Source organism: Populus alba, chromosome 11 (genome assembly GCF_005239225.2).
Source record: "Populus alba chromosome 11, ASM523922v2, whole genome shotgun sequence".
NCBI classification, from domain to species: domain Eukaryota; kingdom Viridiplantae; phylum Streptophyta; class Magnoliopsida; order Malpighiales; family Salicaceae; genus Populus; species Populus alba.
Genome location: NC_133294.1, coordinates 20835032 through 20895369, shown reverse-complemented (window position 1 = coordinate 20895369; position 60338 = coordinate 20835032). Strand labels below are relative to the sequence as shown.

General features: G+C 33.7%; 9 protein-coding genes across 10 annotated transcripts; 6 read left to right on the top strand and 3 right to left on the bottom strand.

Moving 5' to 3' along the window:
* The first annotated feature begins 616 nt into the window (after nt 1-616).
* Nucleotides 617-4627, top strand: LOC118035709 (probable glutathione S-transferase). 2 transcript variants are annotated; one of them, XM_035041327.2, is made up of 3 exons: nt 617-897; nt 3783-3938; nt 4039-4627. In XM_035041327.2, exons 1-3 carry the CDS (start codon nt 733-735, stop codon nt 4381-4383), a joined length of 666 nt encoding a protein of 221 aa, XP_034897218.1. In that variant the 5' UTR covers nt 617-732; the 3' UTR covers nt 4384-4627. The 2 variants fall into 2 exon arrangements, with proteins under 2 accessions (XP_034897218.1, XP_073268316.1); XM_073412215.1 differs by having other exon boundaries at nt 837-1055; nt 3366-3938.
* Nucleotides 4628-10462: 5835 nt separating this feature from the next.
* Nucleotides 10463-12292, bottom strand: LOC140956097 (uncharacterized). Its single transcript, XM_073412292.1, has 2 exons — nt 11523-12292; nt 10463-11453 (listed from the first exon to the last, which is right to left on the bottom strand). Exons 1-2 carry the CDS (start codon nt 12290-12292, stop codon nt 10463-10465), a joined length of 1761 nt encoding a protein of 586 aa, XP_073268393.1.
* A 4311-nt stretch (nt 12293-16603) lies between these two features.
* LOC118035708 (probable glutathione S-transferase) lies at nt 16604-18056 on the top strand. The gene is made up of 2 exons (XM_035041326.2): nt 16604-17041; nt 17471-18056. Exons 1-2 carry the CDS (start codon nt 16727-16729, stop codon nt 17813-17815), a joined length of 660 nt encoding a protein of 219 aa, XP_034897217.1. The 5' UTR covers nt 16604-16726; the 3' UTR covers nt 17816-18056.
* Nucleotides 18057-19671: 1615 nt separating this feature from the next.
* On the top strand, nt 19672-20915 carry LOC118035705 (probable glutathione S-transferase). Its single transcript, XM_035041321.2, has 2 exons — nt 19672-20199; nt 20306-20915. The coding sequence occupies exons 1-2, from the start codon at nt 19681-19683 to the stop codon at nt 20648-20650; spliced, it is 864 nt and encodes a 287-aa protein (XP_034897212.1). The 5' UTR covers nt 19672-19680; the 3' UTR covers nt 20651-20915.
* Nucleotides 20916-22995: 2080 nt separating this feature from the next.
* Nucleotides 22996-23847, bottom strand: LOC118035711 (uncharacterized). The gene is made up of 2 exons (XM_035041329.2): nt 23406-23847; nt 22996-23263 (listed from the first exon to the last, which is right to left on the bottom strand). Exons 1-2 carry the CDS (start codon nt 23511-23513, stop codon nt 23180-23182), a joined length of 192 nt encoding a protein of 63 aa, XP_034897220.1. The 5' UTR covers nt 23514-23847; the 3' UTR covers nt 22996-23179.
* Nucleotides 23848-27248: 3401 nt separating this feature from the next.
* Nucleotides 27249-28663, top strand: LOC118035690 (CASP-like protein 2A1). Its single transcript, XM_035041304.2, has 3 exons — nt 27249-27528; nt 27938-28055; nt 28140-28663. Exons 1-3 carry the CDS (start codon nt 27317-27319, stop codon nt 28413-28415), a joined length of 606 nt encoding a protein of 201 aa, XP_034897195.1. The 5' UTR covers nt 27249-27316; the 3' UTR covers nt 28416-28663.
* Nucleotides 28664-31934: 3271 nt separating this feature from the next.
* On the top strand, nt 31935-40408 carry LOC118035681 (translation initiation factor IF-2, chloroplastic). Its single transcript, XM_035041292.1, has 12 exons — nt 31935-33846; nt 33999-34031; nt 34288-34401; nt 34597-34746; nt 34892-34990; nt 35070-35132; nt 35788-35943; nt 36083-36148; nt 36654-36890; nt 37871-38146; nt 38851-39039; nt 39874-40408. Exons 1-12 carry the CDS (start codon nt 32284-32286, stop codon nt 40033-40035), a joined length of 3108 nt encoding a protein of 1035 aa, XP_034897183.1. The 5' UTR covers nt 31935-32283; the 3' UTR covers nt 40036-40408.
* Nucleotides 40409-41408: 1000 nt separating this feature from the next.
* Nucleotides 41409-47644, top strand: LOC118035684 (kinesin-like protein KIN-14Q). The gene is made up of 18 exons (XM_035041297.2): nt 41409-41849; nt 41952-42014; nt 42144-42227; nt 42343-42938; nt 43029-43197; nt 43300-43367; nt 43453-43663; nt 43745-43821; nt 43904-44003; nt 44083-44181; nt 44267-44443; nt 44538-44823; nt 45308-45469; nt 45574-45789; nt 45904-45941; nt 46048-46211; nt 46341-46466; nt 46590-47644. The coding sequence occupies exons 1-18, from the start codon at nt 41729-41731 to the stop codon at nt 47427-47429; spliced, it is 3597 nt and encodes a 1198-aa protein (XP_034897188.1). The 5' UTR covers nt 41409-41728; the 3' UTR covers nt 47430-47644.
* A 408-nt stretch (nt 47645-48052) lies between these two features.
* LOC118035685 (endoplasmic reticulum oxidoreductin-1) lies at nt 48053-52420 on the bottom strand. Its single transcript, XM_035041299.2, has 10 exons — nt 52049-52420; nt 51832-51963; nt 50981-51239; nt 50507-50617; nt 49915-50033; nt 49464-49568; nt 49174-49376; nt 48789-48912; nt 48466-48653; nt 48053-48375 (listed from the first exon to the last, which is right to left on the bottom strand). Exons 1-9 carry the CDS (start codon nt 52250-52252, stop codon nt 48498-48500), a joined length of 1413 nt encoding a protein of 470 aa, XP_034897190.1. The 5' UTR covers nt 52253-52420; the 3' UTR covers nt 48053-48375; nt 48466-48497.
* Between the last annotated feature and the right edge of the window lie 7918 nt (nt 52421-60338).

Genomic DNA, 60338 nt, shown 5'->3' with positions numbered 1-60338 from the left:
TGATATTGTTTTATAAACTTTGATTAATTAAACGGATTTGACTTGAGATTCGAAGACAAAACTGTGAATTGTAAATTCTCAGGAAAATGACAATAATTTGATGTTCATAAGAAAATGATTGCAAGTTTTTTTTTTTTTTTTTTGAAGTTTCGAGCCCAGATTTAGTGTTTCCACATTCGAGCTTCCCATGACACTGACATATGGAACCATGGCAAAAACAAATCGTATATAAATTGACTTGAAATTACCAAAGCTATCGTTAGTTTTCTTCAGGCAAAAACTGAAAAAGTTTGTTGGCAAGATTATTGCTTAATTTGAATAATAATAAAAAACATACTCTCGTTATCATATATTTTACTTTCCCTACACAATCCCCGTAATAAAATATATATTGATCGTACATAATATGAATTCCGGTGATAATTTCTCAAATTTATGAATAATTATCTCATTTTGCCATGGTAATTAACTCTGAGATTTCAGGAATCATTGACCGGTTGGTGTGATGCAGTTGAAGACATAGAAAGGAACAAACATGAAAATGCGTTATGGTATCCAATTGCCCACTGGGCACTAGCACAGCACATTTTCCACTTATTTATTTCCGCAACATCTTTCTGCAAGGATAGATTTGCTATAAAGATTTCTACTCTCCACTGTCAAGAGCACAGCCATTCTGAAACGCGAGAAAAAACTATCTGCGATTCAGTTTTACTCTTTTTCACAACAACAATGGCTGATGAGGTGACACTGCTGGATTTCTGGGCAAGCCCTTTTGGCATGAGAGTCAGAATAGCACTGGCAGAGAAGGGAGTCAAGTATGAGTACAGTGAACAGGACTCGAGGGACAAGAGTGCATTGCTTCTGCAGATGAACCCAGTCTACAAGAAGATTCCAGTTCTCGTCCACAGAGAAAAATTAACCAGTTTGTGAATCCATTATTATTCTTCAGTACATTGATGATGTGTGGAGGGACAAGGCTCCTTAATTTGCTACCTTCTGATCCTCATGAAAGAGCTCGGTCCATGTTCTGGGCTGATTTTATTGATAAAAAGGTACGGATATATACCTTTAATCTTGCTAAATCTTTGGTCCCCCTTCGATACATGCATCCATGCTTGCGTGAGGACAAATATATTTTCCTTTGCTACTGCTATGTTACAGTAATATCATGTGCTGTAAAAATGAATTCCCAGATATTATTTCAAGATATTTTTATTATATATTCACAGCACTTCTTGTTATTTTCCTTCTTGTTTTTGCATCCCATGTAAAAGGAATTAAACAATGGCCACACAAATGAAAATTGCAACTGGAGTCTCCTCTGTACCGCCCGACAATGCCAAGCTTTCTGGGCAGAAGCAGCTGTAAAGTCTAAGAACTTTTAGTTTTTTTGTCAGAGTAAAAGGAACACAAGATATTAGTTTCAAAGCTTTAATTTCATGGGAAGCACATTAATTATCATAGGCTTCGTTATGCTACACAGTGTAAACTGTAAACTGTGCTTCGTGTGAATTAAAAAATATATTAGTTCTAAAGCTTTTTCATGCGAAGAACCATTTGCATCACAGAAGCACTGCGTAGTACTGTTCTCCACTAGCAATCTGGTCTTGGTTTAAGAAAAGACCATCAACAAATAGAGAATTGAAAATCTGCATTTTATTTATGCTTTAATAAAACTAAGCCACTCTCAATTCCAACCCTTCCATCTGCATTCTCCTGTCTTATCAATGGAAGGAGTCTCCACCTTCCTAGGCATACCCCACCCAAAGAAACCGCAGCCATAAACTCTGCAAGCTCTTCTTTGGCTTCATCAAGAACAATAATTTGATGTTCAGAAATATGTTGTTGACACGTGAATAGTCAGTTCTCAAGAACAATAATTTGATGTTCAAAAATGATTGCAAGTTTTTTTTGAAAAAACGTTTCGAGCCCAGCTTTGGTTGTTTCCACATTCGAGCTTCCCGTGACTCTGACACATGGACCCATGGCAAAAACAAATCGTGTATAAATTGTCTTGAAATTACCAAAGCTATCCTTAGTTTTCTTTAGGCAAAACCTGATAAAGTTTCAAATCTAAGGACACAACCTCGATTAGGTTTCCAATATTTTCATTTTTCTCAATTTAGTTTTCAATATATCAATAAATTTTTAATTTGAATAAATTCAAGTAGCTTGAAAACAAAATTTATATATTAAATAATTTATTAATTTTATTATTTAGAAAATTTAATTTATTCTCTCTAACTAAGATAGTTGGTAGTTAAGATCTAGTATCTGCAAAAAGTTTTTTTAGTGAATTAATGAATTTTTTTATATTTAAATTAAAAAAAATTACAGTGAAATTTTAAAGAAAACCTCAAAAAATAAATATCCAGTGGAGAAACAAAGACTCAAAACCTCCTTTTTTAAGAATTTTAAGTGGTCTTTATAACTCATCATCTTCTTTGTTAAAGAGAAAAAATATTTGACTTGATCAAAGAAAAATATCCTTGATTTGATCAGAGAAAAAAAATATTTATACACATCAACTTTGTGTTTGATTTAGCCCTAGAATAGTTGAGTTTAACAAATCATCAAACCAATATATAATTGGGTTCAACGCTTAACTAAGCTTGGAAGAACTGGTATGATAAATTGTTATACTTTTTTCATTCTCTTAAATTGTGAACCCTAAATATAAAGGAAAGGAAATTAAGAAACTAGATGGTTTTTATAGGAAAGAGAAATCACCAGTTTCATGAAATGAATATTAAATAGTTTTATTAACTAGAAAATGATGAAAGGGTATAATTTAGAATCCATTGATATATATATATATATATATATATATATGTTTGAAAAACTAATTTAGATGAGAAATAGATTGGATATCTAATTAAGATTTTTCATATAAGTTAGGGATTTAATTTTACAAGGTTTGCAATTTCCTTTATTTATGCTCTTAACCAATTTACCAACATAATAATTTTTAATTTCTTTTTATATATATTTTTGAACTAAAAGTATAAATATAATTCTTGCATGCATATTCGATATCAAATCATCAACTACATTTATGTACCAACTGGTAACCACATTAATAATATAAATCCATATACGAGGGCTTAATTATTAAAAAAGAAAAGATCAAAGACAATCATAATAAAAGATAGTTTGTTGGCAAGATTATTGCTTTAAATAATAATAAAAATCACATAAGAAATACTCTCGTTATCATATATATTTTATTTTCCCAACACAATCCCCTTAATAAAATTGATCGTACATAATATGAATTCCGGTGATAATTTCTCAAATTTATGAATAATTATCTCATTTTGTCAGGGGCAATTAACTCTGAGATTTCCTTGTCTATTTTTCAGGAATCATTGACTGGATGGCGTGATTTAGTTGAAGACATAGAAAGGAACAAACATGAAACTGTGATATGGTATCTAATTGCCCCCTGGGCAGTACGAGCACAGCACATTTTCCACTTCTTTATTTCTACCACATCTTTCTGCAAAGATAGATATGCTATAAAGATTTCTACTCTCCACTATCAAGAGCACAGCCATTCTGAAAGGCGAGAAAAAACTATCTGTGATTCAGTTTTACTCCTTTTCACAACAACAATGGCTGATGAGGTGGCACTAGCGCCGGAACATTTTGCAGGCTCCCCTTTTGGTGTAAGAGTGAGAATAGCATTGGCAGAGAAGCGAGTCAATTATGAGTACTGTGATGAGAACTCGAGGGACTATAGTGCATTGCTTCTTGAGATGAACCCAGTCTGCAAGAAGCGCCCAATTCTCTTCCACAATGGAAAAGCAGTCTGTGATTCCCTGATTATTGTTCAGTACGTTGACGAAGCATGGATGGGAAATGCCCCTCTTCTGCCTTCTGATCCTTACCAGAGAGCCCAGTCCAGATTCTGGGCAGATTTTATTGACAAGAAGGTACGTACGTATGCATGGGAACTGGACTTTGCAAGGTCTTTTGTTCTAGGTGCTGTTTAGTCCGCTTTACAATATACTGTGCTATGAATCTTAATTTCAGGTGTATGAGATTACTAGGAAGATATGGACAACGAAAGGAGAAGAACTGGAGGGAGCAAAAAAGGATTTTATCGAGTGCCTCAAGCTGCTGGAAGGAGAGCTCGGAGACAAGCGTTATTACGGCGGAGAGAAGCTTGGGTATGTGGATGTGGCGTTCGTTCCTTTCTACTGCTGGTTTTATGCCTATGAGAAATGTGGAAACTTCAACATAGAGAAAGAGTGCCCCAAGATCATTGCATGGGCTAAGAGATGCATGCAAAAGGAGAGTGTATCCAAGTCTCTTGAAGACCCCAAAAAGGTGTACGAGTACGTCTTGGAGCGCAGGAAGACGCTTCGGGTGGATTAAGAGGAAACACAAATGCATCCGTGAGCAGACGATCAGTATGATTTCCTCATGGTGGAGTTGTTTTTTCTTTCGAATAAAGCGAGCTCTTCGTGGCTGTGCCTTCTCTTCTGTTGTTCTATTATGATGCTGGAGCATAGGAGCACATCGTTGTGACTCGGCCTGGCAGAGTTTGTGTTGTCTTCGGCTCTTTGCCCTGTCTTGTCGTACTGTTTTCACTATTTATTAAAATAATGTGTTGAGATTATTTTACTCGTAGATGATTATGATATCTTTAGAACACGGTTGTTTCATTAAAAAATTTTAAAAAAATTATTTAAAAAATTATTCCTGGTTTTATGCCTATGAGACCATCGGAAACTTCAACATATATAGAGGCCGAGTGTCCGAAGCTGATTGCTTACTGTAAGAGGTGCTTGCAGAAAGAGACTGTATCCAAGGCCCTTGAAGATCCACAAAAGGTCTATGATTTCGTTCTGATGCTGATGAAGACGTTTGGTCTTTAGTAGAAGAAAGAACAACATGCAGAGGCATGTGCCCTTTCCTGCTAAGAAGTTGTTCTTATGTTCTGAGTGATTTATGTTTTAAATAAGGAGGGCAGACAGTTAATGTGCCTGCCTTGTGTTTCCATGCATACGTACGTACCCTATTCGAATGTGGAAACCACCAAATCTGGGCTCCTCGTGCCTGACATGGGATTTGGTTTTCTCCCCATAAAGTTGAACTTCAAGTCGGTGATTATGGTTGGCAGTGAACAACTTCCTGCAACTTTTGTTCTTTTTCTCCAAGCTGCATTCATGATCACTGATCATCCTGCAAAGGAGCTGCAGGCTGTGACTCATCAGGCCTTGTGTATTTTGGTCAAGGTCCATTGACTTGGGCTACCTGCTAATGCTGCACATGCCAGGAAGTTTTGAGCATCTGGTATTGTGGCTGCGCAGCCACAAATATTGTTATTTCAAATATTGTTGTTTGGTAATGGTTTAAAAACAATTTTTTACTGGTAGGGTCTATTACCAACTCTGGATATGCTACATGTTTAAGCAGCATTTTGCTGTTTCTGATAAAACTCATGAACAGTGAAGCATCGCTTTGATATTTATGGTTTTTTTTTAATAAACAGTGGAGCATGCCTTTATTATTCCAGCTGGATCAGTTCGATTCAAAACTAAAAATACATTATACCATGTTTTGACTCAACAAAATAAAAAATATTTTTTTTTATTTTTAATTATGTTTTATTTTGAAAAACTAGTATTAAATATTATTCAATGACTCTACATAAATTAGACAAAGATTGCTTGATGACGTAGCATTTGAAGAATTTGATCGTAATTTCAATTTTGTTCCTGATTATATTTTACCTGATACTGTTGTGCTCTTAAGAAATTTGTGAAAATTATAGTTCTTGTCGGATGTATTTCATACGTGATGGAATTGTAGATACTTTTAATTGAAAAATAAAAAATATTTTATATAAACTATTATTTATTTCATGATATAATAACAATAGTCAAATCAACAATATTTAAATTAAAAACCATCAATATTAATATATATTTTTTTAAAAATTATTTTATAACATCAATTTCAAAAGCATTCTTAACCAAACATATTAAACTATTTTTTGTTCAACCTCAATTTCAACTATAGTTTTAATCAAACATATATTTTTTCAAACTAATCTCAACTAAAAGTACTTTTTATAAAAATAATTTTTTTCAAACCACAACCACAATAATTACCGCAATACCAAAAACACCCGAACTTCAAGGCACTGCAGGTAGGGCAACCCTATGGAGCATATCTGGAACGCGGTGCAAATCATGTTCTCTTAAAATTTAATTTTAATTTTAATTTTTTGCATAAAATAAATTTGTTTTAATACATGTTTTTATATTATTTTGATATGTCGATATTAAAAAATAAAAAATACAATAATAATATATTTTCTAACCGAAAATTAACTTTTAAACCGTATTGCTATTATAATAATATATAGACGCATAGTTTTCTTCCGAATCTCATTTTCTTGTCGAGAAGCCATTTCTACTTCGTATATGAAATCTTTGAATTTTAGCAATCTAATTCTTCCAGCAAAACTTGCAGGTTATCATCCATGGAAATTATTTGCATGAAAACTAGACAAATTTAATGTCTTTAGATGTAATTAAATTCCTTAACTTTTTTTTTTAATAAAAAATAGACGCATGGCAAAAACATTAAAGCTTGAGTAAAGAATATAAAGTATAGTTCATACTATTTACTAATATCCTTGATTAGCCTATAGCTTAGCAACTTATTCCACGATTTATCACAACCACATACACTCTGCAGATGAAGATAGCAAGTCTGCTATAAAGTCTTGCTTTCTACTATTTATGATCTTAATTGCCATATTTTTTTTCACTTCAACAATCGCTGATGAGGTGACACTGTTGAATTTCTGGGCAAGTATGAGTGTAGTGAACAGGACTTGAGCAACGGAAAGAGTGATTTGCTTCTGCAGATGAACCCAGTCTACAAGAAGATTCCAGTTCTCGTCAGCAGAGGAAAACTAACCAGTTTGTGAAAAGGTATGGACATATGCCTTTAATCTTGCTAAATCTCTGGCCCCCCTTCGATACATGCATCTATGCTTGCGTGAGGAAAAATATATATATTCCTTTGCTACTGCTATGTTACAGTAATATCAATTATGTGCTGTAAAAATGAATTCCCAGATATTATTTCAAAATATTTTTATTTTATATTCACAGCACTTCTTGTTATTTTCCTTGTTGTTTTTGCATCCCATGTAAAAGGAATTAAACAATGGCCACACAAATGAACATTGCAACTGGAGTCTCCTCTGTACCGCCCGACAATGCCAAGCTTTCAAGGCAGAAGCAGCTGTAAAGTCTAAGAACTTTTAGTTTTTTTTGTCAGAGTAAAAAGAACACAACATATTAGTTTCAAAGCTTTAATTTCATGGGAAGTGGTGTAATTGCTCTCTGCTGCAACCTCTCGTTGCTTACAATGAAAACAATGAACTAATGCAGAATCTCTCTGTAGAGGAATCACTCCTGAATTTGTATTTAAGAATAGCAAATTGCTTGATTACAAAAACTGTCGTTTCTTATGTTATGTTCCCCTCTTAAATACCCTCTATTTAATGAATTATAATCTAATACGTAATTGAACTCTAATCCTAGTCTAACTAGGAAACTGCCAGCTAACTAAAATAATAACTACAGCTAGACTAAGAAATAATAACTACAGCTAGTAAGCTTTCACGGTTCCTTGGTTTCCCATGTTTCTGTCTTCCAGTAGTCTTTGTGTGTTACAAGGTTCCTTCCTCTGTCTCCTCCTGATTTGCATCAATTGCTAACTCCTTTGAAGAACTTGACTCTGGCAAGTTATGGTGAACATAGGCAGTAAATAATTCTGGGTGCAGACGCTGAAGCTCAGTACCTTTGACCCATGCAGAGTCGGATAGGGGTCGATGTCGCCAGTGGACCAAAAATTTGTAATATCCCCCGCGATGCGTAGAAACGAACTGGTGATCCATGATTGAGGCAATGTCCTCTTGTGGTGTGGTGGTTGTAGAGACTTTAGGGAGGTACGCTGGCATTTCCTCTGTTCTGGAAGTATGACTTGAAACATCTTCATCACTTTTAAAGGCAGTAATGTCTTCAATGTTGAAAACTGGACTAATGCCAAATTCAGAAGGTAGGTCTATGACATAGGCATTGTTGCCTAATTTCTTAATAATACGAAAAGGACCCGCACGACGTGCGTGTAGTTTAGAGAAACTTCCTGAAGGAAATCTTTCTGGTTTGAGACGAACCAGCACCATGTCACCACTGTGAAATTGTCTGTCCTTGCACCTAACATTGGCAGAGGCGGCGTATGCTTCAGTATTAAGTGGCAGGCGTCTTTTGACCTCTATATGAACATCTCTTATGTATTCTGAAAAATCCAAGCCAGCTTCACTTGGTCTTGGAGGCAAGGGTAGTGGTTTGAGATCCATGGGGGTGTAGGGTCGTCTCCCATATACTGCTTCAAATGGTGTGTGTCCTGTAGATTTATTAACAGAATTATTAATAGCAAACTCTGCTTGTGGGAGCACAAGGTCCCAGCTGGTTGCATGATCTGCAATGAGGCAACGTAGCAGGTTTCCCAAACTTCTGTTGAGGACTTCAGTCTGGCCATCTGTCTGCGGGTGGAATGCGCTGGAAAACTTTAACTTTGTCTCCATTTTGGACCATAAAGTCTTCCAAAAATAGCTAACAAATTTGACATCTCTGTCAGACACAATGGAGAGGGGTACACCATGTAGTCTGATCACCTCTTGTAAGAATAAAACTGCTACTTTGGATGCATCAAAGGTCTTGTTGCAGGGGATGAAATGAGCCATTTTTTAGAATCTATCAACTACTACCATAACTAAATCATTTTGTCGCACAGTCCTGGGCAATCCGAGAACAAAATCCACGCTAATATGCTGTCATGGGTGGTCTGGGATTGGGAGGGGTGTGTAGAGTCCGGCTTGGTTTTTGGTTCCTTTGTTTAGTTGACAAATCCTGCACCTATCAACCACTTTGTGCACATCTTTACGCATTCGAGGCCAGTAGAACCGATCAGCAACTATGGCAAATGTCTTGTCATAGCCAAAATGTCCGGCCCATCCACCACTATGGAGTTCGGTTATGATGAAGTCACGTAGTGAGCCTTTGGGGATGCAGAGCTTAGTACCACAAAATAAGTAATCATCCTTCAGTGAATAGTCTCCTCCAGTGATCGTGATTTTGGCTTGTAAATTGCTCCATATTGTGCAAAAATCATTGTCATCAGTGTATTGAGTCTTAATTTCTTCGAAGCCAGTAGTATGAGCTGAGAACATTTGTAGCAGGTGGGGTCGTCGACTTAGTGCATCTGCCACTTTGTTTTCTGTCCCTGCTTTGTGTTTGATGATGAAATCAAATTGTTGCAGATATGTTGTCCAACGAGAATGCCTTGGGTTGAGTTTGCTTTGAGAGCCAAGGTGTTTCAAAGAGTCATGATTTGTGTAAAGGATAAATTCTCTATGGATCAGGTAAGGACGCCAATGTTTAATTGTCTGAATCAAGGTATAAAATTCCATGTCGTATGTTGAATATCTCTGACGAGTATCATTGAGCTTTTCGCTGTAAAAAGCGATTGGATGTCCTTCTTGACTTAGAACCCCCCCCCCCCCGATTCCTATATGTGAAGCATCACAGGCGACTTCAAAGAGTTTGGAGAAATCAGGGAGTCTTAGTACTGGTGCATTCCCTAGCTTATCCTTGATGTCAGCAAAGGCTTTGTTTGCTGCTGTTGTCCATTTGAAATTGGTACCCTTTAGGCATTCGGTTATTGGGGCCATGATAGTGCTGAAATTACGGATAAAACGTCAATAAAATGTAGCTAGGCCATGAAAGCTACGGACCTCAGAGACATTTTGAGGTGTTGGCCAATTCTGAATGGCTTGTATTTTTGCGGGATCCACTTCAACACCTTTGCTGGAAATGATAAAGCCTAGAAAATAGACTTTCTTCTTCAGGAATGAACATTTGGCATGATTAATATAGAGTTGCTCTGCTTGTAATGTTGTTAAGACTTGCTCCACATGTGCTAAGTGATCCTGCAAACAGTTGCTGAAAATTAAGATATCATCAAAGTATACCACAACACATTTTCCCAGGAATGGTTTGAGAATTTGTGTCATAACACGCATTAAGGTGCTTGGTGCATTGGTTAATCCGAAGGGCATGACTAGCCATTCAAATAGCCCCTCTTTTGTTTTGAATGCTGTCTTCCATTCGTCTCCAGGACGAATGCGAATTTGATGATATCCGCTACGTAGATCAATTTTGGTAAAAATAGAGGCGCCGTTTAGTAAGTCCAACATGTCATCCAGCCAGGGGATTGGGAATCGGTATTTGACTGTTATTTTACTAATTGCTCGACTGTCAACACACATCCTCCAGCTTCCATCTTTTTTTGGTGTGAGCAGTACTGGAACTGCGCAGGGACTAAGGCTCTCTCGGATGAATCCTCTGTCCATTAGCTGCTGGACCTGTCAGTTGAGCTCCTCATTCTCCGCAGGGCTCATCCTGTAATGGGGTAAATTGGGTAAAGATGACCCTGGGATGAGATCAATTGTGTGTTGTACATCCCGCATTGGTGGCAGTTGGTGGGGCATCTCATCTGGCATGATGTCTTGGAATTTTTTCAGTATGGATGCTAGCTCCTTGGGCACTAGGCCATCAGTTTGTTTCACTTCACGCCTTACTACAAACAACAACATTTGTTCGCCATTGACAGCTTGAGAGAACTGCCTCATATTTAATACTGGCACCTGTTTTTGTGTTGTTTCAAATTCTACAATCGGTAGTGGGACTAAGACTAGCCTATTGCCTTTAAACTGGAAAGAGTAGGTATTGGTGTAACCATTATAAGAGACTCTTCTGTCGTAAAGCCATGGGCGTCCCAATAACATGTGGCAGACGGTCATTGGAATGATATCGCACCATGCTTCATCTACATACTCTCTTTCTAATGAGAACTGTACTAGGCAACGGTGTTTGACTAAGACTGAGTTGTGTTCATTAACCCAACTTATTCGGTAGGGAGATGGGTGTGTCTCGGTCTTCAAATGTAGTCGTTCTACTGCGGTTTCAGAGATTACATTCATACCACTGCCGTTATCGATTATCACATTGAGTGCTCTGCCCCCATGTTCTAGTCGCGTATGGAAGATGTTGGTGCGCAACCAGTCCTGATTTGTTCTGAGTTCAGTTTTATTTCCTGTTAATATTCGATGAATAACACAGCTTGGAAGATCAGAAGCGTCCAGGTGTTCCTCCTTCTCAGTTGCAAGGTCTTCAATTTTCTCTCCTTCCGCCTCCCCCATTACTGTTAGCTCTTTTTCACATATAAAGGCAAGCTTCTTATCTCTGGTGGGGCACACCACAGCATAGTATCCGAATCCTTTGCATTTGTAGCACTGTGGACCATCACTTGTAACCTTTGCTTTTCCTCTTTGTTCTCCCAGTATTGAGCCACTTGATCTGTCATATGGTAAGTGCGGTTTTTGGATGGAAAAGTTTGTCGAATGTCATGGTTTTCCCTCCATTGGCATGACTTTCTTTCCGGTTGTGATCCCTAATTGTTTCTCAATACGCAGTGCTAGTTGGTATGCTTCTTCCACCGTGATGAGTCTTGCGATTAGCATTTCTTTGTATAGTTCCCTACGTAGGCCATTGCGATATCGGGCTAGTGTCTGTTGATCGGTCTCTGTAATCCTGCTACGAACCGTCAATTCATGGAACCTATCTGTATATTGATCTACTATTAAGGCCCCTTGCCTTAGTTGCAGCATTTCTTCAAACATCATTTGTTCATAATCAATTGGTAAATATTTCTCTTTCAATCGTTCCTTCATCTCCTCCCAGTTTGAGATTGGTGGGCGTTGAGTTCGTCGCAGTTGTTCTTCTACGCTTCCCCACCAGACACGAGCATGTCCCTTTAATTTCATCCTGATATACCGGACTTTTCGGTCTTCCGATACATCAAACCAATCAAAGTAGTCTTCAATGGTAATTAGCCAATCTTCGAAAGCATGTGATTCCAGTTTTCCATAGAAGTCAGGCACATCCACCTTCATTCGCTTGGTGAGTTCATCGATTGGTTGAGTCTCCAGTCCTCGCCTGTTACGGTGTCGTGGAAGTTCTTCTCTATTATGGTGCAGGTGCTGTGGAACCTCTTCTCTGTGATGTTGTAGTCGGTGGTGTTGGGGTTCAACATCTCTATATTCAGCGTCCAGATTTTCCCTTGGTGCCTCTTCACGAAATTGTCCACGCCCCCTTCTATTGGGAGACCTTGCTCTACGTTCATCCACAGCATCCATTCGGTTAGCAAGTTGTTCTAACATAGTGGTGATATGGATGATTTGTTGTTGTAAGTTTGTATGTCCGCATGGGGAATTAGTAGGGGCTGAGCTGTTTGACATTGGATAGGAATTACCACTCCGGGTTACAGTCATGAACCGCTCTGATACCAATTTGGTGTAATTGCTCTCTGCTGCAACCTCTAGTTGCTTACAATGAAAACAATGAACTAATGCAGAATCTCTCTGTAGAGGAATCACTCCTGAATTTGTATTTAAGAATAGCAAATTGCTTGATTACAAAAACTGTCGTTTCTTATGTTATGTTCCCCTCTTAAATACCCTCTATTTAATGAATTATAATCTAATACGTAATTGAACTCTAATCCTAGTCTAACTAGGAAACTGCCAGCTAACTAAAATAATAACTACAGCTAGACTAAGAAATAATAACTACAGCTAGTAAGCTTTCACGGTTCCTTGGTTTCCCATGTTTATGTCTTCCAGTAGTCTTTGTGTGTTACAAGGTTCCTTCCTCTGTCTCCTCCTGATTTGCATCAGGAAGCACATTAATTATCATAGGCTTCGTTATGCTACACAGTGTTCTAGTACTGTTCTCCGTAAACTCTTCTTTGGCTACATCAAGAACTCCTTTTTAAGTATCAGAGTCTGATGCACGGTCACCTCAATGTTAGTGTTTGTTTGCTTTGGGTAGCTTTTGGAGCCCATTCTAGTAATTATTGTTGATGTTCTCTGGTATTGTTTTTTTTATTAATTTGTTTTTAATAATAATATTAATAATGTTATTATTAGATATTTGGTTTTTTTTTTTGTTATGTTCTTGTTTTTTTTTCTTTTTCTTTTTATTATAAATTATATTTACAGCTCACAAGTCATGAATACATTACCATCTACAACTTTCCATGTTATTTTTTAAAAATGTTTTCATTGATGTATTATTTTACTAAATTTTAATTTTTACTGTGCTAGAGTCGGAAGATGCTCTAAAAAACTAGACATATTTCCAAGGTAGACAAGAATAGGGTCGTTGACACGTGAGTAGTCATTTCTCAAGAAAATGACAATAATTTGATGTTTTCAAGAAAAATGATTGCAAGTTTATTTCAAAAAAAGTTTCGAGCCCGTATTTTGGTGGTTTCCAATATCCGAGCTTCCCGTGACACTGACAGATGGACCCATGGCAAAAACAAATCGTATTTAAATTGACTTGAAATTACCAAAGCTATCCTTAGTTTTCTTCATGCAAAACCTGAAAAAGTTTCAAATCCAAGGACAACAACCTCGATTTTTGATTTCCAATTTGATGATATCTCAGCAAATTCAAATAGCTTGAAAACAAATTTTATATATAGAATAATTTATTAATTTCATGATTTAGACAATTTAATTCAATTTCTTTAACTAAGATAATGTTTGTTTCCTGGAAAATAGTTTTCAAGAAACTATTTTCCAAACTTTCCTATGTTTGTTTGACATTAAAAAAAATTGGTCAACATAAAACACTTTCCGGTCAACGGAGTCAATGAAAAACACTTTTAGTCAAAGAAAAATTTGGCTTGGTTTTCAGGAAAGTGTTTTTCCCTTTAACTGTGTTTGTTTTCCGAAAAAGTGGTTTCTAGAAAATCACTTTCTAAAATTTTTTGTGTTTGTTTTGCCATTAGGAAAATTGGTCAATGAAAAACACTTTCCAATAAAAGGAAAAATTTGGCTTGGTTTTCAGGAAAGTGTTTTCCTAAAAAAATTTAGGGGGAAAACACTTTCCAAGAAATTGTGAAAAATTTAGAAATATCATTATTTACTGATTATATCAAATTTAATCCTCAAACTTTGATTGTTATATATATATATTTTTAAATATTTATTTTCAATTTTATCTCTTAAAATTTTATTTTTATATTAACTTTGGTCCTTATTTTTATAATTCTATTTGCTTTTTCCTTATCATTTTTTTATTGAAATTTTTTATTTATCAAATTTGGTCCTCATTCTTTTGATTATTACTTATTTTATTTGAAATAATTTAATGAAATATTGATTATTATTATTTTCATTTCTTCATCATTCATTTGTTTTTTTAATTTTTTAGATTTGATCTCTATTATTTTTGATTATTATTTATTTTATTTGAGATAATTTATGAAATTATATTTTTTTTTCAATTTCATTCTCATTCAACTTTTTAATTTGTAAGATTTGTTCCTTATTATTTTAATAAACTTGAGAAAAAATAAAATATTAATAAGTTATTTCCAGCTCATTTTCCATGACATGACCAAATACTGGAAAGTGTTTTTCAACTTATTTTTCATTACACTATCAAACATCGGAAAATACTTCTCCAGAATTCACTTTCCCCAGAATTCACTTTCCAGAAAACTACTTTTCAGCAAACAAAACGGCACCTAAAATGGTTTGGTAACTAGGATCTAGTATCTACCAAAAATCTTTTCTAGTGAATTTAAGGATTTTATGATGTTTAAATAAATATTTTTTAAAAAAATACAATAATATTTTAAAAATAAACTTTGAAAATAAATATATTATGAAGAACCTCCCTTTCTAAAAATTTCAATTGGTCTTTATAACTCATCACCTTCTTTGTCAAAGAGAAAAGATCAAAGAAAAATATCCTTTACTTGATCATAGGAGAAAATAAAATTTTATAAACTTGAATTATTGAGCCTAGAAAAGCCGAGTCTAACATATTATTAGACTGATACATGATTTGGAAATAGCGTTTAGCTAAACCTAAAAGAACTGGGCCTAACAGATTGTTATACCCAATATCTAGGCTCAACACTTGATCGAGCCCAAAAGATTTAAGTCTATCAGACTTATTAAAAGATGAGTTTAATAAATCACTAAATTGTAAAATATTATGTTTCTTATCTCTATTTGACCTGAAAATTTACTACAATATATTTTTTTATATATAATATTTCCTTGTAAAATTTTAATTTTATCTAATGTACGATTTCAAAAATATGTTTAATCTCACAAAACTAATTAGCAGACATTTTAAGATCAATTTAAACATAATTTAAATTCATATCATTAAATTTAATAAACTCATAAAATCAGATCAAATTTTATTAATTTTATTGATTTTACACGAGTTAAGTCCGATTTAGCATGTTAAAACTCTCAACTCGTAATTTCCGATTATAATTTCTCATATTTATGAATAATTATTTCATTCATTTTGTGAGGGGTAACTAACTCTGAGATTTCCTTGTCTATTTTTCAGGAGTCATTGACTGGTTGGTGTGATGATCAGTTGAAGACATAGAAAGGCACAAACATGAAAATGCGATGTGGTATCCAATTGCCCACTGGGCACTAGCACAGTACATTTTCCACTTATTTAATTAATTCGCCACAATAATTTTTTAAAATAATAAATTTAAATTTTATTAAAATTCTAGTATAAACACAGTACGAAACAATGTTTTAGGCACCCTTTGGAAACATAATGTTAATTGCGTTGCACAACAATTTAACTTTTTTAAAAAAAAAATGAATTTTTTTATATATTTTAGATTGTTTTAATACGTTAATTTTAAAAATAATTTTTAAAAATAATAATAACTAAACTCCCAAAGATTGAGTACATGTTAATAGTATATACTCAATAAAAAGCACACACTTTCAAAACGCCGAAGAAGAAATAACCAGCCCTCAAAAGCCTACTAAAAAATTCTATTCCTCTCTTTCTTTTTTTCTTTCTTTTTTGGTACTTCTCTGGATCAACTTGGCTACTTAGCTAATTCAAATAGAATGGATTTGATATTGTTTTATAAACTTTGATTAATTAAACGGATTTGACTTGAGATTCGAAGACAAAACTGTGAATTGTAAATTCTCAGGAAAATGACAATAATTTGATGTTCATAAGAAAATGATTGCAAGTTTTTTTTTCTTTTTTGAAGTTTCGAGCCCAGATTTGGTGGTTTCCACATTCGATCGAGCTTCCCATGACACTGACATATGGAACCATGGCAAAAACAAATCGTATGTAAATTGACTTGAAATTACCAAAGCTATCGTAAGTTTTCTTCTGGCAAAAACTGAAAAGGTTTGTTGGCAAGATTATTGCTTAATTTGAATAATAATAACAAACATACTCTCGTTATCATATATTTTACTTTCCCTACACAATCCCCCTAATAAAATATATATTGATCGTACATAATATGAATTCCGGTGATAATTTCTCAAATTTATGAATAATTATCTCATTTTTCCAGGGTAATTAACTCTGAGATTTCGGGAATCATTGACCGGTTGGTGTGATGCAGTTGAAGACATAGAAAGGAACAAACATGAAAATGATATGCTATAAAGATTTCTACTCTCCACTGTCAAGAGCACAGCCATTCTGAAAGGCGAGAAAAAACTATCTGTGATTCAGTTTTACTCCTTTTCACAACAACAATGGCTGATGAGGTGACACTGCTGGATTTCTGGGCAAGCCCTTTTGGCATGAGAGTCAGAATAGCACTGGCAGAGAAGGGAGTCAAGTATGAGTACAGTGAACAGGACTTGAGGGACAAGAGTGCATTGCTTCTTCAGATGAACCCAGTCTACAAGAAGATTCCAGTTCTCGTCCACAGAGGAAAACCAGTTTGCGAGTCCCTTATTATTGTTCAGTATATTGATGATGTGTGGAGGGACAAGGCTCCTTTGCTACCTTCTGATCCTTATGAAAGAGCTCAGTCCATGTTCTGGGCTGATTTTATTGATAAAAAGGTATGGATATATATATATACACACACCTTTTATGATTTTGTTGATATGTTTTTACTGTAATATCATTTTTGTGCTGTAAAAATGAATTCTTTGAGGTCATTTCAAAATGTTTTTATTTTATATTGGAAAGCGTTTTCAGAGATTATTTCAAAATGTTTTTATTTCTTATCAGAAATAAAAATATTTTTACATCCCATGTTAGAAAAACACAAAATATCACTGAACTTAAAACACTTAAACTTACTGGATTTTCTAGCTGGTATTTTCCTTGTTGTTTTTGCATCCCTCCTTTCGAGGAAGAACCTATTGAATCCTGGTGGATAGTAATTTTATGTGGGTAAATATCCTTAAGGACATTGGTTGTGGACGTCTAATTAGGTTTTGTGTTCTGCTATATTATTTTTGTGATGAAGTGCTGTGAATCTCCAGATACATGATCTTTCTAGGAAGATATGGACAACAAAAGGAGAAGAACTGGAGGCGGCAAAGAAGGGTTTCTTTGAATGCCTTGAGTTATTGGAGGGAGAACTAGGAGAGAAGCCTTATTTTGGAGGTCAGACTCTGGGGTATGTGGATATTGCCTTTCTTCCTTTCTGTTGCGGGTTTTCTACTTATGAGACCATCGGAAACTTCAGCATCGAAGCTCAATGCCCCAAGATCATTGCATGGGCTAACAGGTGCCTGAAAAAAGAGAGTGTAGCCAAGTCTCTTGCAGAACCTGGAAAGGTCCACGAGTTGGTTTTGGAGATAAGGAAGAGCCTTGGGTTTGATTGATTACAAGGATATGGTCAAGGCAGTATGTTGTTTTTTTTTGGTTTTAATTAGTAGTTCATGTTGGAGTTGTTTCTGTTACGAATAATATTGAACTTTCTGTAATTCTGTGGCACTTGGCTTTGCTCCTTGGTTGACTAGGAACTGGATATGTCCAGACCAGCTTCAATCTTATTTGTTTGTGATGTGTGCTTTGCACGCTTTTCCTTGAATCTGAACTAGCTGCCATTTCCTTGGATCTGAACTAGTTGGTATTTGTATTTGATTTGCTAATTTTTGCTCGGAAAAGGGAAGGTTTGAGAATTTATTAGATTAATTTGGCACTCAACGCACACAAAGCCTCATGTTAATATGGAAAGATTTGGCATTCAATGATATATATTTATATATATCCTCAAGTTAATTTTCTTATACCAAGTTTTAAGTAGTTCAATCACATTACAATACAAAATAAACTACAACTCATGGGTTCTCTGTTTTCTGTTGATGCTCGAAAATCAAAGAAGGGAAGAACACTAGAGCAGCAAGGGTAGGCAAAGCATATATTTTTTTAATTTCTTGTTATTATGATCAATCATATATCTGATCAATCCTTAATTCGAGTCAAATAACGGGATTGATCATCGTTTATTGTGTCACTGTATAACGCAAATTCTAATGTCCCTAAATTAGCAGAATACTTAGAGGGCTCAATCAAAACAAAATTCGAGTAAAAGGGTTTGTTTATCTATCTCATGTAAAAGGAAACAATGGCCAAACAAATGAAAATTCCAAGTGGAGTGATCTCTTCTGTACCAACCGACAATGCCAAGCTTTCTGGGAAGAAGCAGCTGTAAAATCTAAGAACTTTCAGTTTTTTTGTCACAGTACAAATAACACAAGATATTAGTTTCAAAGCTTCGTTTTGCTACACAGTGTAAATTGTGTTTCGCGTGATGAAAAAAAAATTATTAGTTTTAAAGCTTTTTCATGCGAATCACAACTTGCATCACAGAAGCACTGCGTAGTACTGTTCTCCACTAGCAATCTGGTCGTGGTTTGAGACCAGACCATCGACAAATAGAGAATTGAAAATTAATCTCCATTTTATGCTTTAATAAAACTAAGCCAGTCTCAATGTCAACCCTTCCATCTGCATGGATATTGATCCTGTCTTATCAATGGAAGGAGTCTCCACCTTCCTAGGCATATCCAACCAAAGAAACCGTAGCCATTAGTGTGCCAGGCCTGATAGCCATGAATTCTGCCAACTTTTCTTTGGCTACATCAAGAACTCCTTTCAAGTATGGCTACGCGAGTCATCTAAATGTGTTAGTGTTTGTTTGTTTTTGAATGGCTTGTGTAGTTCCTTCCAGGTATTGTTAATGACGTTTCTTAGAATCGTTGGATTTTTCCTATGATATTAATGATGTTATTATTAGATCTTTAATCTGACTGCATGGTCTTAATTTCTCTTCTTCTTCTTTTTTTCTTTTTTTTATTGAAAATTATTTCAGTCTATTTTATTTTTGAGAGGACTAGAAATGATATTTATATCTCACAAGTTATAAATATCATCCGCAACTCTCCATGTTATTTTTAAAAATATTTTCTACTAAATTTTAGTTTTTACTGTGCTAGAGTCCGAAAATACTCTAAAAAACTAAACATATTTCAAGTCAGACAAGAATAGGGTTGTTGACACGTGAATGGTCAATTCCGAAGAAAATGACAATAATCTGATGTTCACAAGAAAATTCTTGCATGCATATTCGTTATCAAATCATTTATGCACCTGCTAACAACTAACTATGAGATTTCCTTGTCTATTTTTCAGGAATCATTGACTGGTTGGTGTGATGTAGTTGAAGACATAGAAAGGAACAAACATGAAAATGCGATATGGTATCTACTTAATTGCCCACAGGGCAGTACTAGCACAGCACATTTTCCACTTATTTATTTCCGCCACATCTTTCTGCAAAGATACATATGCTATAAAGATTCCTACTCTCCACTGTCAAGAGCACAGCCATTCTGAAAGGCGAGAAAGAACTATCTGTGATTCAGTTTTACTCTTTTTCACAGCAACAATGGCTGATGAGGTGACACTGCTGGATTTTTGGGCAAGCCCTTTTGGTATAAGAGTGAGAATAGCGTTGGCAGAGAAGGGAGTCAAGTATGAGTACAGTGAACAGAACTTGAGGGACAAGAGTGCATTGCTTCTTCAGATGAACCCAGTCTACAAGAAGATTCCAGTTCTCGTCCACAATGGAAGATCAGTCTGTGAGTCCCTGATTATTGTTCAGTATGTTGACGATGCATGGAAGGGCAAGGCCCCTCTTCTGCCTTCTGATCCTTACCAGAGAGCCCAGTCCAGATTCTGGGCAGATTTTATTGACAAGAAGGTACGTATGCATGGGAACTGGACTTCGCAAGGTCTTTTGTTCTAGCTAGGTGCTGTTTAATTAGTCCGCTTTACAATATGAGCTGTGCTATGAATCTTAATTTCAGGTATTTGAGATTACTAAGAAGATATGGACAACGAAAGGAGAAGAACTGGAGGGAGCAAAAAAGGATTTTATCGAGTGCCTCAAGCTGCTGGAAGGAGAGCTCGGAGACAAGCCTTATTACGGCGGAGAGAACCTTGGGTATGTGGATGTGGCGTTCGTTCCTTTCTACTGCTGGTTTTATGCCTATGAGACCTGTGGAAGCTTCAGTATAGAGGCAGAGTGTCCCAAGATCATTGCATGGGCTGAGAGATGCATGCAAAAAGAGAGTGTATCCAGGTCTCTCGAAGACCCCAAAAAGGTGTACGAGTTCGTCTTGGAGCTCAGGAAGAGGTTTGGGGTGGATTAAGAGGAAACACAAATGCATCCGTGAGCAGACGATCAGTATGATTTCCTCATGGTGGAGTTGTTTTTCTTTCGAATAATGGGAGCTCTTCGTGGCTGTGCCTTCTCTTCTGTTGTTTCTATTATGATGCTGGAGCATGGAGCATGGAGCATGGGAGCACTTCGTTGTGACTCGGCCTGGCAGAGTTTGTGGAGTTGTCTTCGGCTCTTTTGCCTCTCTTGTCGTTCTGTTAATTTTCACTATTTATTAAAATAATGTGTTGAGATTATTTTACTGGCACAGGATTATTACTGAAACTCGTTCAAATCGTATTTTATTAAAATTTAAAAATTATTTTTGCTTAAATTTAATATTTTTAAATAAAAAATATTTTAATGGTGCTAAGTTTAGAAAAGATTCTAGTAATCACTCTCGGGTTTTGTTCTTTGTAAATTTGAGAATTGAAGAATTACAATTTAATTTTTTTGAAGTACTAGTTATTATTTCGTTAAATCTTTGAATATTTTTTTAAAAAAAAAACATCTTAATAAGTTTTTTAAATTCATTAAATAATCTCATGGTTCATGCTTTGATTTTCATAATGTATAATGGAACAAACTAATTACATAAAAAAATCCTCCAGTACAAATAGAATAATTAGAAGACATGCGTTTTCTAACTCTACTGCTCAAAATAGGGCGTTAGATGATGGATCTCCTAACAAACAAGGTGATTGACATAGCAGAACTTACGAGGGATTCTTGATTTTTTGTAGTTGTCCCTCAAAATTATTTGACATTACTGCTTTTATACTCCCTCGTAATTCTGATTTGAATCACCCTGAGAAGTTGTGAGTTAGAAACGATTACTGATTATTAGTTGATTTTTGCAACGAATATTTTGTCATGTCTGCTAAAAAACACATGAATGATCTTGTTTCCCTTCCCGAATTCAACATTAATTGAAAAAAGCATCCTCATTGCATATCTGGCCATCACGAATCTGTTGGCCTAGCAACATGATAAAGCTAGCAAACTTCAATGATTGATTGATATCCCTTTGGGTTTTGGGATACTGGAAAATCTGTGGTGCAAACTAAACGAAGGCATTTTCTCTGCTGAAGTTGATGAGAATTACCAAGGGCAACTGGTAGGCAGGTGACAAACAGCAATCACAGAGGGAACTTGTAAGAATAGCACAGTTACCAGTGCCCGTGCCAACAGAAGAACATTCAAATACTCCATCAGTTGGTAAAGACTAAAGAACACCATGCCCGTAACCAATGGGACAATTAGCTAGACTTTTGAAATCATGATCATCCTTAGAAATGCCTGCAATAATAACAGGGGATTTGATTGCAGGTAATATCTATGGATCTGCCAAAAGCTTGTGACTCTTCTAAAACGCATGTCAATTTGATTTTCATGACAACTATGCTATCTGAATCTCTACTTTGACTGATCTTGAAGCTGCACTCACCTACCATTGATTGACAACAGCATACTTTTAATGGTGCAATTGACAACTTAACACTGCCTCTTGACATCAAATCCAAACATTTTCAAGAAAACATGAGTTTCCAAATTAGAAGAAGATATTGAGGCAATTGACATGATATTCACATGTCTGTTGCCTCAGATGTTAAAACAAATGGCTTTGAGCCTGTGAATTTTGTGAAATCTCCATCTCTTCCACAGAAATCATCATTTTCCACCAACCCCATTTTCTTTTTGATTAGTCTCTTGCATTAGTAAGAAAACACAAATATTTGCTTGCTGATTTTCATACATCAAGGCAACACCAAACAATGCCCTGAAACCTATCTACATATTTGAATTAGGAGGATCAATCAAATTGCCTTTTAGTAGATGCATGTAGCTACAAGAACCGGATGCATATGACATGATTCCAAATATCAAAATTTACAATAAGAAACTGCCTCGTCCTAGAGAGAAGTTGGAAAGATCACTACGAAAATTAATCCATCAAGTCTATTGCTGAGAAAATTTGAAGGCATAACAATAAGTTAACCAAATCCATCCATGAACATTCTTTCCTTGGGACCTTCATGGGAATGCAGATTGATCCGTGAGAAAGTACATTGACACAAAGTTTCAAGATGAATCAATGAGTTCTCTACACATTCAAAACAAGACACATTCAAATCAATGAGTTTTCTGCGTATCAATTACTGGATAACAGAATTTCCAAAACTCCAGACTGATATTTCAACCCTGGACTGGCACCTACTCAGCCATAATGGTATAAGAGCTGCCAATGAAGCATCAAAGTGATGCTGACAACCTAGTTGTAATGGACAGCAAACAAGCCAACAATTTCCCAATATTGGTGATCAACTACAATCCATCTCAAGTAAAGTCAAAAGCTCAACCAATATGCTAAACCAACAACAAATCCATAATTCTCTAACATTCTTGGTGTTCATTTTAATTAGATTGCTATGATGTAGTGGAACATTACTTCTATTTTCTTTCACTTTCCACCCTTTTCTCAGCAACCAAAAAGAAAACTAAAAATAAAAGAAAAGGAAAACTACATGGATTCCTCGAGCTGTTTCAACTCCTCTTTCTTCTTCAATTCCTTTTCATACTCTCTCAATCTCTCCTTCATCTTTTCCTGTTACAAAACAAACAAAAACAAGCAAACCCCATGTTACTAAAATCATAACTTTTTCACTTTAACAACTTTGAATTCCAAAAAGTTCCATCTTTCTCAGTAAACAAACAGAAGCTCAAAAGATAGAAAAAGAAGTTTTAACCTTGTAGCTGACTTCCACCCGGTGCATAACATAGAACCCAAGAGCCCCACCAAGAATTGTTCCAGTTATGATCCTTACATAACCCCATTTCTGTGAATTCAACGCCATTTTCTTTTCTCTTGCTTTCTCTGTAACCAAACACAGGTCTTCTTGGTCACTGCTTTTGTATTCTCTTTGCGATAAAAGCGCACCGTTTAGGAAAGGAGATGTCAGAGGCTATCGATGTGGAGCAGACGCGGTGGGGGTGGGGGTGGGAGTGACGGTGCTGATTTATTTGGCGGTGGTCCGGTGGTGGCAGAAGCGGTGGTCTTAGTGGATGATCTCTGTTTATAGATTAGAAAAAGTTGGTAGGCCTAACATACAATGCGCTCAGAGCCCTTTACAACCAATATGGGCCTATAAGAGGCCCAAAGTGAATAAATTATTTAGGATATAGAGGTGGAAATGACGTTCTCCAATTCAATGGATCTCCTGGATTTACTTGTATGTATATATATATATATATATATATATGTGTGTGTGTGTGTGTGTGTGTGTGTGTGTGTGTGTGTGGTTTTTTCTAAGATTATATTTATTTATTAAATATAAACTATTTTATTTTTGTATGGCCTATGTATGTATTTAATGAAAATTGATCTTGAAGAAAAATAAAGTAAACTTTTAATTGAGATTTATGAAAATTGACTTTCTTATAAGTTTAGACTAGTATAAAGTTTATAAGAGAGTTTTTGTTTTTATAATTTAACTTGTTTTTTGAAAGTGTTTTCCAAATTATTTTTTTAATCTAAAAAAGCATTAAATTAATTTTTTTATATTTTTTTATTCTCTTGATGTAAAAAAACACATGAAAAAACATCATTTAAAAACATTTTTAATTTAAAATCACTATTATAAAACATTTTGAACTGCATTACCAAGCATACACTAAAACCTTCATAAATAAAGAGGTGGAAGATGTATCCTTTATTTTTATATTCATAAGTAAATTAATAGAGAAAAAAAATATTCATTTTTTCAAACAATTAATTAAACAACCTATAACTATCATAATCTAATAAAGGTTATAACTAACTAGTTAAACAAGGATTTTACTTAATTGGTCTAACACATAAAAAAAATTATCAAGGATTCCTCCTTGCACTAGGATTTTAATTAATATAAAAGATGAAAAACATTAGTAAGAAACTAAAAGAAATCAGGATTTTGCATGGCGTATATGTGCTATGCAAATACCTTAATTCAATATGGACTTTAACAATCCTTTTTTTTTTGTTTTAGGTTATCGATCTTCCAATTGTAGTTTCATTTTCCCCTAACAAGAAAGTCTTTTAAGGTCAATTGGTAGCCAATTGCATATAATTTGTTAACAAAGGGCAAGATTAAAACATGGGGGATCAAAGTGAAAACAATAATGAACATAGGTGGCGGTTTCATAATTAGTACACAAACTTTTCTTTGGTTCTTCATACTTTTCAAAGTATCAGGTTTTCAATCCCTTTTCTTTTTGAATTTTTTATTTTGGTCCGAAAAAATATGTTTTCTATTTTTAGTCCCTGATATGAGTAATGAGAGAGAAATTCACTGGATTTTAATGGTAGGTAGAGAAAACCATCATTGACGCCAATTTCAATGTCATTCTTAATTAGTGTCAATAAATTCTATTCAATTGGAAAGTTTCACTTAGATGTTCTTTGGCATTTCAATTACCCAGGATAAAAGATTTGTACTCAATTGATTTAGGTTTTTGGATTGATTTTAGGGTTATTTAAAATGGGTTTAACAAGGTTTATAAAGTATTTTCTAGGTATTTGGGACAATAATTTGGTTGAAAAATAAATTTTTAGGAACAAAATATCCATGACATGATTTTTCAACAACCTCATGGTCGTCGTAAACCGAGTCAGTAAACAACACATTATCTGTGATATTGTTTTAGGCTAGCACACAACGCGTTGTTGGCATCATATAAGAGGCTAATCGCATGGGTCTGAAATCATAGCCTTTTTTTTTGTTTAGCTTGGAAAAAAAACATCAATCTTTATTTTTTTTCAATCCAACTTGCATGTCAAATTTTTATTTCGTTAAGAAAAAATGTTATTTGATACAAAAAAAAAAAAAAAGAGTCTCCTGCACCTAGCTATCTTGTGATTAAACAAAGAATAAATTAAGAGAAAAAAGTTATTAAATATAGTGGGGTGCATGACTAAGATCACGAGTTTGAAAAGTTAACCCGAGTTCACCTGGTATTTGTTTTTCTTTTTCTTTTTATTGATTTTTTTTTATTTTCAGTTTCTTCCTTCAATGTTAAGTTAATTAGGATTTAAGTACCATAATTTTTTTGATTTTATTTTCATAAGATTTTCATAGTCTTAGAATCCGGATCATGAGTTTGGTTGATTAACCAAATCTAACTCATGTCGATCCAATATATTTTCGTTTCAATTTGTCACCATCTCAATATTTAAAAAATATATCATTCAATATGGATCATATTTTGAATTTATAATTAAAAATAAATATGTCACTATCACAAAATTTACAAGAAAAAAATATTATCTCGAAATCATTTTTTATCAAACCATTTCTTTCATCAATCTTTTGTGTTTCTTCTAAATTAACCTAACAAGTAGATTTGATCATATTAAGTCCGCCCTTTTGGCTAGGCATGAATTTGAATTGGAAGATTTCAATGATTACTAAGAGTGTCATGGCACATGCATGGGTGCTTTTTGATAATGTGTAAGGCGTTTTATTATTCATATATTTTTAAATAAATTTATATTAAAAAAATATAAATGAAAAAATAATTTGAATTAAATTTTTATGAACAATTTATTACTAGTAGATCAGATATATAATAATTGGATTTTTTTATTAAAATAAAAATAAAAAATTATAATATTATTATTATTATTATTATTATTATTATTATTATTATTATTATTATTATTTGCAATTTATCCTTTCTCTTTCGATGTTACGGTGTCTGCCATAACCAAATCAGGCAATGTATCTTCCTTACGCAAATGATTCCCTAGTGAAGTCAAGATGCTTTTGGTATTATTTATTGATGTTACACTTGCTCAACTCACGACAGGAGCAAGTGGAATAGACTTCTGCTTGGTTTTTGACAATGGAGGAGGTGACATTCTTCTCTAGTTTTATCTCGAAACTCCATTAATTCTAATGATAGATCTCCATGCTCATAGCTCCACATCATTTTAATTTATTAACATTTACTATTGAATTGAAAAGGAATACATCAACCTTGAGCCTAGCTACATAGGTTCGTGTAGTGTGCATTAGTTATTGAAAAAGTTGAATTTCTGACAGAAATTAGTTACGAAATTAATTCCATCACTAAATATAAAAAAAAAATTATTGATATGATATAAATATACAAAAAAAAATAATTTTAAATAAAAAAAAGGGTAAAAATATTGATGCATTAAGCAATATTTGCCTCGAAAAAGATTTTCGATTTTTTTCGTGATGCCCACAGAAAGCTACGCTCAACTTTGATTACTAAGGTCCACATTGATCAATTCATTACAATGCTTTGTAATTGTATAAAGAACTTAAAATAAAAGCAATTTTTAATGCTCAACATGCAAGATAAGATATGGCACATTAATCACTTGAATATATCAGCTACTTGCATTGCTTGTGGAGAAAGAGAGGAGAGTAGGATGTTCATGCACTTTGGTACGTGTGATAGATAGAGAAAGGGAGCTGCTATCCATGCACTTAGGTATGTGTGATCAGCTTTGATGACATTGAATGCACGTCACCCACTTCACCTAATCTTCTTAAATGATCACTCCCTTATCATGAGCAGCTACACCTCTTCTTCACTGCGTTGCGCAGCACACCAACTTGCAAAGCTTTTTTGACAGAGAGAGAGAGAGACGATGGAGAAGAGGGACAAGGGAAGTTCTCCCGTGGCAACGACGATGGGGTCAAGAGATGAGAATGAAGATGTGGAAAACACCACGCGAACAGCCGAGACTATGCTGCGTTTGGTGCCAATGGCTTTGTGTGTCTCTGCACTTGTGGTCATGCTCAAGAATACTCAAACTAATGACTATGGCTCGCTTTCTTATTCAGATCTTGGAGCTTTCAGGTCTATATTTTATGCATATTAATCTCCATACTCTTTACAGTTTAGTTCTGTACTGTTTGACTTGGAAACTTTTCTTTTTTTAAAAAAAATGGAGATCGATATATATATATAATATATATATATATATATATATATATATATTCTGGGCTTTTTAATTTTGAGTGAACCATAATGCTAAGTTTAAAAATATTTTTTCTGATAATCATATTTTGAATAATCCCGTGCATTAAACTATTAATTAGATCATACAAAGGGAACTCATAAATCCAATAGTTGAGGTTTTTTCAGAAGAATTTCTGTCATAAGCCAATCACAGAGTCTTGGTCCTAAGAAATTAAAAAGCTCCCTTCACTTAAGACAGGAAACAATGTTTTACTCAATTAACAAAAGGGATTAATTTATGATGCAGGTATTTGGTGCACGTCAATGGCATTTGTGCTGGTTATTCCCTTCTTTCAGCGGTCATTGTAGCCATGCCTCGAGCGTCCACCATGCCTCGAGCATGGACCTTTTTCTTGCTTGACCAGGTAACTAATAATTTCATCAAAATCAATCAACCTTAATTACAAAAATTCAGTAATTAATCAATTTATTCTTAATTATGCACCTAGGTGTTAACCTATGTGATTCTGGCCGCCGGCACGGTGTCGACGGAGGTGCTGTACTTGGCAAGCAAGGGCGACACAGCCATAACTTGGAGCGAGGCTTGTGTGTCGTTTGGTGGATTTTGTCACAAGGCCTTGATATCTACAGTCATTACATTTGTTGTAGTGATTTGCTATGCAGCTCTTTCACTCTTATCGTCCTACAAGCTTTTCAGCAAATATGATTCCCCGGTCCTGACCTATCAAGGCAAGGGTATTGAGATTGCCACCTTCCATGGCTGACTGCGGCGGCGGCCGCCACCACTATTAATATCTTCTCCATGTTCATAAGCAGCTAGCATGCACTGGCCACAACAACCACCCAAATTAGAACGTGGTTGATATTGGTCTATATATAGGAGATGTTGATTTGTTTTCCACTACAAGCACTTCACTGCCTTTGTGTGGTTCTTTACATGTGATATGCTTTCCTGTATCTCTCAAGAAACCATGTTTTATTGAATACCAAGATGGATCAAGATTTAATGGTAGTTTTCAAAGCAAAATTTTTTAAATTTATTGCATTCAAAAATAAGATTTTTGAATAACTAAGAATTCAGGCTCAAGTAACATGTCTAGGTTCTAAGCTCAATGCCACAGTGCTACTGGCATTGCTAGGCATTGAGCCAATTGCCTTGCATGTAAATACTTCATAAATCATCCAAGTAAATGAATAATAATCTTTTTATTTTTTAATATTTTGCTAATTAATTTTTTTAAAAAAAAATTCTAAAATATCATTGTATCTTTTTTTTTATATAAAAATACTTACTAAGAGTTCTAATATCTATTAAAGATGATATTTTACAAATAATTAGCTTCTTCCTTCAAGCCACCAATCACTTTGATTTTTCACACCTAGCTAGTAATCATCTTGACTTTTTATATGAAGCTACTACTCACCTTAGTTAAAGAGAGAATGAATTGTAATAACTAAATGATTAATTTATTATCCTACCGTGTAAGTCTTATTACTAATTATCTTATATTTTGGATCATCGTCGGATCATCGTCACCGTGCACAAGCAAATAAGAATTATCTTTGTATCTTTAATTACATTACATTTGTATCTTATTTTATAAGAAAAAATGCTTTGAAGAAATAATATGTAAATAATAAAAACTATAATAGAAGGGTGGTTTAGAATAGTATAAAGACATTGTCTACCCACTTACAACTCATCGAGCAAGATTTGTACAGATCAGTGGCCCAAAGATACCATAGGTTACAAATATCCAGCCCAACTGAATTAGAAGCACATAATAATCTCAGCCTGGATTTTATCGGATGTGAAAATGGGATCATGTTGTTAATTGGAATTTCTGTGATGTTTTCATGTTGTTAACTTTGTATGCTTTGTCCCTTTGATGATGAAATTTCTTATTTGTCAAAAAAGAAAAGAAAAGAAGTTTTGGGTCCATCTCTGCATCCCATGACTATATATTTAATATAATTTTTCGGGTTAGTTTGTGTATACTTTAACTAATTTTATGGTTTTAAAATTAACAATTACATAAATTTTTAATAATCTTAAAATTTATAAAAACTCAAATTAATAATCTTTAAAGACCAAACTCAAATACATACCTTATATATATATATATATATATATATATATATATATATATCGTCTACACTACTAGTTTTATCATTATAAAACATGGTTTGTCTTATAATTCTATTGGAATTCCAAGTGAGTTAAGCAAGTGGATATATCTAAAATAAATTTTATTTATTCTTTTCAAAAAATATCAAAATAATAGTGTCAAAAAAAAATTAAAAAGATAGTTTTGAAAAAAAATTAAACAAACATGATTTTATCTAGATTTTAACCGATTCAATTTTCATCTAATTTTACATAAAACTTATTTTAGATAAGATTTTGTTATGCTAAATTTCTTGTTAGTGAACTATTGAATTAATTTGTCAAGCCAAACTAGATTTTACATATAGTCGTTGCTTTCCTTCGATCATGTATCCTTCTAGTCTTCTCAACTCAATTTATTTTTCAATAAAAAATCTCTCTATCTTGATTTTCTAAAATCAAGACTCTTTAAGTTTTTCTAAAAACAAACTCAAGTGGGATGCTCAAATTATAGAAACAATAGTTCTCTTTCCTCAGATATTAAAGAAAAAACACATCAATGCATTTAGTTGAAATTTTAAATTATATTTAGCCTTGTTTATTTATTAAAAAATAATTTTTTTAAAAGTAGTTTTTTTAGAAAATAAATTATTTTTTTGATATTTAATAATATTATAAAAAAATTAGAAAATACTTTCAAGTATTTGACTATACCATGAAAAATGAATTGAAAAATAATTTATTAATTTTTTTTCAAGTTTATTAAAAGAATATGAACCAAATTCAACAAATAAAAAAGTTGAAAGAGAATAAAATTTTAAAAAAATATAATTTTATAAATTATTTTAAATAATAAAAAAAAAATATGATTAAATCTGATAGATAAAAAAATTTTAATTTAAAAAAATAATAAGAGAAAAATAAATAACAATCAAAATTGATATATATATATATAGGATCAAACTTGGTATAATTAACAAACAATAATGTATTTTTTATTTTTTCATAATTTCTAAAAGTATTTTTCGTCTAAAATCTTTCTTTTCATAATTGTTTTTCATTAACTAACTTTTTTAATATTAAATGAACCTATTAAAATTTTAAAAAAATAATTTTAAAGTTATATTTTCCATCAAATAAATGGACTTAAATTCTCAGTGCAAAAAAAAAAAAACTCTATCACAAAAATAAATAAATAATTTAAGGATGGAAAAAGCAACATTCTATGTCAGATCAATCACGATTTTAACTTGTTTATTTATTGAAAAATAATTTTTTTAAAGTAGTTTTTTTAGAAAATAAATTATTTTTTGATATTTAATAATATTATAAAAAGTTGGAAAATATTTTCAAGTATTTGACTATACCATGAAAAATGAATTGAAAAAATAATTTATTAAAGTTTTTTTTTCAAGTTTATTAAAAGAATATGAACCAAAATTCAACAAATAAAAAAGTTGAAAGAGAATAAAATTAAAAATATATAATTTTATAAATTATTTTAAATAATAAAAAATAATAAAAAGAATACAATTAAATCTGATAAATAAAAAATTTTAATTTAAAAAAATAATAAGAGAAAAATAAATAATAATCAAAATAATAAGAATCAAAATTGTTATAAAAAATCAAATTAAATCAAACTCTAATATATATATATATATATATATATATATATATATATAAGGATCAAACTTGATATAATTAACAAATAATAATATATTTTTATTTTTTTCATAATTTCTAAAAGTATTTTTTGTCTAAAATCTTTCTTTGATCATAATTGTTTTTTATTAATTAACTTTTTTTAATATTAAATGAACATATAAAAATTTAAAAAAATAATTTTAAAGTTATATTTTCCATTAATAAATGGGACTTAAATTCTCAGGGCAAAAAAAAAACTCTATCACAAAAATAAATAAATAATTTAAGGATAGAAAAAGCAACGTTCTATGTCAGATCAATCACGATTTTAACCTGTTTATTTAAAATCTTGAGTTTTTTTTTTCTACCAAAAACATGAAAAAAAAACTGATTTTAAATTTACTTTTTATTACTTTGGAAAAGAAAATAAATAAGAAACAATGACCCAAATTTTTTTATTAAATCAATTGTTTTTTTTTAAATAATAAAACAAGAATAAAAAAAACCATGAAAACCTTCAAAGCCTTATCGGAAAGGAAATTTTGACAGGCAGAGAAACAGCCACACAAGTGCCAATTTTGTAGCTTAGTCCATCACCACCAAGAACATAATATCATCCATTCTTCTCCTTCACTCTCTAACGTATTTGTTCTCTCGCTTTCTCTTTTTCCAAACACAATACTAAACCCATTTCACTCCTTCAAATTCCCCACCTTCCCTTCCCATTTTCTCATTAAGGTAAGCACTAATTATTCACTTTCTTATTAATTAAAGATTTCAATTTTGTAAGAAATCTTGAAACTTTTTGTCCAACTTATACAATTTACTCGATATGGTATCATAAGGGGTGTTTTTAGGTTTCTTGTTGGTTTTTGTGAATGGGGTCTATGGTGGTTTTAGTAGGTAGCGTGCCATCTATGGCTTCCCTTATGAGTTTAGGGAGCTTGAGTGTGTCTACAGCTAGCTCTAGCTGTGTCGAATCTTCTTCATATTCAGTTTTAAAGAAAGTTTCTTTATCAAAAAGGAGTCTTAGGAGGGCTAAAAGATGGGATTGTGTGTGTAAATATTCAGTTACTACCACTGATTTCATTGCTGAGCAAGGCAATGCTGTGTCACTTGATTCTAGTAGTAGTACAATTAGAGGAGGAAGTGATGGTGATAGTGAGGTTGTACTTAAGCCTGCTCCAAAGCCTGTGTTAAAATCTCCAGCTGGTTCTAAGGATGAAACCTCTTTGAGTATGAATTCTGTTGGGTGGGGTTCTTCAAGTGCTGGTGGGGATTCTGATGGTGAAAGGTCGGATGAGGAGGAAGGAGAGAGGAATAAGGTGATCGAGTCACTTGATGAGGTTTTGGAGAAAGCTGAAAAGCTTGAAACTTCAAAACTGAGCCAAGTGGGTGGTAGTGCTAGTAGTAGTAGGAAACAGAATGGGGTTGTAAATAAAATGACTTCACCTAATTTGGGTAATGATTCGAGAAATGTTAATTCATCGGCTGCTAATATGAAAACTAAAACTTTAAGAAGTGTGTGGCGGAAAGGAGACTCTGTGGCTGCATTGCCGAAGGTTGTCAAGGAAGTTCCAAAGGCTAGTAATAGGGTTATCAAAGGGGAACCTAAAACAGTAGAAGGAGCAAAGCTAGAATCTCAATCAACTGTACCATTGAAACCTCCTCAGCCACCTCTAAGACCTCAACCAAAGTTACAGGGCAAGCCATCTGTAGCTCCTCCACCTATGATAAAGAAACCTGTTATATTGAAGGATGTGGGGGCTGCTCCAAAGTCTCCAGTTAAAGATGAAACTGGCTCAAGAGCTCCGCAAAGTAAAGGACAGCCAATTTTGGTTGACAAATTTGCACGCAAGAAGCCGGTTGTTGACCCTGTGATTGCACAGGCTGTATTAGCCCCTATAAAACCAGGAAAGGGCCCTGCTACTGGGAAGTACAGAGACCGAAAGAAAAGTGTTTCATCTGGAACACCAAGAAGGCGGATGGTGGATGATGATGTTGAGATTCCTGATGAGGAGCTCAATGTTTCTATTCCCGGTGCAGCTACCGGGAGAAAAGGGAGGAAATGGACTAAAGCCAGTAGGAAGGCAGCTAAACTCCAGGCTGCTAGAGATGCAGCTCCTGTCAAAGTAGCGATTTTAGAGGTTGGGGAAAAAGGTATGTCAATTGAAGAGCTAGCCTACAATTTGACAATCAGTGAAGGTGAAATTCTTGGGTTTCTGTACTCAAAGGGGATTAAGCCTGATGGGGTGCAAACTTTGGACAAAGACATGGTAAAGATGATATGCAAGGAGCATGAGGTGGAGGTCATAGATGCTGATCCAGTAAAATTTGAAGAAATGGCAAAAAAGAATGAAATTCTTGATGAAGACGACCTGGACAAACTACAAGAGAGGCCTCCTGTCCTTACTATAATGGGTCATGTAGACCATGGCAAGGCAAGCAGCAACATTCTCTGTCTCTTCATCTTAAAAATCAGATGTGTCTGCATTATCTTCTCTGTCTCATTCTTGGTTTTGATTTGAATCTTAAAAGAATGGTGGTATTTTTAAAGACTTTTCTAATGTATCTGGTGTTATCCTCATGACAGACAACCCTGTTGGATCATATTCGTAAAAGCAAGGTATGTTAAGCTTCTTCATTGAAGGTCTTATGGATTTAAGTTATGACACGTTTTCCGTGCTATTTCCCACTTCCATTGCAATAAAGGTTTTTTTTTTTTTTTTTGCGGTGTACTTGTGATAGGAGGAAGATGTAGGATGTCTAACCTGTAAACTTCAAATTGATTTGGGATTGATTGGTTTCTGAAGCTATATGTCCACTGTTCTAACATGGCATGCACATAATTTAACTGTAGCCTGACAGATGGAAATTTACAGGTGGCTGCCTCAGAAGCTGGTGGGATTACACAAGGAATTGGAGCATATAAAGTTACGATACCTGTGGATGGCAAGTTGCAACCATGTGTTTTCCTTGATACTCCTGGGCACGAGGCAAGCATGTTATCCAATTACTGTTAGTTACAATTGCTTATTGCCAAATAGGTAGATGCTTTGCTGATCATGTATGATGTCCACTAATGTTTGTTTACTCAGCTAATGATCTTCTTAGATGATTTTATAAACTTAACTGTAAACTGAACACGCTGCCTTTTATTTAGATAGTTTCTATTTTATCTGCTGCTGCAGGCATTTGGAGCAATGAGAGCCCGTGGAGCGAGGGTGACTGACATTGCTATTATTGTGGTGGCTGCTGATGATGGGATTCGTCCTCAGACTAAGGAGGCCATAGCTCATGCCAAAGCAGCTGGAGTGCCCATTGTAATCACAATAAATAAGGTATGTCAGAAAAAAAGTGGGTTTTGTTGCTTTCAGAAAGAAACAAAGGAAGAAACACTTGCCCAGCTGCATTTGGAAATACCTTTGGTTTGCGTGGTGTTGGCCTGAGGACTTTCTGACTCTGTTTTTTCTTCGATTCAACCAGATAGATAAAGATGGAGCCAATCCAGAAAGGGTCATGCAAGAGCTCTCTTCTATTGGTCTCATGCCAGAGGACTGGGGTGGTGATGTCCCAATGGTTCAGGTATTTTTAATTTATTGCAACTTTCTTTTTTGCTTTATCCTTCTGCTGATGCTTATATTTTTGTGACTCCTTTTAACAGATCAGTGCTCTCAAGGGGGAAAATATAGATGATTTGTTGGAAACTGTTATGCTTGTGGCAGAGGTCAGTTAAATTTATTGGCGCTCCTACTAGTTCTTCCAATTTTTTTTTTTCTTGTGCAGTGAAATAATCATAGTCCACTGGCCATTTGGGTGGTCAAAATTGGATCCATGAACTTCTTTTCCAGATGATTGTAGTTCTCTCTCTCTCTCTCTGCTAGGAATACTGTTAAGTGATATCTTGCATTATATATTTAATTAGTTGAGTAGCTTGCAGTAGCTATTTAATCAGGGCAGAGAGAGAAAATGTGTGATCCCTGTCTGCTTGGCTTGTCAAACAAATGTTTCATCAATCTAATTAATTGCTAGGAATGTAGTAGTAGTAGTTGCAGTATATGTAATGAGAAGAATAACTTTTGTTCCCCAATAAATGTGATATCTTGTAACTGTCCCTTGAAATTTCTCATGCTGGATCCTTTAGAAAATTGAATATGAAGTGTGTGTGATTTAACAAGCACAAAGGGGACAGTCAAAGGTGCATGCATGCATATTAATATGTACTCTCTCCCAAAGCTATATTAGATATCAGCCACAAAATCTAGAAACACAATACAATTCATAAATTCAAAGCCATCATGATTCCCTGGAATGAATGGGATGTAGCATACATTTAACAGCATGCTATTTATGATTTCTGACTTCATCCATAATTGTTTCAGTTACAAGAATTGAAGGCTAATCCAGATAGAAATGCAAAGGGCACTGTTATTGAGGCAGGTCTTGATAAATCTAAAGGGCCAGTAGCAACTTTTATTGTACAGAATGGCACCCTGAAAAGAGGGGATGTAGTGGTTTGTGGACAAGCCTTTGGAAAGGTTTGTTAGTTAGAGTTTGAATTTCAAAAGAAAAACTCAGAATGTTCTTTAAGAAAATACCTGCAGCCTAATGTGCTTTAAATGTTAATTTTGAAATGCTCACCCACCCTGGAGGATTTCTTTGTTATGCCATTTTCAGGTGCGGGCTTTATTTGATGATGGTGGAAAACGAGTTGATGAAGCTGGACCATCTATACCTGTACAGGTTTGCTGTTATTCTTTTTCCCTGTTTATCTTTTTTTGCGTACATGCTGTATTATATGTCACTTATTTTTGTGTGCGCCTTTTTCTTAAAAAAAGAATGTAGCTGTGATTCGTTTTTCTTGTTTCTTTCATTATTGTTGGAATATTCAAGATCTAAAACCATTATAATACTCCTTCGCCATGCATAAACTAAACTAGTAATTAGGATAAGCATGAAAATTTAATTGACTATAAATACAGAAACCCCCTGTATATTGGTATTATTGAAACAATTAGAATTCTGGGGATCCAGCTCAATTCCCATTTGGAAAAGTACATTTTAGAAGGTTGTACATAGTTTGCTCAGGTGATTACAACAATAAACTAATCCCCAATTTTTTCTTTTTATATTATGTTTTATGGGTAATGGATCCCTATCTATTTGTGTGATTCTTTCTCACATGACATATTCATACAAGTCTTCATTTGAAAATAATCTTGCAAACATGTTACACTTTTCTTTACAGGTTATTGGTTTGAGTAATGTACCAATTGCTGGTGATGAATTTGAGGTTGTTGCCTCCCTTGATATTGCTCGTGAAAAGGCAGAGAAACGTGCAGAATCATTATGGAATGAACACATATCGGCCAAGGCTGGAGATGGGAAGGTGACCCTTTCTTCCTTAGCTTCAGCTGTCTCAGCAGGAAAGCTATCCGGATTAGACTTGCACCAGCTGAATATAATATTGAAAGTCGATCTTCAGGTATTTGCATTTGCTTTGCATTTTATCATATCATATAAAAGCAATTCTCATGACGTTTTCTTTTTCACTATTGCGTCTTTTGTTGAAATCAAGTTGTGTTGGAAAATTTGTGATATTGACTTTTATATTTTACTAGCTTTCACTCATGTGATGCATTTCAAATCTAGGTATTAATTCTCTAGATCCATTTCATGAATAGATCATTGAATAGGTGGTTATATAGATGCACAAAAACAAATTTGAATCTATCAAATAATAAAGAATGTGAAAGATGCTCCAAGAAGCCATTTGGTTTGACTGTATGACTTTGTTTTATAACTAAAAAGGTGCTTTCCACAAGTTACTTTGGTAAAATTCTTTTAAGTTGAACAAATGTATGTCTCTGATTCTATTAAAAAAATATGCTTCAACTCTCTCTTCATGTCCCTCTGATTGAATATGTTTTGAGTGAAAGTTAGTAAGTAAAGGTGTTCTGACTTCTGTTTGAAGCAGAATTTGGATCAATTTTTATGAGTTACGTATAGATAAACTTTTTATTTTTAATTCCAGAATTAAAAGGTAAAAATAAGTTTATAGCTGTACCAAATGCCCTCGAAATCAATGATGATTACTTGTAATTGGGCTTTGAAGTTATGTATTGATCACCAATCACCAACTTCTACGGAAAATTGATATGTATGGGAAAAATTGGGTATTTAAAAATGTGCAGTGAAAATCATTTTACTCATACTAGGAAATGCTGCTGGATCTTGCTATTGGCAAAATCAAAATTTCTCAATAATAGCAATGCATTTTTTTGCTTGATTGCTTCACGGGGATGGCTAAACACAGCTGCGCATGTATGCACATTCATGCCTTCATCAAAATATTGTTCAATTGCTCTGAGGTTTTTTGACAAAATTCATGGCATGTGATCATAGTATGGTTTAAACTTCATACTTTAAGTGCAAGTAAAATTAAATTCTCTTTATTATAAATAGGGATCTATTGAAGCTATCAGGCAAGCTTTACAAGTGCTCCCTCGAGACAACATCACTTTGAAGTTCCTCTTGCAAGCTACAGGGGATGTAAGTAACAGTGATGTTGATCTTGCTGTTGCTAGTGAAGCTATAATTTTAGGATTCAATGTCAAAGCTCCAGGTTCTGTCAAAAGCTACGCAGAAAAAAAAGGTGTTGAAATTCGGCTATATAGAGTTATCTACGAACTCATTGATGATGTGCGAAATGCAATGGAAGGACTTCTGGAGCCTGCGGAGGTTAATTCTAATGCATCACTTGTTTCTTTCTATCAAACTTCGCTTGCTGATACTATTTAAACTCCATGTATATCCTGTATTCCATTGTGCATGATTGGGAATATATGCATGGCAAAAACATTTCCACCTATGGCTTTCGTTCTTTTTTTCTGAGGGGGGGGGGGGGGGCAGGTGTTGAATAAAAGGCAGATTGGTTTCCGTTTTTTGAATCCTTTTTTTCTGTTGAGCTACACGTCCTTACCTTGCTGGGAATTGTTAATTTTCTGTCGTATATGCTTGTTCATCATATCATAGTACAGGCATGCTGTTGTTTCATACTCATACAATTACTGTTGAGCATTTGACATGAATGTCTCTTCTGAGGAAAAAGTTTCCATGAAGCATATAATATTTATCCAAGGCAGGAAACCCTCTCAGCCATTCTACTATGCTGATGTGTCCATGTTTAATTTATCCTGTTCTGGGGCATGAGGTTGGTGGATCGAATCAATTGTTTAGTTCATTGGTTCCAGGTTAGGACAATGCTTGTGTTTATTCTCCATTCCTCTTTTTTTAAGGACTGCCTTCAAAAACACTTATCACTGGAATACATGTTTATTTGAGTCAGGAATATGTTTTACTTGTGAGAATATGCTGCTTTTGCTTTAATGTTGTGAAATATCTGCTGCAGCATATTTACTGTTTTGCTACTTGTGTATTGATAGGAGCAAGAGATAATTGGCTCAGCAGAAGTCCGGGCAGTATTTAGCAGCGGCAGTGGTCGTGTTGCCGGATGCATGGTAACAGAAGGCAAAGTAGTAAAAGGCTGTGGAATTAGGGTTGTCCGAAATAGAAAAACAGTCCATGTTGGTGTCCTTGATTCACTGAAACGTGTTAAGGAAATAGTGAAGGAGGTAAGATTTTTATGCCAGTAACTTTGCTTTGTTATAGGGTGTCAAATTTATGGTCTACTTTCAGTATTACAGTATCAACAAACTTGTAAATTTAGTTGATCCTGGTGCTCTATCACACCCTCCAGAGATCTGCTTTTCTGTTGAGCATTGTGCAGCATGGTTACACCTCATGAAGTGTATTTATGCATTACTTGCTTACAGACTTGGTTTATACAGAGCTTTTAGTGAGTTGTCCATCAAATATCTATAACTGCTTTGCTTTTCCTTTCCTTTGGAATTCCTTATGATATTTTATAGAGGCATGTTTAATCCATTGACTTGATGTCCTTAATAACTTAGCTATTCTGTGAGGATGATGTTGAAGGTTGAATGATATGCATAATGTGATTTCGCAATTCGGTCTCTTTTAGGGGATATTCTTGCATTATTCATGAATTAGCTCGATTGCAATATGGGAGACTTCTTTAAACTTTTATGCTTTGCTTTCTTGGGTCAATTTGTGTAATCTAATTATGAGAAATGCAGCCTCTTCTCTACCTCCGTATTAATGTTATTTGTTGAATTACTCTGCCTTCTATTTTTATTGGTGAATTTTCTTATGCTGTTTAAGATTGCAAAATGGCTTCCCTAGTGGCTGTAACATGCTGTCCTCTAACTTGATGCCTAGTAAATACCTGGTCTTACTCCGATATGCTTTTCTTTATCAACTATCAATCCGTAACATCTATTAACTTGCAATTCTCCGATTCATTAGGCTTGAAGATCTTTTCAGACACCTCCATGTTTTTCATTTGCATCTATCTTAACTCGACAAATTTTATCTTTTCCTGACAGGTAAATGCCGGACTAGAATGTGGTATTGGGGCGGAAGATTATGATGATTGGGAGGAAGGTGATTCTATAGAGGCCTTCAACACGGTAGAGAAGAAGCGAACCCTTGAAGAGGCCTCAGCCTCCATGGCAGCTGCACTGGAAGAGGCAGGAATCAACTTATAGCTTGGCATGCAGCTCTATAGCTGAATATATTCGGTTCTCCTAATGGAGCTCAAAGCATTACAGGACAATAAAGGTAGCACTATCGAAGTAGTGCTCCAACATTTGCTCAGTTCGTGGAATACAGATGAGCTGCCCAACACATACAATTTATGTCAACTGCAGGGCGTGCAGGATCGGAGCTGGAGGTGATTTTGTCCACTGTTGTATGCTATTTTGTTGTATATATGGTAACAGATACCAGATCTCAGTTACTTTCTGTAAAGGAGCAATCATACAAGTTCCTCAAGATTCATTGAGCCAAGACAATGTAACATTTCTGAAAGAAATTAATTTTTTTTTGAAGGTGCTCATAATTAGGCATGCACCACCTCCTCCATTGTCTCTTAAAATTTAGTACTCAAAGTTACAGCAAAGAGAAGTATAGGAAGGCCAGACTTTGTAATTATAATCACCATTTTTTTCAGAAACTCTAATTTTCATAGTTACCCATGAAGCTATTTTGTATGTAGAGGGGGCCCGGACTCTTTAAATTGTGTGCTGCTAAAATTTTAGAAGAAAAAAAAAAAGTACTAATAGTCAATAAGTTATCGAGTATTTAACCTACAATTTTTGTTAATTTTTAGTTTAAGGGTCCAAAAACTAAAGAAATTAATGTTGGGTTAGGAAAGATTGTATGAATATTATGCTAGTTTTTATGAGAACGGTAAATCTTGCTACTTCATATTTGAAAGGCACTTAACAATTTTAATAGTGAAGCAGATTGGAAAGCCAGTTTTTTTTAGTGTTTTAAGGTTATTTCCTGCTATATTGCAACTTGGAACAAAAAAAACTTTGAATGTGAGAAAATAATATCTAGATTATAATAGATTATAAGAAATTTTTTGGTATTGTAATTAAACTGGTATAACATGTTAAACTTGAAAGTTCATTCAACTTTTTGCTTGCTCAAGTTTTAAATTAAATTATATGAGAGTTATTTTAATATGAGCATGTCCACTTGATAAATCTAAAAAATAATTAAGAAAAAAAATATATCTAGGTAACCCTTATATCTTCATATTTGTCTGTATCTAGTCCTATTGGATTTTCATTACAATTTTATTGTTTTTTTCTTAATCCATCTCTAATCAATGTTCTCCAGCTCACCTACAGCAGATAAAATTAAAAACGCATTGCAAAGTTATTTTTTTGTAATTTCAAGATAAATAACGGTTGTCAATGAAGGGAATGAAAGTAGAAGGACTAACTTACAAAATCGTTTGAAATACAGTGACTAAATTGTAATTAAATATTTAATTTAACCATGCATTATACAGACTAGAAGATTTCATGGCCCAAGCAAGCACGCAGTGAGCCCGGCTCCTATGTTTCAAAATTCAAAAAAAGGAAAGGAGCAACGGTCACCTTTCTTCATAACTCTCTCTGAGCCAAGGCAAATCATCCATCAAACAATGAATCCTATGTTTTCTTACCTTTGAATTGCCAAATCAACGTTAATATTTACAACCTCAACAACTCTCCCTTTCCCTTTTCTCCTCTCTCTCTCTCCCTCTCCCTCTCTCTAGAACAAAAGGATTGTAAAGCAGTTACCTTTTTTTCTCTGTCATTCTAATTCAAAGCACATCAATTGATTGCACATTCAAAACTGTGCCTTTTTCTTTTGAACCCTTTTAAAGAATTCAATTCAGTTTCCATGGAAGGTAGTAATAGTACTAATGAACAACCTCCTCATTGGCATGACCCCCTTCTCCTGACTGATGTACACCACCAACAACAACAACAACATAATACCAGCCCTCTCTCTAGCTCTTCAAGTAAGATCACTTCACCTTCTCTAGTGCCCAATTTTTCTTTCTTGGTTTTGTAGATATTTTTTGGGTTTTTAAACTTTCGTTTCTCTCTTTTTTCTTGTTTAGAGACTGGACTCATTTCTTCGAAGTCTCAAACTTTGGCCATGGTAGATTCAGATTCAAATGAAGGTAATGCGTGGCCTTTTTTTCCTAATTTAAAGCAAACCCATTAATTTTGTTAATTTAAATTTTGCTGGGAACACTCTGTTATCTCTTAAAGGTATGATTAACTTTTTTTTTTCTACTTTCTTGTTGTAGATATGTGTTGGCAAGAAAGCCAAAGCGTAGAATCAATTACTATGAAAAAACTGATAGACCGAGTTGAGAATGATGCGATTGATGGTAAAAAAATCTCTTCTTTTTACAATTTTGATCAAGAATTGGATGTCAAGATTGAACTTTTTATCGGGGTTATCAAGATTTAAGAATTTGATTGAATTTTGTGTTATTTTTTCAGGTAGGTCCATGTTAGGGTTTTCATTAACATCTCCTGATCTGGTCATCTGTGCTGGTTCACCTGATATATCCAGAACTGGATATGGAGATTCTCCTGAATTATTGGATGACAACAAGTGTTCAATTGAGCTTTCTCTGGAGAATGGTATTGATGGGTCTGATATGAAAGACTCTATTAAGACTCCATGTGTAAAGTTTTCTTCTGTTTTTCAAACATTCAACAAAGAGTTGTCTCCTGAATCTTCGTTTGAGCTCCTTCCACAGCAAGAAAAAGAAGAGAAATTGGTGAAAGATTTTGTTCCTGGTGTGTGCATTAATGCAGGATGCACTGATAGGGCTGTGGTTTTTGGGGGTGTAGAGTTTTTAGGGGATGATTCTTTTCTGGGTGGTGATACTGTAAGGACTGATGCTACAATTGGGGATGGACAGGATGGGGATCTTTCTCTTTACCAAACAGCACGGTATGGTAACTTCTCGTATTGTTTTCGGGCGCTAGAGCCTGGGAATTATGATGTGAGTCTGCACCTTGCAGAAATTGTATTCACTGATGGCCCTCCTGGGCTAAGAGTATTTGATGTTTTTGTACAAGAGAAGAAGGTGAGAATTCATGAAACCAAAACAAATATGAGTTTCAATGGAGGTTGCTAATGCCATCATCTTATTGTGTATGATTGATTGTTTTTGTAGGTTATGTCATGCCTCGACATATATGCACAAGTAGGCGCAAATAAACCTCTGGTTGTATCTGGCCTTAAAGCTTTCGTAGAGGGTGATGAGGGCTTATTGATTAGATTTGAAGGAGTGATGGGAAAACCGATTGTATGTGGCATTTCTGTTACAAAAGATTTTTCTGCTAGTAAGTTCAGTTTTCTATCTTCTTTTGGTTTCTGAACTTTCGTTTTTGGTTCATGTTTCAAGATAGAAATTTAGTTAAGCTTTCTAAAACTTCTTATTTCAGATACTGGAGAAGCTAGATTACTAAAACCTATAGGAATGTCTCAAGTAGCGGAGTGCGATTCACCCAAAGTAAGACCTCTTAATCCTTTTAGATTCTAATTTAGTTTGTGAGAAACATTAGATTATTGCCTCTAAAATGATGGTTAAACTGCAGGAATTAGGTCACCTTGAGGTGGAAGGGGATTATCAGAAGCTACTGAGAGATCACGAGTTTCAGAGAAGGGAATTAACAGAGATGAGGAGGGCAATGGATGAACTTAAGAGGGAAAACCGACTTAAGAGCAGGGAATGCCAAGATGCTCTGAAGTCATTACAGGAGCTCCAAAATGAGCTCATGCGCAAGTCGATGCATGTTGGGTCCTTGGGTATGGAAATCTAATGTTGTCTGTAGTAATCACATTGACTGTCCATAAATGTTGATTGTGCCGATGGTTGGTTGTATGCAGCCTTTGCCATTGAGGGACAAGTGAAAGAGAAGAGTAGGTGGTTCACATCATTGAGAGACTTGACAAGAAAACTGAAGGTACTTTTATGAGTTTTTGACATCTGTCTCATGGAATATCTGGTACTATGTTGCATTATTTTAAAAAGGTTTCATTTAACAGATTATGAAAATGGAGCACATCAAGCTATCAGAGGAGGCACTGGCATACAAGAATTGCCTTGTAGATATGGACGAGATAAGGTCTACTATTCTGTCCAAAAGTAGGTCAATGTACTGTTTATATGACCAACTCAGCTATCTTTCTTCTGCATTTTTTATTCACTTATTTTGTTCTGACAGTGAAGCAGCAAGTAGATTTGCATGAGGATCTAAAGATTAAATTTGTTGAAGGAGCCAAGGAGAGAAAGGAACTGTACAATAAGGTTCTAGAGTTGAAAGGTAGATTTATTTTTGCTTAGATATCTGGAGTTCTATATGTTAGGAATTTAAAGATGGTATACTGAATTCTGAATCTTTCTTGCAGGAAACATTAGGGTGTTTTGCCGGTGTCGGCCTCTAAGATCCGAAGAAGTTGCAGCCGGAGCTTTAATGACTATTGATTTTGAATCTGCTAAAGATGGTGAGCTAACTGTTATGTCAAATGGACTTCCAAAAAAGACCTTCAAGTTTGATGCTGTTTTTGGCCCCCAAGCAAACCAAGGTAATCACCTCGTGTGTGAAGTGCATTTTGGATCTTGTAGTTATCCACTCTGTTCCTTTCAATAATAAACCATTGCTTTTGCTTGTTTTCTCAGCTGATGTTTTTGAAGACACTGCTCCATTTGCAAGCTCGGTCTTGGATGGGTACAACGTCTGTATTTTTGCATATGGACAGACAGGGACTGGAAAAACTTTTACAATGGAGGGTACAGAAGAAGATCGTGGAGTAAATTTTAGGACTCTTGAGCAAGTTTTTCATATGATTAAGGAGAGAGAGAAGCTATTTCGATATGATGTATCTGTAAGCGTTCTTGAAGTTTATAATGAGCAAATACAAGATTTGCTGGTGTCAGACTCTCAGCCAGGAGTGGCTGCGAAGAGGTAGTATGAATTCCTTGTATTTTCTCTCCATTTTCATCTTATGTTTTCTACGATCTTTATACTTAGTGAATGGTTCTTTTCACGATCACCATTATATTCTGATAATGAATCTTACACAGTTGAGAATATCAAAATTGTATAAAGGGTAAAATCCACGAGTTCCTTGTTGCTATTCAGTATTTACTTGCAAAACCTGTTGTGGACTTGATTCTTTGTTTTGTATGATAAACTTACTTCTATACACTTTTTTATTTTTCATTATTAGCCTGAGATTTCCTTTCACTCGTTTTAAGATCCCAATATGAGATTATTTATGATATATCTCATAAGCAGTAAGAAATAGAGCAGTATTCCAGTTTTTAACCAATCTACAATTTGTCCTCTATCCTCACTTTTATGATCTTTGAGTCAGTTTAACCGAAGCATTGGAGTCTTGGCTTCTTCAACTTATTACTATATATGTTCATTATTATATGAAATGCAGGCTAGAAATAAGACAAGCTGGTGATGGACTACATCATGTTCCTGGGCTGGTTGAGGCAAAGGTACACAACATGAGTGAGGTTTGGCAAGTTCTAAGAACTGGTAGTAATGCAAGGGCAGTTGGCTCTACCAATGCTAATGAGCACAGCAGCCGATCTCACTGGTCCGTGTTACTATGCTCCATTTGAGTTTTTATCTATGCTCAATAATTGCATAATGTGTTTGAAACTGGAGTAAAGGCTAACGAATGGATTGTTCTTGATCCAGCATACACTGTGTTATGGTGAAGGGAGAGAATTTATTGAACGGGGAATGCACAAAGAGCAAGTTATGGTTGGTTGACCTAGCAGGAAGTGAGAGGATAGCGAAGACAGAAGTGCAAGGAGAGCGGTTGAAGGAAACTCAAAATATTAATAAATCATTATCTGCACTTGGTGATGTCATATCTGCTCTCGCAACTAAAAGCCCTCACATCCCATTCAGGTTATAAAAATTTTTAACCAGTCTTTGATTTGTTATTTTTCTACGTGCAAACTACCAACCAATCTGACTCTACCTTCAGTGTAAATGTTAATAACATGTTTGCTTGCTGTCCAGAAATTCAAAGCTCACGCACCTTCTTCAAGACTCCCTAGGTACTTTTCTACCTGAACCATGCAGTAAATATAAATTTGGGTTGATTTACATGAGTTATGCAGGTATAAAATGAGTAAAACTAATATCTGGATCCATATTTTTTAGGAGGAGATTCAAAGACACTCATGTTTCTACAGATCAGCCCTAATGAGAATGACCTAGGTGAGACTCTATGCTCGCTCAATTTTGCAAGCAGAGTTAGAGGGATAGAGTTGGGGCCTGCAAAGAGACAGTTGGACAATGCTGAACTTCTGAGATACAAGCAGATGGTATAGTGATAACTTATACTTTAAATGCCCTGTTCTTTATTTAGCCTTAATCTATGGTTATCACCTTTCTATTAAGTCTGTCTGACTGTTCCTACATGTCCATGGAAATGGGCTCTCCTGTCTGTTAAGGTTGAGAAATCGAAGCAAGATTTGAAAAGCAAAGATGTGCAAATAAAGAAGTTGGAGGATACAATCAATGGACTGGACTTGAAGACAAAAGAAAAGGACTTTAAATATAAGACCTTGCAAGATAAGGTAGTCTATAGGTTGTCAGAAACCATTGCAACTTCACTTATAAATCAGCTCACCAATTTTTTCATTTTTCATTATGCTGGAAGATGGATCTTTAGTTTCCCTTTTCTTTCGTTGATTTTGCAGGTAAAGGAGCTTGAGGCACAGCTCCTAGTTGAAAGGAAGCTGGCACGCCAGCATGTGGACACAAAGATTGCCGAGCAACAGCAGCAACAGCAAACGAAACAGCAGCAAGATGAGCAAATTATTGCACCACCTAGGCCTCCGCTTGCAAATCGAATATTAGGGAGTAACAAGAATTTTGATGAACCTGTGAATGGTGCGTTGAACAAAGAACAGATAAATCTGACTCTGCCACCAATTGGGAACACCAGTTACAAATCCACAATCCCCCTTCCCTCCACAGAGGGGGTTGTCAAGTTGACTGACTCTACTGAAAAAGAAAACAACCCTGCCATGGCTGATCAACCACGATTGCTGAAGAGGACTGGCAGAGCCTCAATTTGTACAACAGCAAGACGCGTCCTAGCAGCCCCAGCTCCAAGGCGGAACTCAATGATTCCACTCCCAAGTGTACCGAGTATACCAAGTTCATTTCCATTATGTCAAGTGGATATGAAAGAAGATTCTGAAGGATCTGAAACAAACTGTTTTCCTGAGCAGACACAATGCGACAGCCCTAGAGAAATCAGATATGGCTCCAAGCGGATAAGCACCATGTTGAAACGAAGTCTTCAAAAGAAAGTTAACATGAAGTCCCCACTGCAGCAACATATGAGAAGAGGTGGTATAAATGTCGGGATGGAGAAGGTTAGAGTATCTATTGGAAGTCGAGGCAGGACCGCACATCGGGTATTGCTAGGAAATGGTAGAAGAACAGGAATGAGGGAAACTCAGCAGAAGCAGATGCTAGGAGAGAAGGAAAGGAGGTGGAATAGTGGAACAGTGGCAAGAACTCCAATCTAATTGATACATTTCTCACTGATATCTGACATTACATCTGCTTCCTTCCTTCTTGTATAATAGAAGGGTGAGAAAGGACTACGGTGTGTATTTTTTTATTATGCTAATCATCTGTTTGAATCTTGTGATTGTATAATCGTCACATTTGCGAAGCCTTGGCAGATGCGTTCACATCTGTATCAGAGCCTCGTGGAAACATGAAATGGCGTTTTCTTGTACTTTCTTGTGGAAGAATCAACCGATGCAAGGGGAATGCTTGCAATCTCTTCATGCCAAACAGAAATTAGAGGAGAACACTGCAGCATGTGTATGAACCAGAAGAATGGTAATAATCCACTCACTCTATCAAAACAACTTGAACTAGGGATATGATGTTCTACACCACCATGAGATTATCCGTTGAATGGTTTGTGCAGTCATCTCAACGAAATCGTGTCTTAAGATGCCTCTTTTAGTTAAACAGCAACAAGTAAATGTTACACTAACAATTATTGTGAGGTACAGATAAATAGAAGAGGCAACTAATTACAGAGATGATTATACCACGATTTTTTTTTTATTTCTTAGGGGGTGGATTTTTTTAACCAGACAACTTAACGATGACGAAAAACATGAATCACATGAAGTGAGAAACAAAAAATGCATCAATACGTGTCGTATACTTGTTTTCTTTGTTTAAAAAGGGGAAGCATGAATATAACCAGCAACAACAGGCCCAATCAGGCAAATGTTGAGTACCACATTTAAGTGTTCAAAACCATGCCTACTCCAGACTATTTTATACCAACATTTGCGTGGGACTTGTGTTCCCGGGAAGGCTGTGTTTCTGCAAAACCCCTGACCTGACCTATTGCTCTTAAGCGATGCTTGTATGTGTAATTGTAAAGCAGCCTTCAAAATTTTTACAGCAGTGTCTAAAATGACTTGCTATGCTGATGATTTCCCTAACCTGCAATCATCGTTTCAGCATATGTTTTACCAGCTTCACTCCTTGGTACAATGAATCTTAAACAATCTAGTAGGATAAACAATTAATTACCAAAGCCGAGACAGAGACTCCCCTGCTCTCTGTCATGTACTAGCATACTTGGTTTCAGAAGGATCTGATATCTGTCTCTCCATGGTCTTCTCAATTGAAGGTCCCTGTTCACAAACATATTTGATAGATTCTGAGAGTCGACAGAGCAAATTTACCAGAGCAATCACTTCATTTCGCTGTAGTTGGAGCTGCAATGACAGCAGTTCAAGCATATATAAGACAGAGCTAACATTTGGATTTACGAATTCCATTCAGTGACCAGTCCTTTTGGAGATTTTAATGATATGCAAAGCATATGAAATCCAGAACATTCAAAAACTCACAGATTCGCTTGGCTGATTTTGACCATCAACAGAAAAGAGGATCTTCAATGCAGTACCAAGGCCAAGAACCTGAAGTTTCCCCCAGAGTCTACACTTCTCACAGCCAACACAGTCCATCAATGCACTGCAATATGTTTATATGATAAATTAATAAAGCATACAAAATAATTAAAAAAAAAAAAGTGGTATGATCAATTAGCTAGTTAAGAAAATTCAAAAAATTTAGGAGAAGAAATTGTCTTTCAGGATCACATTTTACTGTCCTTTAAAATTGCTAGAATCGAATATCAGGACCTAAAGAAAACGCATGAAGAAAATCAATTTCTCTTTATAAGAGGAGCCTTCCATTCAAGACAAAACATTAGTTGAGTCTTAAAAAGAGGACCTAATATTTCTGAATTGCTTTTGAATTTGCTGCTTCAGTTCAGGTCCACTTTGGCCTTGCCATAAATTAGCTTCATCAAATGGAAGAGGACAAGCAGCTTGGAGTTTGGGGTTGTGAAGTAACTGCCTCACCAAAGACTCCGTCTTTAGGTCCTCTGTATGGTTACCAGTGTCATACTCAGCCTGCTCCAGGTAATCTGCTGCCTGCAACAAATTTTGAATAAAATAGCACCAACGAACTCCAATATCAATGTCTGAAATTATCTACCAGACACATATTACAGTGCTCACTTTAGTCACGGCACGCAAAACAAAGAGGAATGTGAAGTACAGGTTTCTGACACGATCAGGATATCTGAGAACACGATCATACATCAATTCCGGGTTCTGACCCCACTGAAAATGTACATAAACGACATCAGTGTCCAATAAAATTAATTATAGATGGGTTGGTCTTCATTGAGTTCATTTCATGTTTGTTAAAAATTCCCCTGCATTACTCATCTAGTTATTCTAAATTACATGGACAGAGTAAAACTTCAGGAAATGATGCACTTTAGGTAGCTCTAGATGACTGTATAATGTACAAGGTTCTATCAGAAAGGACCTTCAAGAACAAAAAAGACATAGTATAAAAGAGAGATGCAGCGTGGCAAATGCCTAAAATTTTGTAAGTTATTATGTTGAGAACATTCAAAACAGGAATTATGGCAGTGTTGATAGGACAAGGCAGAAAGCAAACCTTATTGGTGCTCTCATCAAGAAGATAATCAGCAGCTATATGGGTTGAAATGGAAGAGTGGAGGCCAGATATTAATTTGTATAATACCATTTTCTCCTGGCACATCTCTCCCAGTGGAGCTACAAGAAGTTAAATTGGATTATAGTAATGAAAAGAAATCAAAATTCAGAATTAGAAGCTTTGGAGAAACATGGACATTCGTAGAGATTCACCACATATCACAGGAAAAACATGGTGACTTTCAAATTCGAGAGAAACAGCAGAAAATAAAATATCTAAGAAAAAGTGATGAATATAATCCTGTTTTTTTTCCTTTCACCTCAAGCAAGAGTTTCATGAAAGACAAGTTTGAGTTCTACATGAATGACTAGTTCAATAAAATATCTTCAACCAATATTTTGAACTCAAAAGGGAACAAAATTCAATTTCAGCTATGCAAGTAAATGCAACAGATTAACCAATTATCTCAGTCAGCAAAATTCAATTGCCTGCTCTACTAATTTCAAAGACATTTTATTATATTGATCATCTTGCACCCCATGGCAATTCCAGCAGTCAATGCATCCGCAGAGAAATTAAAAAATCAGCTTACATTTTAGGCAATTCTCTGAGTAAACAGCATCCCATATTCTTCTAGCTGATGGACCAACATAACCAGTGTAGCGTTCCGGATTCAATAAGAGATTCACATATGTCATCTCATCTACAAGATACTTCAATAGTAAGTCTCTGCAATGTTCTTTTAAGAAATAACCCCCTCACTAAAGGGAAGATAATACTTGTAACAGAAATTTGAGGTGATACTAAAATTCCAGGTTCTATAATTTATATTGGGAAACATGATAGTTCAATAATCAGTTGCAGTCTCACCAAGTTATGACTAAATGGAAGCTAACTGTATTCATGGTCTTATTAATCAAAAGTGATGCCTAAGTTATCATGTACTTTCCAATTTGTAAATACTATATCTCCTTCCATACAGTAGGAAGCTGGATACTACATGATCTTCAAGATTCAAAACCAAGAAAATTATGCAGTCTGTATTCACCAAAAAGTCAGCAGTTACCATTATCAGTCTCGTCATCATTTGTCCATGGATTATCTGTCTCTATCCATCCTTTAAAAGCTCTACTGTCTAATGTGCGATCAACAGCAGCCTGTGGCTTTCCCTCTTGACACGCCACATCATCTGCTGGAAGACCATGGAGGAATGGCTTCTTAAGAGGTTCTGGGAACTCGTTTTCTGGGCATTCACAAACACTGCAATCACGCAAGCGGCACATACCATCATCGGGCCAGAAAGGGCAGTCGCACCACAATTTAACCTCCCATAAGGAAAATGCATCTCATGTCAAAAAGGAACGGATAAAAGAATCACAGTAGTCAACTATTACAGTTGCTCAGATTTACAGCACAATGGGAAATTGAACAAAATGATGTTTATGTTTTGTTGAATATTTATTCTGGACACAAATACGATAATCACTCTTAACCCATGTCTTCCCCGATATTGAAATGGTTCCCAGGAAGTCACATTGAAACAAAATAATTTAGAAACAGCCATTTCAGCACATAAAAGGAGCTAATTCAATGAACAAGTGCCACATGAAGTCCATTTTGTAAGCCTGTACATGAACCTATTGTTTCCACTACAGCAAAATTTATAGCCAAAAAAGTTCTCCCAAAACGAATATCAGGCTAACACCAGCATCCAAACAGACTAATTTTCCTATTGCATTGATAGGTGACCACCACAACTAAGAATCATTTGCTCAGGTCTGGTTGAAATTGCAGCAAAAGCCATAATATTCATCATTTCTTTACCATGTGCAAAAATATTTCACCAAGAAACCTCACTATCACAATAAAACTAAAAGTACATGACCCCAAGATAACACAAAAACAGAAAATCCTTACCTTAAAATACCGAAAAAACGGTGTTGTAACAAGCTCTTGAAGCAAAGGATGCAACACCTCTCCATTTACACTATCTACACTCTCATAATCACAACAACAACCCTCAATCACTCCCTTATATTTCCCTGAATCCTGCGCACAAAACCAAAAAAAAATAACCAAATGATTGCCAAATCACAAACAATTAACATCCAAAACTAGAAAGAATGAATTGTACCTGAGAAGAAGGGCATTGACATGACTTGTTATTACTGTTAATCAAAGAACCAATCTTTGAAGCGGTCATTGGAGAAACAGTAACAGCTACAACAACTGCCAGAGAAACTGCCACTAATGCCCCGATCAACCCCCATGAACTCCATCTCTTTCTCTCCTTCTTGCTTTCTTGTTTGGGCTTAAAGCTCTCGTTTTTCTTCACCATTTAAAAATCTAAGACAGACCCAGGTCCTGTTTCGGTTAAACCCTCCAAACCCAGATTTTTGTTTTTCAGTATTTAAGCGTTACTACCGACGAGAATCAAATTCGACGGCACACGAAACATTTGCGCAAAAGGAGGGAGTGTGATGCACGCCCCAATTGACTAAGTGTAAGGGACACGTGGTGAGTTCAAAATGCAGAGTGGCTGAAAGGGAGAGTGAAGATAGCTTTTAATGAGATATAGAAAGTTCATTGAGAAGTCTGTTTTCTAAACCACTTTAAAAGTTTTTTTTATGTTTATTTATTATTAAAAAACTTAATCCATAAAAGATATTTTCAGGTTAAGAAAACATTGAATTAGTTTTTTAAAAAAATATTATTTTATTTTGTATAAAAAATACTTTTTATAAATCATGAAAAAATCATAAATATATTATTATTTATTGATTATATAAAATTTGAATTATCAACTTTTAATTTTTATATTTTTTATAATTTAATTTAATTTAATTTTTATATCAATTTTAGTTTTTAGTTTTTTAATTATTTTTTTTTCTTATTTTTTTTCATTGAAATTTTTTATTTATTAGAATTGATCTAATTCTTTTTTTTACTATTTATTTTATTTAAAATTATTTATAAAATTATATTTTTTTTTAATTTCATCACCTTTCAACTTTTTTATCTACTAGATTTTGTATTTATTATTTTGATTGTTATTTATTTTATTTGAAATAATTTATAAAAATTTTTATTCAATTCCATCCTCCTTCAATTTTTTTTATCTGTAAAATTCAGTCCTCATTCTTTTAATAAACTTGAAAAAAAATATAAAATATTAATAAGTTATTTTTCAACTTATTTTTCATGATATATAATCAAATACTAAAAAATATTTTTCAATTTATTTTTTATAACACTACCAAACATTACTTTTAAAGAATCCACTTTCTATAAAAACCACTCATTAAAATAAAATTATTTTTTAGCAAACAAATATAACTTAATATACACTTTGTTTTTCATTTGGAGAAAATGACTTCCAGTGACCAATAAGAGCTCAAGTTTTGGTCGCCTAAAATTGTCAAGTGAATGGATGGGTTAGGCTTTTGTTTAGGGTGTTGGGCCTCAATCACTAGCCCAAACCCAATTCGAAGGTCCTTCTTGTTTGGAAAACAATATGAGGTTTAAATTTCTTAACGCGTATATTATATTATGTTTTCAATTATGTTTTAGTATATTTAAAAAGTGTGTTTGCTTTCAAAAAATATTAAATTAATAATTTTTTGTAGTATTTTTTAATGATTTTGATATATTGATGTAGAATATAAAAAAATTATTTTAATATATTTTTAAGTAAAAACAAATTCTTAAAAAGATTCATGTACCATAATTTCTAACATGCATTCAGTGGTAGACCTAGAAAATTTTAAATAAGAAGTAAATTACTAACAAATGCTTAATATTATATATTATATAGACAGATGTTATATATAAAGAAATCAATTTAAAATGCATGTACTAACTCATGTCAAGCAAAATTAATTTAAGAATATTTTTAAAATGAAAATATTTCCGTTATAATTTTTTTTTCGAGTTTTTATATTTTAAAAATGCTTCATAATTACTTCATTCTTAATTTCATTAAAAATATTTTTTCTCAATATATACAATTAAACTTTCATTCATCTTTTTCAAAATCTTCTAGGAACTAGTAAAATTATTGGCAACAATTCTTTATTTACTTGTTGTTTTATACAAGCGGGTTAAATATAAATATTAATATATTTTTACCCTAATATTTTGAGTTGTTCGGTACTTTATTTTTAATCACTAGTAAGTTGTTCACCATCATTTTTCATATGAAATGCATAACAAAATACATATTAATTCATCAAAATCTATTTCAATTCATTTTCATATACATATAATATTATCCATACACATATTAATTTAACAAATCCATAGATTATCATAAACTCTAACATTTTTAATAACTAAATATTAATGAATAAAACTAAAATTAGAACAATGAAAAAAATAGAAAAAAATAAAGAAAAATCACCTAAAACATAAAGCATAAAAGGTTACTTATTTAACTAATTAATAGTTTAGGACTTAAAGAAAAATTTTATAAAAAAAAAAGACAAGAACAATAATTCAAAAAAAAAAAAAAGCTTGGATCAATTAGTAGTTAATAAGGAAAATTAAACTTGTTAAGTTATTATATTAAAATTCTAATATAAAAAAATATTTTGAAAAAAAAAAAAAGATTAAGGGGCAATTGCCCCCTTAATCTCTGGCACCACCACTGCATGCATTCTCGCATAATCTTGGTCAATCCCATAAACCAACCTAGAATACATTTTACGGATTGATTGGGTTAACCTGAGTTAATCAAAAATACATTATTTTACTTTTTTTTTTTTGAAGTTAAAACATAATCATTTTAAGAATAAAAAACTATAAAAAAGTTAGTTCAAGTTTAACTGGTTCACCGATCAATCTAGGTTTTTAATTGGATCAGCTTTCAAAATAATTTTCTTGAAACCCAACCTAGGTCGGATACCATGTGAACCTACTGGACAAAGCCGGGTTTAATAATTGTGATTATAATTAAGGTATTTTTTAAGTTATAAATCATTAAAAAAATAAACTACCAGTAATTAAGTAATTTTTAAGTAGAAGATGTTTGTACAATTTCAATTAGCATTAGCAATGAGTAAAATGTGAGTGTGCATGTTAACATCAAAATAACAAAATCACAGTAAACAAATTTATGCAATACGCAGCCGTTCTCATTGTAATAGAAAGTAAATTCTTCAAAAGTTATTTTTGTGAAGGTATAGTTAAAACAATCTTTAAGTTATAAAAATGATGAAAGAAATTTTGGTATCTTATATATATATTAACTATTTTTGTTTAATATAATATATGAGATGTTGGAGTAAATTAATATATTTATAACAAGAAGTAAATGTCCAGATTACACACGAAAGTATTTGAGTATAGATTATCAATTTGTTTGTCATTATCTTCATTTATCGAAATTGAAATAACATGAATTAACTTATAAATAACTAAAAGAAATTTAAATAATAAATACAGGATAAAAAAAATGAGGAAAAAATTAGTTTTCTAGTGGAAGACAATATGATATTTTTTATAACAATAAAAAAATCATCTAACTATAATAAATATAATTTAGTTATTGGAAAAGAAAATACAGAAATAACAAAAACTTATATTGAATAATAAGAAAGGAAAAAAAACTTTGATGTCCTTCTTGTATGGGAAAGCAAATAGCATTTTTTATAGACACTCTAAAATAGATATGCAAGGATCAATTTAAAAAATAAAGTTTGTCAGCATTATGAAAAGATATCCTTCTAATATTTGATAATCAAGCAAAAATCATATGAGAATGTAATTACCTCACAAAAATCATATTTGATAATAAAGTAGAAGATTTTTTTTCAATATTGCAAGATTCTTGTATTGAGACAAACAAAAAAAAATATACATAGTCAAATCCCAAATAAAAATAACAAAAAGGGATCAAATTGAAAAGATAAAAGTTTATGGACCAAAATAAAATAAAAAAGAGACATGAACTTTCATTTGATTGTGCAAATGAGTCCCTAAATTTGGTTAAAAAAAGGGATTGAATATATTTTTTTTTAATCTTCAAATTGTGCCTTTGAAGCTCTAATTATTATAAATCAAATAAATTGAATTTTGTTTCGTAAAAAATATTTTCTTGGCATATCGAGATTCTTATATGCACGCAAGGAAAATATGTCATCATGATCAATTGCAAATCAAAGTGATGTAAAAAAATCAAGTAAAAAGAAAAGGAAATTAAGGGACCAAAGTATAAACAATTCTAGAGAAAAAAACGCAATGTATTTCACATGACTTTTTTTTTATTATTTTAAATTGTAATGTAATCTGTCCTTGAAATAGAACGAGAACGTCCGATCCTTCCACCAATTAAAAAGGGGACCGTCGATTAGTGATGAAGCGTGGAGGCTTTGTCTCTGCCGACACACGGACTGGGAAGTTTATTGCACTTTTAAGGATAAAGAAAAACAGCGACTCTTTTTTATTTTTCCCCCTTAAATAAATAAATACAAAAACTCGTGTTGGTGAAAAACTTTGGCACTAATTTGCAACAAAATGTCAAAATATATGAAAATTTTGATATTGGGCTCTTTCAATTTACCAAAATTAAAACTACATCATCGTAAAGAAATCCTTCACTATAATTACATAGAAAAAAGCTTAAATTTAGAATTAATCTAATATGGTTGAATTAACTAGAAGCATCAACCCGTAATCTAATCAAGTTTGTCAAAAATTGATTTGAATCCTTCTTAATATCATTTTATTTTTTAAAAAAATTGAACTCTTGAGTCAGGTTCTTGAACAAGCTAGATTTAAGGTGTAAATCGTGTTCTATATAAAACATTATCTTAAAATTTAGATCGTTTTAATGTTCTAATATCAAAAATAATTTTTTTTTAAAAAAAATACTTTAATATATTTCTAAAAAAAATATAATTTAAACCACCATTGCTATTACAATTTAAAACACACTCTTAAAGAACTTCCCTATAAAGCATGCACCATTAATGAACTTATTCTAACCTCCATACAAGCAACCAATCAGCATCTTCCCCTACTAATAATGATGGCTCTACTTCATCCCCTCTCTTTCTATAAAATACAAGTTGATTAAAGAACTCAGAAAAGCATCTTCGGCTTGTGTTAATCATTGTAGTTAGAGCTGTTGATTCCATGTATTCTCTCTCTCTCTCTCTCTCTCTCTCTCTCTCTCTCTTCTAACACTTGATCTGCAGATTTATGGAATCCTAGTTAATGATTAGCAGTTCTTAAGGATGATAAAACAATGCATGGTGCCTGAAATGTGAAGTGATATAATAAGAAGGTTGATTTTGAGAAGATACTGTTAAAAAAGGGCTTAAATATCATCTCATGATTTGATTACACTCAACAATTTATTAAATTATTCATTATGAATCAGGAGATTGGATCGTTGGATACATTGCATCCAAAAATAGTAAGAGAAAGTTCTTTGTATGTCTCTCTTGAATTTGGTTTTTTTTAATTAATTTTTTAGTATTTTCAATCATTTTGATGTCTTGATATTAAAAATAATTAAAAAAAATATATTATTTTAATGCATTTCCAAGCAAAAAAACACTTTAAAAAATAATCGTAATACATTTCCAAACATCCCTTTTAAAATTGAACATCATGAGTCTTTAATCCAAAGTCTAACACATGAGGAAAATCCATCACACGAGAGCATCCCGGGGCTTGAAAATGCATGCATTGAGACAAGTTCACGATTTCGATGGGGGGGATGAATCCCATGGATCGAAATAAGAAATTGCAATGTATATAATCGATTTCAAAAATTAATAATAAAAAAAAACCATATTTCCATTAATTTTGGGAATTGATTGTGATCATCATTATTCATCCTGAAAATAAATTATCCCGAGTGCATGATAATCCCAAATGGAGTCAATCCATGAAAGTCCCTCTCCCTTCTTCTCCCCACATGTAATAAATAGAGGGACCGGAATGGAATAATTAAGGATACCAATATCACTTTGTGGGCCATATCAACATAATGGGCCCTAATCATGTTCATGGGCCTCCACTCCTAGGGCACAATAAAACCCCCCACATGTCAAACACAAAAAGTACCCATCATTCTATAAACACACATTGTGCCATGCTTAGTGATTGATTATGAAAGGATTAGAAGACAAATTGATGGTGTGTCAATAAATACAGGCTGGTTGCACATGCAATCGCCACCTGTCCCTGCCATGCCTAGCTCTTGAAACCTTGACCAGAAGTTCAAGCATGGGAGAAGCCTGTTTCTTGCTGTGGAAATGCCCTAGGCAAATTGGTCATGTGAAAGAATGTGATGGCATCAACTTGGGGTAATCATGGGGAACAACATGTTTAGGTCATAGATTAAGTTGTGAAAACATTGCTAAGGTGCTATATCTTTCTCTGTTTATATGCTTTTGCATTTATATTGCCTTGCAAATGCAATGCACATGGTAGCCATTTGTTCGACATGTGTTGCTTGTTATATTTTAGTTATATTTTAATGCAATATTTTTTTCTCGTCACGTGTTTGTGTTTAATTACTGTTTCAACATAGAATAGACAAAACAATATAAAACAAAAATATATTTGATTGAAAAAAAAACATAAACACAAAATAAATATATTTTTGTGATTACTTTAAAGTGAGATTTTGTATTTTCAAAACATGAAATGCAAAAAGATATGTCTTTGTTTAGCGTGTTTGATGTTTTTTTTTCATTTTTTGTCTCGATCCAAAAAAGTACAACCGTAACTAATTTTAGTAAAAAAAAATAAAATTTGACTATGTTTTTAAAAAGTAAAAATGCATGGGAATTTCTTTGATCATACAAGCATTGTTATGGAAAGAAAAAAAGGAGTTGCTTAATTCTTTCATGAAATTGAAAAGAGATTTAAGTACTAATTTTCTTACATATTCGTATACTAGTTTTTAAATGATGGATCTCAAATGACTATTACTTGTCAATGCATGTAGTTTTAATTGAATTATTATTCCTTGCAAATGTGAATCATCAACTCCATTAATCCATTTGCATTCATGATTAACATGTGACATTTTTTGTGATAATTACATGGATCATGAAGACCACCAGGGAGTTGACAACATTCACAAAAATGCTATTTTTCACTTTCAAAAATATTAATTTTAAATAAAAAATTAAGGAAAATAAAAATTGGACCACCCCAAGGATAATTTTGAATTTTTTTACTTGAAAATACATTAAAATAATATATTTTTAATTTTTTTTAACATCAGCATATCAAAATAATCCAAAATCATAAAAAAATTTTAAAAAAAAACTTAAAAAATTATTTTTTGATATTATGGTAACGATTGCTTTTTATTTGAGAATACATTGAAATGATTTTTTTTTTATTTTTTAAATTTAATTTTTAACATTAACATATTAAAATAATCTAAAAATAAAAAAATAATAATTAAAAATAAAAAAATTATTTAAATAAAAAAATCACTCTTCCAATATAAAAATAAACCCTTGATCACTTGATATAAATGAAAGGACAAGTTCATAATTGTTTGCCTACATTATTGTGAGGAGCTAGGAGGTTGAAAGCCATTATTGATGAATTATGTTAGTACTTGAAAATTATATTTTATTAAATATTAAAGTTTTTTCTTTCAGAATTCAACTACTAAATTCTCATGCCACTAGTTGATTTTTTTATGCGAGCAAGCGACAATATAGGACCGATGTTGCCCACGTGGCAGACAGCATCGTCCTTTCACTTCCACATGGGTCCCATCCCTTTTTAGAACCGATCAAAGTGGCCCATCACACGGGGGCCACTACCTCCTTTTCTTCCCTCTTTTTCTTTTTTATGTCTGAAAATTCTAAATTTAATTAAATTGGAATATAATAAATAAAATTAAGAAGGTTCCAGGTAACGTTTAGCTGTGCTACTGGTTAGTCAATGAGCTTTCAGCCTGTTTTTTTATTCCTCTAGGAATATAATCGGAGCCGTGTTTGCATTAGATTTTTAATAATATTTTATTTATTTTTTTAAAACATTTTTTATATTATTTTAATATATATTTTAATAAAAAATATTTTAAAAAACAATACTTCTAACATTTTCAAACCATATAAGTTTTATAGTTCAATTGAATCTATTCCTAACGAATTGATAAGCAAATGTACTAGTTTTTCATTATTATCATTTTTTATCTAATTTAAAAAAATTAAAAAAAAAACTATTTTTATAAATATTATGGACTGGGTTATATAGATGGTTTCTCCAGAATTTAAGGTTGGGGTAAGGAAAGATGTTTAGCATTGTATTTAAAAAATATTTTTGAAAAAATTTAATATAATTTTTTTATTTTATTTTTTATGTTTTAAATCATTTTAATGTGCTAATATTAAAAAAATTTTAAAAAATAAAAAAATTATTGGTATATTTTTTAAAATGAAAAT

Excerpts from the sequence above, each read along its gene's own strand:
- LOC118035709 (XM_073412215.1), top strand. The coding sequence starts at position 960 with ATGATGTGTGGAGGGACAAGGCTCCTTAATTTGCTACCTTCTGATCCT. Across the intron at positions 1,056-3,365 it reads CTGATTTTATTGATAAAAAG|GAATCATTGACTGGATGGCG; the intron begins GTACGGATATAT and ends TCTATTTTTCAG. Across the intron at positions 3,939-4,038 it reads CAGATTTTATTGACAAGAAG|GTGTATGAGATTACTAGGAA; the intron begins GTACGTACGTAT and ends TCTTAATTTCAG.
- LOC118035684 (XM_035041297.2), top strand. The coding sequence starts at position 41,729 with ATGGAAGGTAGTAATAGTACTAATGAACAACCTCCTCATTGGCATGAC. Across the intron at positions 41,850-41,951 it reads CCCTCTCTCTAGCTCTTCAA|AGACTGGACTCATTTCTTCG; the intron begins GTAAGATCACTT and ends TTTCTTGTTTAG. Across the intron at positions 44,182-44,266 it reads TAAGGTTCTAGAGTTGAAAG|GAAACATTAGGGTGTTTTGC; the intron begins GTAGATTTATTT and ends TCTTTCTTGCAG.
- LOC118035681 (XM_035041292.1), top strand. The coding sequence starts at position 32,284 with ATGGGGTCTATGGTGGTTTTAGTAGGTAGCGTGCCATCTATGGCTTCC. Across the intron at positions 36,891-37,870 it reads TATTGAAAGTCGATCTTCAG|GGATCTATTGAAGCTATCAG; the intron begins GTATTTGCATTT and ends TATTATAAATAG. Across the intron at positions 38,147-38,850 it reads GACTTCTGGAGCCTGCGGAG|GAGCAAGAGATAATTGGCTC; the intron begins GTTAATTCTAAT and ends GTGTATTGATAG.
- LOC118035690 (XM_035041304.2), top strand. The coding sequence starts at position 27,317 with ATGGAGAAGAGGGACAAGGGAAGTTCTCCCGTGGCAACGACGATGGGG. Across the intron at positions 27,529-27,937 it reads TCAGATCTTGGAGCTTTCAG|GTATTTGGTGCACGTCAATG; the intron begins GTCTATATTTTA and ends TTTATGATGCAG. Across the intron at positions 28,056-28,139 it reads CCTTTTTCTTGCTTGACCAG|GTGTTAACCTATGTGATTCT; the intron begins GTAACTAATAAT and ends TTATGCACCTAG.
- LOC118035711 (XM_035041329.2), bottom strand. The coding sequence starts at position 23,513 with ATGGCGTTGAATTCACAGAAATGGGGTTATGTAAGGATCATAACTGGA. Across the intron at positions 23,264-23,405 it reads GGGTGGAAGTCAGCTACAAG|GAAAAGATGAAGGAGAGATT; the intron begins GTTAAAACTTCT and ends GTTTTGTAACAG.
- LOC118035708 (XM_035041326.2), top strand. The coding sequence starts at position 16,727 with ATGGCTGATGAGGTGACACTGCTGGATTTCTGGGCAAGCCCTTTTGGC. Across the intron at positions 17,042-17,470 it reads CTGATTTTATTGATAAAAAG|ATACATGATCTTTCTAGGAA; the intron begins GTATGGATATAT and ends GTGAATCTCCAG.
- LOC140956097 (XM_073412292.1), bottom strand. The coding sequence starts at position 12,292 with ATGGATGCTGTGGATGAACGTAGAGCAAGGTCTCCCAATAGAAGGGGG. Across the intron at positions 11,454-11,522 it reads ACAACCGGAAAGAAAGTCAT|ATCAAGTGGCTCAATACTGG; the intron begins GCCAATGGAGGG and ends ACCATATGACAG.
- LOC118035705 (XM_035041321.2), top strand. The coding sequence starts at position 19,681 with ATGAAAATGCGATATGGTATCTACTTAATTGCCCACAGGGCAGTACTA. Across the intron at positions 20,200-20,305 it reads CAGATTTTATTGACAAGAAG|GTATTTGAGATTACTAAGAA; the intron begins GTACGTATGCAT and ends TCTTAATTTCAG.
- LOC118035685 (XM_035041299.2), bottom strand. The coding sequence starts at position 52,252 with ATGGTGAAGAAAAACGAGAGCTTTAAGCCCAAACAAGAAAGCAAGAAG. Across the intron at positions 50,034-50,506 it reads CTCAGAGAATTGCCTAAAAT|CTCCACTGGGAGAGATGTGC; the intron begins GTAAGCTGATTT and ends AACTTCTTGTAG. Across the intron at positions 49,569-49,914 it reads TTGATGAGAGCACCAATAAG|TGGGGTCAGAACCCGGAATT; the intron begins GTTTGCTTTCTG and ends GTACATTTTCAG.